Raw genomic sequence first — 72,089 nt, 5'->3', positions numbered from 1 at the left:
CACAAATGGGTGGAATAGAAAGAGAAGAGATACTGAGAAGGAGTAAGGAGATGTGTTGGAGAATCAGGAAAATGTGAATTAATGGAGTTAATGGCCAGAAATCTCATAGTTTGACACTTAGGCCAGTACTCTCTCGATCTCTATTTCATTGTGACTTTGTTTCTTGCCTCCTCTTTTCTGTATGCTTCTTTGTATTCCTACTGTTTTGTTTGGTCATCGTGGATATTCACTGTACCAGTTACCCCAATCTTACAGGTTCCTCAAGGATGCAAATAAAAACAAAATCCTGTTATTATTAAATATTTAAGTGATCTGACTTAACTTTTTAAGGCTTTTTAAAAGTTGAAATATAATTGATAATGTTTTAATTTCAAGTATACAGCAAAGCAATTCAGTTACATTTATATATATATATATATACACACACACATATATTCAGTTCAGTTCAGTCGCTCAGTCATGTCTGACTTTTTGTGACCTCATGGACTGAAGCATGCCAGGCTTCCCTGTCCAACTCCTGGAACTTACTCAAACTCATGTCCATCGAGTCGGTGATGCCATCCAATATATATGCTGCTGTGCACAGTAATGTCCAACTCTTTGCAACCTCCTGGACTGTAGCCTTCCCTGGAATACTGGGATAGATCCTCCTCCAGGGGATCTTGCCAACTGAGGGACTGAACCCATGTCTCTTGCATCTTCTACCTTGGTGGGGAGATTCAGGAAGTTATATATATATATATATAAAATATATATGTATCTATATGTATTAGAATATATTCTCTTATAGTTTCTTAAAATATGTTGACTATAGTTCCATGTATCATAAAGTAAATCTTCATGTGTCTATTTTATGTTTGATAGTGTGTAGGCTTTTAATCAGAGAAGGCAATGGCACCCCACTCCAGTACTCTTGCCTGGAAACTCCCATGGACGGAGGAGCCTGGTAGGCTGCAGTCCATGGGGTCGCTGAGATTTGGACATGACTCAGTGACTTCACTTTCACTTTTCACTTTCATGCATTGGAGAAGGAAATGGCAACCCACTCCAGTGTTCTTGCTTGGAGAATCCCAGGGATGATGGAGCCTGGTGGGCTGCTGTCTATGGGGTCGCACAGAGTCGGACACGACTGAAGCGACTTAGCAGGCTTTTAATATATGTAGAATTGATATTAAAAAAAAATCTTACACTTTCTTTTCTCATGATAGGTGGTCATTTGTATTGGCTTCTAGATAAGGGTTTCCAATTTGTCAGATAACTCATTAAAACTCTTACTTGTAAAAGGGAAGAGCTATTAAACTTTTAGTTCCTAGGATAGGTTCTCTGTTTCAGGTAACTCTGTTCGTAAACACTTTCTGAAAGGTCTATCACTTCCTGATACATTTTTACTTATGCAGGTTTGCTAGGAAATTCCCTTTTTTCTTTGTCAACTTTTTGTGTTTAGAAGGATGATGGTGCTTGAGCAATTGAGTATTGTCCAAAGCTGGTGGTAACCAGAGTCTGACTGGGCTTCTCAGGTGGTTTAGCGGTGAAGAATCTGCCTGCCAATGCTGGAGGTGCTAGTTCCATCTCTGGGTCAGAAAGATCCCCAGGAGAAGGAAATGGCAACCCACTCCCAGTATTCTTGCCTGAGAAATCCCATAGACAGAGGAGCCTGGTGGGCTATAGTCCGTAGGGTCACAAACGAGTCAGCAGGGCTTAGGGACTAAACAACAGAGTCTGACCAGGAGGGAACATAATTCCAGGCCAATGGAATTTAGAGTCTATCTTGAAAGAGTTTAAGTGTGGTGGGGATAAGAGTGTATTTGCTTTTTAGGTAGATTGATCTAGCGATAACACATACTCTGGTTTATTATTATTTTATGGAGTGGGCAATTTTGCCATGGCACATCTTTGATTGCTAGGGCTTCCCTAGGTGACTATATGCCTCAATGCAGGCTTTTTCTGTGATGTCATCATTCAAAGGATTAGAAGACCTGCCTACTCCAAAGTGTATTTCTAACCAGCCTGTCTTAATTTTTTCCCTTTCTGGCTCATAAATTTTGCCTTTCACTCTATGGGAGCGGCAGCTTGCTACAGTAATGCCTACTCATAATAACTGTTATGCTCAGAGGTGAGCATATGGGTTATTTTCTTGACAAATGTGTCGCAACCCAAACAAACTCCTACTGATGTGTGGTTACATTGGTATGTTTCCCCCTTTCTATTTTTGATAGTATTTGTACTTTCTAGGCCACTGTCTCCATCCTTAGCAAACTACTTTGGAAAATGATATTACTACCATTTGCTCTTATCAAATTGGTGGTAGAAATTTTTTTTTACATTTATTCATTTTATTTTGCCTCCTAACTTTTATTTATTTATTGAAGGATAATTGCTTTACAGAATTTTGCTGTTTTCTGTCAAACTTCAACATGAATCAGCCATAGGTATATACTTCCCCTCCCTTTTGAACCTCCCTCCCCTCTCCCTCCCCATCCCACCCCTCTAGGTTGATACAGAGCCCCTGTTTGAATTTCTGGAGACATACAGCAAATTCCCGTTGGCTATCTAACTTACATATGGCAATGTAAGTTTCCATGCTTCCATACATCTCACCTTCTCCTCCCCTCTCCTCATGTCCATAAGTTTATTCTCTATGTCTATTTCTCCACTGCTGCCCTGTAAACAAATTCTTCAGTACCATTTTTCTAGATTCCGTATATATGCATTAGAATATGATATTTATCTTTCTCTTTCTGACTTACTTCACTCTGTATAATAGGTTCTAGGTTCATCCACCTCACTGGAACTGACTCAAATGCATTCCATTTTATGGCTGAGTAATATTCCATTGTGTATATATACCACAACTTCTTTATCCATTCATCTGTTGATGGACATCTAGGTTGCTTCCATGTTCTAGCTATTTTAAATAGTGCTACAATGAACAATGGAATACATGTGTCTTTTTCAATTATGGTTTCCTCAGGATATATACCTAGGAGTAGTATTGCTGGGTCATATGGTGTCTTTATTCTAGTTTTTTAAGGAATCTCCATGTCATCTTCTGATGGGAGAGAATTTTGAATTAGTTATGCAAGAGGAATTGTGCCAAATGTTAATGCTTAAATCCAAAGGACTCTTTCAAGGAGGGGTGGTTTCCATATGGTAATCAGTCTAGTTCTAAAAAGACTGAAAAAAACAGTGGTTATGGGTATAATTGCCCAATTTTGTGATTATTTATAACTAATCATTATACTCATTTACCGTTTTGCTCTCCAGGTGATCTAGAATATCATTTACTGTGTCCCTCTGGTAAAAGAAATCAGCTCGCTAAGCAAGGACATCTTGCTATTGAGTGAGTTCTACTGCACAATTTCCAAGTTGTCTGTAATTCTCTTCCTCTGAGTGAAGATCATAGGCAACCTTCACTATTTGTATAAATGTTTAGCCCTGGTTTCTCAGCTCTTGAGAATGGTTCTCAAGACAACATCACAGAAAGTCAGGCATAATGTAATCTTAAGTTTTCTCCCTTTCTTCTAGTGATATAAAGACGGACAGAAAATGCAGTTAAACAAAGTGGGAATGGCTTGGTTTCTGGTTAATCTTCTTTCATATCACTCTAGCTCCATCATTTGAAGTCATTTTAAGCACACTAAGAGAAGACTCAGGAATTGAACAAAATTTTAAATAATTTCCATTACCCATTTTTTTTCTTTTGGCTAATATTTGCCTAGCATATCTTTTTAACTTTTTAAAAAAATATGTTTATTTATTTTAATTGGAGGCTAATTACTTTACAATATTGTATTGGCTTTGCCATACATCAACATGAATCCGCCACAGGTGTACACATGTTCCTCATCCTGAACCCCCCTCTCACCTCCCTCCTCATACCATCCCTCTGGGTCATTCCAGTGCACCAGCCCCAAGCATCCTGTATCATGCATTGAACCTGGACTGGTGATTTGTTTCGTATTTGAAATTATACATGTTTCAATGCCATTCTTCCAAATCATCCCACCTCTCCCTCTCCCAATTTTTAAGGCAAAGGAGAGAATGTTTTTGAATTTGCAGAAGCAAATGGCTCAAATATTAATATCATGAGTATAATAGTTAATTAAATCTGCTTCAATCATATAACTTTGGTTTAATTTCACAGTAAAGGAAATTATATTCCTATCTTTGACAGTCCAGGGTTTATTGAATGCAGCAGATCATTTGGAAAAGGCTGGCTGAAAGATTTCATAAGTACAGATGTCAGTATGGATGGGCGTGGGCACTGCGTCTACACGCATGACATTTGTCAGTAGTTTGTGAGTGTACTCCTGAAATCCTGCTTTGAAAGAAAGTGAAAGTGATAGTCCCTTAGTTGTGTCCGACTCTATGCAACCCCATGGACTGCAGCACGCCAGGTCTCCCTGTCCATCACCAGTTCCCAAAGCCTACCCAAACTCATGTCCATTGAGTTGGTAATGCCATCCAACCATCTCATCCTCTGTCGTCCCCTTCTCCTCCCACCTTCAATCTTTCCCAGCATCAGGGTCTTTTTCAATAAAAGAGTCAGTTCTTTGCATCAGGTGGCCAAAGTATTGGAGTTTCAGCCTCAGCATCAGTCCTTCCAATGAACACCCACAACTGATCTCCTTTAGGATGGACTGGTTAGATCTCCTTGCAGTCCAAGGGACTCTCAAGAGTCTTCTCCAACACCACAGTTCAAAAGCATCAATTCTTCGGTGCTCAGCTTTATTTATAGTCCAACTCTCACATCCATACGTGACCACTGGAAAAACCACAGCCTTGACTAGATGGACCTTTGTTGACAAAGTAGTGCTTATAATATTCATATATTCATTAATGGGGATGATACGTAACGGTTAAAACTCTTATGGCATTTATATAGTGACACAAATACCAGACACACACTAAGCATAAACAACCTTAAGTTACTTAATCTTCACCTCGACTCTCATATATGCCTTTTTCATGTGATGATACTGAAGTACAGAGAGGTTTACAACTTGCCTTAAGTGTGGAAGCTGGAATTCAAATTCAGATTGATTCTAAACTGTTTCCTCAGCTCTGCACTACACTGCTACTCTGCACTACACTGCTACTATCGATGTAGTAGCACTTTAAAATTGACTTGTATTTTATTAAAGTATTTGCACATATTTTTAATGTAGTGCATACATGTGAGAAATGGTTTATCTGTGCGTTTACTGATGATACTTACTGTGCCTATGCTTTCGTGTGCCCTTGTCTCTTGTTGTAACTCAGACTGGCTGAACCTGAATGGAATCTGTCACAAGATCAAATATGCTTCCAATCCTGTGTTTACTTAACATCCCTCAGCATAAAGTGCCATTTGGCTGGAAGTCTGCGTGAGTAGTCAGCATTAGCCCCTTGTCCCAGCACAACTGTGAAATGAGTGAATTTGCCTTCAGCATGCTCTCAGATTTGCAAGCTTTCCTCCTCTGCACTGCTTTTGTGGGCATCCATTAACTTTCTTTATTCACAATCTTAAAGTAGTGACTTGTCTGTCAATTCGAAGTTATTGTAGACATAATTACTTTTCACTATGGAGGTTTTTGTTTCAGCAGGGAAAGCTAAGAGAATGTAGCTTGTAGACAGGGTATCAATCCTGAGTGCAAACCAGCCCTCCCTCCCTGCTTTTCTCTCTGCCCTCTACCATCCTCTGCTGCCCTTCCCTCCTCTCTTACGTCTATCCCTTTGTTTCATTCTCTGCCAACACTTAGAATCTCTCCAGCTCCTTGACATCATACCACATACACCATGATCCACTCTAATATCACAGAAGTTCAAATCTAGCTAGGACTAACTCAGTCCTTAGTCTGCTGCTGGACCAATCCACAATGGAGTCTTCTTTACACTACTGTAAGAAAGGTGCTTTCTTACTTCAATTGCTGTTCAGGTGGGCAACCAAAATATGCACCCCAACTGTAATAGGCTGACATTATCCCATTTTTGATCATGTCAGATAGTAAGTGCTAAGGCTACAGGCAAATGAAATTCTGGCTTGGGAAGGATCTATCACCTATCTGCCTGCCTACCTACCTACCTACCTACCTATCTATCTATAAGATATCTTGACCGTTTTTGGTGTCAGAGATACTTTGGAGACTCTGGGGAAGATGTGAATGAGAGTGTTGTTGAGGAAAAGTGTCACACATATAGATATGATTAATGATGGTATTTAGGGAAGTCTGCTGCTAAGTGTAAAAAGAAAGGATGGGTACTGACTAGTAAGTGGGGCTATAATAACATTCTAAATGTCTTAAAATGTATCTTAAGTCAGGAAAAATGTTCAAGCAAATTCTAACCTTCAGTTGCATACTTTAGAAAAATGAAGGACCTTATTGATCTTGACAAAATGTCATCTTGCAGTGGCAGCAATTTGAACATTCTAAATATTTCATGTAGATCAGTAAATTATCCCTGCTGGCAAAGTTATGTTATCTTAGAAATAACTTCAAACAGAAAACAGTATCTCAAGTTAACATTTGATTGTAACAAATGATATTCCAATGTAAATGAAGAAGCAATTGAATACAAGTCTTAAAGCTAATTTTTAGCACACGGATGAGTTCTAGGAACCTTTCTCTATTTCACAACCATACCACACCTGATACATATAACTGGAACATTAAAATGACTCTAAAAATGAACTTTTAGACACTTATTTTTGTGTCATACTAGCTGAGCCATGGTGTCCAGGTAACTTGGTCAAACTTCACTCTGGATGTTTCTATAAGGGTGTGTTTTGTTTTCCTGGATGAGATTAATGTTCAGTCAATCAGTCATGTCTGACTCTTTGTGACTCCATGGACTGCAGCATGCCAGGCCTCCCTGTCCATCACCAGCTCCCAGAGTTTACTCAAACTCATGTCCATTGAGTCAGTGATGCCATCCAGTCGTGTCATCCTCTGTCGTCCCCTTCTCCTCCTGCCGTCTATCTTTCCCAACAACAGGGTCTTTTCCAGTGAGTCAGTGCTTCACATCAGATGGGCCAAAGTATGGGATCTTCAGCTTCAACATCAGTCCTGAGAAAAAGCTGATAGCTTAACAATTGACTGTGTATTATATACTAAAAGCTTTGAACAGAAAGCACGTAAAAGTACCATAGGTAAGGATATTGGAGGATTTTTTACAATCTTATTTGAAAATAAAAATACAGTGCCTTCCAAGATGTTTCTCTACCTTCCCGGTGAGAACCCCTTACCCTCAGCTATCCATTTATTGTAAAGCTCATCTTTTCATAGGGAGTTCTCTGAGCCCCAGCAGGACCTCAGAGTAGTGAGGCATACTGTTTTCCTTTCAGTATGTGCTCAAAACAGGGGTACAGCTGCCCCTGAAAGGGGCTATCAAAGTGAAGAATATGACGGCATATTCTTCAAAAAGATCTCTTTTGCCCACAGTATAGCATTTCCCTTTCATCTCTAAAAGGTTAACCTCGTCTTGAATTCTTTGAAGAATCTTCTATACAGATACCAGGTGATTTATTTGGGGAAGTGGTGATAAACAATATATGTACATCAGCAATAACTGCTTAATTTTCTTTTGGCGATAAAGTCTCTACTTGATTACAATATCTGTTGGCAAACCACACACGCTGAAAGAAAGTGATTTTTTTTTTTTTACCGTTATATTAGGTCTATGAAATAAGTTCTTAGAAATGCCTAAAAGTCTGGGACTCTAACTTATTTTGGCTTTAAAAATAACTACACGTACAAGTGCAGTTACTCTTTTCATTCTGTGAGGTGATAAAAATTCTCAGTCTTGGCATCTTTCTTTGGGATTGACATTAATGACGTCCGTTTGCCATTTCTAAGGTTAACTTTCAAGGACTCCTGGAAATCGGTGTTGCTTTGACTTTTTAATGACTGAACTCTGCTCCAAGATAGAGCCAGAGGTTTTTAGATTGGACTAGACCTGCACACTGGCCCTCATGTGCTGACTTTCACAGTACCAGTAGTGACAAGACTGCTTGCACTAGGATATGGGCTAGGTCATACTGGAATCCTAAGGAACCTTGAAAGCCTAGTTTATAGACTGAGTTACAGAAACAGACCTGAGGGATCAGGCCAGTTCCAGTTGCTGGTATTATTTTTTACCTTGTGTAACTTTACTCTGGGGAAGTTTTTGAACTTTAAAAACCTGCCTGTATGTGCAGGATTCAAGTATGCACTCGTCACCAGGTGTCTATAACCTGCCTTTTAGCCTTGAGTGGTTGCCTGTGAGGCACACAGGGAGCTTTTTGCACGCTTTCCTGACCTTTGTCTCACCAGTCATACTCTCTGCTGCTGCTAAGTCGCTTCAGTCATGTCCGACTCTATGCGACCCCATAGACGGCCCACTAGGCTCCTCTGTCCCTGGCATTCTCCAGGCAAGAATACTGGAGTGGGTTGCCATTTCCCTCTCCAATGCATGAAAGTGAAAAGTGAAAGTGAAGTCGCTCAGTCATGCCCGACTCTTAGCAACCCCATGGACTGCAGCCTACCAGGCTCCTCCGTCCAGGCGAGATTTTCCAGGCGAGAGTACTGGAGTGGGTTGCCATTGCCTTCTCCCATACTCTCTGCAGTTGGTTCTAAAGTATGCAGGTTACTTTCACGGAAATATAGGGTTTTGGCTAGAGTTTTATAGTTTACTCACGTTGAAAGCTAACAATTTTACCTAATTATAACTTAGAGATATATAGATATCTGTATATCTATCTTGCTATGTGTGTGTGTTTGTGTAAATTATATTTATGACTTACAAGTTTGTGTTCAGGGCTCATGAAGAGCAATTCATTACAGATTCTAATGCCTATGAATAACTGAATTCTGGGAATTCTAGGAGGAGAGTTTGTCACTATAAAGCTTCACTCTGCTGTGACTGTCCGAAATAGGAAGAAAATGGGCAAACTTCCTTTGAGTCCTCTAAGAAAGAGGTAACATCTCCTTTGGAAGCATTTTAAAAATGGTTGGGGGAGAAACCTGCCTCTGTTGCACATAACTCTGACCTTAGGCAAATGCTTTAGCTTTTCTATTTCTATCTGTAAGAAATGGCATGATACTGGTGTCCACCTCATGTAACTATTGACAGCTTATATTGTCAATATAACTATTGAAAGTTGAGTGAATTGGCAACTCACGTAGTTAAAGCAATGGGCTTTTCAGGAGGCTCAGTGGTAAAGAATCTGCCTGCCAATGTAGGTGACACAGGTTCAATCCCTGGGTCGGGAAGATCCTCTGGAGGAGGAAATGGCAACCCACTCAAGAGTTCTTGCTTGGAGAATCCCATGGACAGAGAAGCCTGGCAGGCTAAGGTCCATGGGGTTGCAAAGAGTTGGACATGGTTGAGCTACTGAGTTTGCATGCATACATAGTAAAGGAATACTGAGATGTTCTGTAACTTAAAAGAACTCTTGGCTAGAATACTTTTTTTTTTTTTTCCCACTTTACAATATTGTATTGGTTTTGCCATACATCAGCATGAATCCACCACGGGTGTATATATGTTCCCCATCCTGAACCCCCCTCCCATCTCCCTCCCTGTACCATCCCTCTGGGTCATCCCAGTGCACCAGCCCCAAGCATCCTGTATCCTGCATTGAATCTGGACTGGCGATTCGTGGCTAGAATTCTTATATCTGCATGAAAGGGCTTGGCGAGGACCTCATGAACCAGCCTCCAGTGGCACTACTGATACAGCAACCCTGAGCAGTACAACTGCTTATTCTTTGACTAAGTGAGATGCTTATGAATTTTTTTCACTCTGTAATTGAACACACCTTAGTTTGAGAAGCTTGAAATGTGCCTTTCAAGGTTAGTCATTCACTTGCCTTGGAAACACCATTTTTGTTTATTTCATTCACCACAGGATGTCTGCTCTCTTCCACGTTCCTGGGCCCTCTTGGGCTGTCTTCCTCTCACGTATTCTGGTCCTCTTCAAGGTGGCCTCCAGGTTCGGAAGTAACTGTTTGAGTACAGCAGGGTGGTGGGGAGAGCTGTCTTGCTGTCAGTGCCTGCCCTGGGGGTTATGGATGACTCGTGCCCTTTGTGCATCAACCCTGGTTCCCACAGCTCTTGTCTTTCTCTCTGGTTGCTTTTTCTGAGGAACATCTTTCCTACCCATCAGAACTCAGCCCTCACAGAAGCAGCTTATCTGATGCTTAGCCATCTTCTTGACCCTTTCCCAGCCTTAGCCTGTGCAGCTCAAGTTGTCTGCAACAGAGCCCTTTCATTTTGAGCACCGCAATTCCATGGCAGGTGCACAGAAGCTCTTTTTGTTGTTGCTGCTGCCGTTTGTATTACACTGTAGCTGCACAACTTTTGGCCTAGAATATTTATCAACCCTCCTGAGAATCCACCTCCAATGTGGGAGACTTGGGTTTGATCCCTGGGTGGGGAAGATCCCCTGGAGAAGGGAAAGGCTACCCCACTCCAGTATTCTGGCCTGGAGAATTCCATGGACTGCAATCCATGGGGTTGCAAAGAGTCGGACACGACTGAGTGACTTTCATTTTCGCTTTCACATTTCAGAGTTGAGCCAGAGAGACAGCGAAAGAGAGAGGAGTATCTTCTGTTCTTTGGATCCTTAGTTTTTTGAAGATGTTTTTTCTTTTGCAGTATTTTTTAAAACTTTTTATTTTATATTGGAGTATAGTTGATTAACAATGTTGTCATAGTTTCAGGTGGAGAGAGAAGGGACTCAGCCATACATATACATGTATCCATTCCTGCCCAGACTCCCCTCCCATGCAGGCTGCCACATAACACTGAACAGAGGTCCCTGGTTTTTTTGTAATATGTTTCTAAATATTTATTTTTAGAGTAAATATCATTTCTCCCTTTCTCTCTAGGCTTTTCCATAGTCTAGGAAGGGATTATTTTTATGTTGAAATGGAAAACTACCCTGATACTATATCATAAAGAAGTGAAGTGAAAGTCGCTCAGTCGTGTCTGATCTTTGCGACCCCATGGACGGTTGCCTGCCAGGCTCCTCTGTCCATGGGATTCTCCAGGCAAGAATACTGGAGTGGGTAGCCGTTCCCTTCTCCAGGGGATCTTCCCAACCCAGAGATCGAAACCGGATCTTCTGCATTGCAGGCAGAGAATCACCAAGCGTTGGATACGACTGAGCAACTAACACTTTCATACTGTATGGTCAGTATTTATAAAACTACTCTCTTGACCAGAAGTTGAGCTAATTGCAGTCTATGGGCCACGTTTGGCCCACTGTCTGTTTTTGTGACCCGTTATTAACTGATAAACCTATACTGATTTTATGCTACAGTGACAGAGTTGAACAGTTTTGATAGAAATCCTATGGCCCACAAAGCTTAAGATATCTGTTATCTGGCTTTCTATGGAAAACATTTGTTGACCTCTGCTCTAGACCTCCAGGGTCTGATCCCATTTGCAAAGCCAAGAGATTTTGAAATTCACAGCAAATCCATTTAAATATTAAGTGCCTTCTCCTTTAAAAAAATTTTTTTAGTGGAATATGGTTTCTTTGCAATATTATTTTCTGCTGCATAGCAAAATAAATGTCATACACACACATATATCCCCTCTTTTTAAAATTCTTTCAAATACTACACCTTCAGACGATTGTGCTTGCTGTGAGTTTAAGATCTTTCTTTTGTTGTTGTTGTTGCAGTTAGTTAGCCTTGTTCCAGACTGTTCAGGCTTCCTCTTGAAACCACAAGTGCCACAAATTCAATGGATGGAGAACCACAGGAAATCAATAATATTTTTCAGAGAAAAACAACTACTTGGCTTAGGTTCTCAAAAATGTCCTGCCATTGCTTGCTTATTTGTTTACTCACTGATTCAGTTATCTGTCATTAACATTTATTTAGCACGACATGCCAAACACTATGCTAAGTCCAGAGATAGGAACAACAGCAAAACAAATACTTTCCTGATTTCAGGAAGTGTGAATCATTTTTTTTCCCCCTTCTCTTCATGTTGCAGGTAAATCACTAGGTTCTTTGAGTTGCATGAGGCATACTTTCAGGGCAGAGCCATCTAGGGTGAAGTCAGTCATGGCCTTCTGGAGACATGCTAATCCTTGGCAAAGATAATATCAGATGCCCTGGAAGGGAGCAGGTAGAGGGAAGTGGTGGAGAATCTTTGAATGAAAGAAGGACACGTGGGGTTCAAAATGGGAGTGAACAGGTCTGCAGCCATGAGTTCTAAAGTCACAGGGAACCTGAGTTCCACGTGTGCTTGTGGTTGGGGAGGGTGAGAGACCTGTGGAATGGTAGCTCTGCGGATCTGCTCGAAAGGAAACGGCCTGGGAATACGGATGCTGGTATTCCCTGCGTGTGGAATACAAAGCTGAGAGACGCTTAAGTGGACGCCGTGATACAGTGATGGCTAAAGATCCCCTCTTCCTTTTTTCCTCTCATCACTGCGTAATTTTGGTGTGATCCTATAGGGAGTCTGGTGTGACCATCAGGTGTGCAGGGCACTGATATCTGAAATGGAATTTCCTGCTGTTCTAGTTGGACAGGAGTAGGGTTCAAGTTTAATTTAGTTGAATGAGATGCTAGAAGTAAATCTTTCTGAAATATTGAGTATATGGTTCAGGATTTACATGCAGTGAAAAAAAATTTTCACTTCTCCAGTGATACTGCTTTTATTAAACACATGATAGCCATTAGTTTGAGCAAACTCTGGGAGATAGTGAAGGACAGGGAAGCCTGGCGTGCTACAGTCCACGAGGCTGCAGAATTGGACATGACTGGGTAACTGAAAAACAACAACCCCGTTAGACATGTTTAATGAATTGTTGTTTGACATCAAGATGTTACTGAATAATGCCACACAGAAAATAAGAGAGTGGGTTGAGAATTTTAAATTAATTAATTAATTGTAATTGGAGGCTAATTACAGTATTGTGTGGTTTTTGCCATACATCAACACGAATCAGCCATGGGTGTACATGCGTCCTCCCATCCTGAACCCTCCCCGCCCACCTCCCTCCCCACTCCATCCCTCTGGGTTATCCCAGAGCACCAGCTTTGGGTGCCCTGCTTCATGCATTGAAGTTGCTCTGGTCATCTGTTTTACATATGGTAATAAACATGTTTCAATGCTATTCTCTCAAATCATGGGTTGAGATTTTTAATCTAGGTGTGAGTATTTGTATAACCAGAATGCTTTCTCACATGACCTGGTAGAACTGGGGCTGAGTAGGTGGCTCAGGAAGCTTCCACCAGGAAGTGCCATTGGATTGCTGCAACCACAGATTTCAAAAGATTAAGTATTAAATTAGGTAAGTGTTTCTTCTTGGAGGGTTTCATGTCTTCTGTTTCTATATAAACACATTGTTGAATTTTTAAATATCTTTTGTTAAGGAAGGCAAGTAGTGGAAGATACTGAGAAAAGAAAATTTCTCAGGTATTCTATCAGACACCTGATGAGTTTGGGTCAGAGCCCCAAGATCTTTGAGTAGAATGAATTACAGAAAATAATATGTGATTTCATTGCTGGCTGAATGATATTGCCTGGGGAGAGTGGGTTATAATTAGATGCACTAGATCATGATCAGGTTTATATGCAGCTCTGACCGATATTAACAAAGAATTTTCATGGATCTTGATATGGTATTGTAATGTACATAGTAAAAGAATGAGTGCTTTTTAAATAGCTTCAATTTAGCATGTGCCACCAGAACTAATGAAAGCAGGGTTTTTTGAGGGCAATATTGCCAGGAATCTTTTGGATGCCATCTTTGGCAATCTCTCACTTTTTAAAAAATGAATGTTTTTCTAGGGGTAAAAAAAATGGAGAGTCTGTATTTCATCATACAGTATAATTCTTCAGTTACTTTCATAAGTGTGACAGCTAGTTGTCAAGCCAAAAAAATGACTGTAGGTTCCTTGAGTGCTCATACACTCAATCCTATCTGAAGTGCCAGAGTTTTCTAGTATGTTTTGTCATAAATTTCTGGTAGTAAACATATATTCTTCCAACTGTCAGAGGCTAAGAATAGTTAAAAGATAGGGTAGGACTTCGAATCTTTCATTAAACTTAGTCTTTCCTTCTAGTTGACTATCTTAGAATGAAATTAGATACATTTATAAAGACACAGATTTCTATGTTTGTGTTCAAACTAGAATTTGAACTTTGATATACCAGGAATCGTTCTAGGTAACATCACATTTCTAGATGGCTCAGTTCAGTTCAGTTCATTCGCTCCGTCATGTCCGACTCTTTGCAACCCTGTGAACTGCAGCACGCCAGACCTCCCTGTCCATCACCAACTCCCGGAGTCTACCCAAATCTATGTTCATCGAGTCGGTGATGCCATCCAACCATCTCATCCTCTGTCATCCCCTTCTCCTCCTACCCTCAATCTTTCCCAGAATCAGGGTCTTTAGACATCTTTAAATTTAGAACATCATTGTCCCAAGGAAATGGAGAGATTTTGTTCAACATTCCTTACACTCAGATCCACAGAGTTTAACATTTCTCCAGTCCTGAACAACTGGTTGAATGACAATAAACCAAATTTTCTGATTCTTACCACAATCAAAGTTGTCATATCACACTTTCCATATAAATATTTTCATACTCATTCTTAAGCTATCAAAGGATATTTACATGTACAGGAAATATTTCATAATGGGAAAATATTTTTTATGTTTTATAATCAGGAACAAATAGTTTCATTTAAGAGAAAGAATGAAAATTTGATAAGCTAAAATGTTTGTATTTGAAACATGATTTAACTTTGTAAGTTCAATTGGTTTAATTTTAACTGTTTGAATCAGGCTTCAGTTCAGTTCAGTTCAGTTGCTCAGTTGTGTCCGACTCTTTGCGACCCCATGAATTGCAGCACTCCAGGCCTCCCTGTCCGTCACCAACTCCCGGAGTTCACTCAGATTCACGTCCATCGAGTCCGTGATGCCATCCAGTCATCTTATTGTCGATCATCCCCTTCTTCTCCTGCCCCTAATCCCTCCCAGCATCAAAGTCTTTTCCAATGAGTCAGCTCTTTGCATGAGGTGGCCAAAGTACTGGAGTTTCAGCTTTAGCATCATTCCTTCCAAAGAAACCCCAGGGTTGATCTCCTTCAGAATGGGTTGGTTGGATCTCCTTGCAGTCCCAGGGACTCTCAAGAGTCTTCTCCAACACCACAGTTCAAAAGCATCAATTCTTCGGTGTTCAGCCTTCTTCACAGTCCAACTCTCACATCCATACATGACTACTGGAAAAACCATAGCCTTGACTAGACGGACCTTATTTGGCAAAGTAATGTCTCTGCTTTTGAATATGCTATCTAGGTTGGTCATAACTTTTCTTCCAAGGAGTAAGCGTCTTTTAATTTCATGGCTGCAGTCACCATCTGCAGTGATTTTGGAGCCCCCCAAAATAAAGTCTGACACTGTTTCCACTGTTTCCCCATCTATTTGCCATGAAGTGATGGGACCGGATGCCACGATCTTCATTTTCTGAATGTTGAGCTTTAAGCCAACTTTTTCACTCTCCTCTTTTACTTTCATCAAGAGGCTCTTTAGTTCCTCTTCACTTTCTGCCATAAGGGTCATCTGCATATCTGAGGTTGTTGATATTTCTCCCGGCAATCTTGATTCCAGCTTGTGTTTCTTCCAGTCCAGTGTTTCTCATGATGTACTCTGCATGTAAGTTAAATAAGCAGGGTGACAATATACAGCCTTGATGTACTCCTTTTCCTATTTGGAACCAGTCTGTTGTTCTAAGTGAGGTTAATATTTACTAACTTGAAGGGTGAAGTTTTATGACATTATGTAATGGCTGGTTTCATCTGGCCACATATATCTGTACAAATGACAGAAACACGTGGATGAAGCTGCAAAATTGGAAGGCAGCTAAGGAATGAGCAGGACAAAACTCGAAGCAGATTTTAATATACCATCCACACTGGCAGCTAGCTGCTCTTTTATTTTCTCTGTTAAAAAAATAGATGTAGGTATATGAATAGTATGTTAAGCTAATTTAAAACTAGTTTTTGAGGAAAAACAATGTGATGGAGAGCAAATGACATGTGAGTAAGACCCTTATTGTAAAATGATTTTTCTGTAGTTCTAATAACTCATTCAGAACTCACCCAACATTCAGAAAACCAAGATCGTAGCATCCGGTCCCATCACTTCATGGCAAATAGATGGGGAAACAGTGGCTGACTTTATATTTTTGGGCTCCAAAATCACTGCAGATGGTGATTGCAGCCATGAAATTAAAAGACACTTACTCCTTGGAAGAAAAGTTATGACCAACCTAGACAGCATATTAAAAAGCAGAGACATTATTTTGCTAACAAAGTTCCGCCTAACCAAGGCTATGGGTTTTCCAGTAGTCATGTATGGATGTGAGAGTTGGAGTATAAAGAAAGCTGAGCACTGAAGAATTGATGCTTTTGAAATGTGTTGGAGAAGACTCTTGAGAGTCTGTTGGACTGCAAGGAGATCCAATCAGTCCATCCTAAAGGAGATCAGTCCTGGGTGTTCATTGGAAGGACTGATGTTGAAGCTGAGACTCCAAAACTTTGTCCACCTGATGCAAAGAGCTGACTCATTTGAAAAGACCCTGATGCTGGGTAAGATTGAGAGCGGCAGGAGAAGGGGACGACAGAGGATGAGGTGGTTGGATGGTATCACCGACTCAATGGACGTGAGTTGGGTAGGCTTTGTGAGTTGGTGATGGACAGGGAAGCCTGGCATGCTGTGGTTCACGGGGTTGCAAAGAGTTGGACACGACTGAGCGACTGAACTGAACTGAATAACTCATCAATGAAAGGGAAATATTTGATACTCCTTATAGTCAGGCTGATTTTCAGTCCAAAACAAATGCTAAGTGTTAGTAAATTAATTGTGTTGTTCTGATAGATTCTCAGTTAATGAAGTAAACATGACCAATGCCTGATGTAAACATGGTTCAGTTCAGTTCAGTTCAGTCACTCAGTCATGTCTGACTCTTTGCGACCCCATGAATCGCAGCACGCCAGGCCTCCCTGTCCATCACCAACTCCCGGAGTTCATGCTAACTGGGTCACTTCTGTGCTGATTTCAATGGATACTGCATTGCCCTTTAGTCAATATGGAAAACTTACATTGATATTTTAATATTCATGTTTGTCTAGCTTATCTAAATAAACTACTTGGGAAAAATTGTTGGTTTATTGAGAAAACTCTCCGAACCTTATACTATTTTGATTAATTAGCATATGCCCATTTAAACAATATCAAATACTTACAGTTTTTTAAAAATCTATAAGTTGGACCAAAGAAAGCAAGCCAAGTCATCCTAAATATCCATTAGAATCATGACTCTTAAACACTATAAAATTTTGCTCTATTCTTAATAATCTTCTATAATATATCAGCTGCTTGTGTAAGGTCTAAGTGAAAATTGTGATGAGACATGAACTTGAAAATACAATATAGTGGGGTTTGCATAGATTAACACTTTTGTAAGGGACTGGTTGCTTTGACATACCTAAAATTTTCATTTCCCCTGGATAAAAAGATATTTGTGTGAATATTTTATTGTTCAGGGTATGTGTTGGCATTCTCTATGTGGGATAACCGCCAACCAGATGGTCTGTGGTAATCTAACAGAAAGGCAGCTGGACTTGACCTGCTTTATATATATGGCTTAGGAACCATGTGAAAGGCATTTGTTTTTTTTTGCACTTGTGAAAGTGAAAACAAATATATCTAAGGTATAGCTCACACACTGCGGATGGACACCCTGAGCTTTAACTCATCATATAAATAGTGGCAAAAGAATTTTAGTCATGTTTATATGTTTGCTTATGTTGTATTTTAGGTAGATCACCTTCACAGCAAAACACCAACAAAATCATGGGGAAGAGCCCCAAGACCCCCAAATCTCAGTTATGTCAAATACTTTTCATTGAAAAATATATTGCAAATTGGATGATTGAATTCCAGAAGAAAATACTCTTCCAAGTTGTATCTGAGGCAAGTTTCTGCATAGTGATAAGTCTGTTTCACGTGTTAGTAGTTATTAGCCATTATGCATAGGTAATAAGAAAGTAAAAGTGATAACAGAAAGTGTGGTACTATGGGAAACAGACTCCTGAGTTCTGGATCACAAATCATTTTTTTCATAACTCATCATTTATGTTAGAACCTCCATTAACTTTCAAGTTTGTGGAACCAAAATTTAAAGGATAACTACATTTTTGTTGATGCATTGATTTGTGAGGTTCAATCAAATAGAGCTCTTTAAACAAGGGAATGAAATTTAGGATAATTAGTCTTGGTTCTCATACTGTGATATACATCAGAATTGCTTATGATGTAGGTTTTAAAAGTTAAGCAAAACACAAATTCTGAAGCAGTGGGTTTGGAATGAGGCTTGGGAATCTGTTTTTAACAAGCTGAAATCTCCAGTAATTGTGATATAGGTCATTCATAATTGAGAACTAAGTTCAAGAAGATGATTAGTACATTTAATGGCTCATGTTCCTTTACTGTCAATTGCTTTAAGCTGTTTCACCCATTTTGCTTGCTTGTTTTATATAGATGCCAGGGCATCAGAAAATGAGAGGAGAGATCCTGTCTTATCCTGATTAAGAGAAGCATGCACTTGGGATAAAATATATACAGGCGGCAGTTGAAAAACTTAAATTGATGAGCCATAGCTGAGAGAAAGGAAAATGGATTTTGGGATTAATGGGGCCTGTTTACTAATTCAAATTCTGATGTGACTAGCTTTGTGATCATGTAAGTTATTTCGTTGAGCTAGATGTCAGTTTTCTATTACCTGTATTTGTCAGAGTTATGCTAATTCTGTCATAGATAAGTCCTGAACTCTCACTGGACTTAACACACAAAAAATTATGATAAGAGAGGGTCTCCACATAGTTATTCAGGGGCCTCATTGACAGTGTTGGCCATGTAAAGTGCAGACATCAGCGTGTGGCTCCCAAGGTCACCGACATATGGCTGGTAGTTGAAGAAAGAGAATGGAAGATCTTATAAATCCTGGTGGTCAATGTATAAAAATAGAAAACATGAGTAGAGTTCTCTGAATGACCTAGAATAACTGGCCTGAGCGACTCCATCTAGTCTTCATCTGCCTGGCATGTTACCCTTGATACTATCTCCATGATGGACCTTTCTAATCAATTGAATGAAAATGAAGAGAGGAGAAAAGCACAAGAGAAAGCTGCAACTTGAAGCCTGCAAGTTTTCATGAAGTAGAAGGGTATTAAGTTGGAGATACCTTCTTGGCAGTAATGTGTATGATTTGATGCTGAGAGGCAATAGGAAGATTTTATGTATTCACTTCCATAAACATAATCAATACTTAAGTAATATTTGAAGTAACTGAAAATCATAGATATCAGATAGGGAATGAGTGTATAGAAGAAAAGGGTCAAAGATCCTAGGAAGGAGCAGCAGTTAAGGGGTAGGGAGAGGAAGAGGAGGCAAATGAGTTTATAGAGACAAACTCTGGAAAGAAGATAAAGCCAAGGGGGATGCAGTGTAGAGAAGGTCTATTAGAGAGCTGGGGAAAGGCTTTGGTTTTGACAAGGAAGAGATTAGTGGTGATCACAATCAATGTGTTTTATTATGATATTGAGGTAGAAACCTGACTGTAAAGGAGATAAGAATATGTTGGAGGAAATGAAAGAAATGGCACAGAAGACTAACAAGGAGAGGGTGTAAGAGTTTATTATGAAACATCAGATTTCAATAGGTAAGAAATTGCCATAGATGTATGAGAAATTTTAATTCTTTAAATATATAATCCAAATTTAAGTACCCATCCCACCTGATTGAGGTGGGGAGGATTTGATCTCAGTTATTATGGGATTTCTTCCCCTATATCCCCAGGGTTGAGCAAAGATCCCCAAGTGGGGACAAGAGGTTTTGCTGGTGTTAGAAATTCTTGTTTCTGGTGTCCAGCATCTCTAAATGATCCAAACCTTATCCTGCGAGTTCCTGCCGTTCTGTCCTAAGACTTCTTTCAGAGAATGAGAAGTGAGTCATTGTATCCCTTTCTTCTTCCCTGGAGACCTGCTCACAGCAGTCCTGCTTGCAGCTTTGAGGAATTCTCCCCACATGTACCTCCTCAACATCCTCTTCCCTTTCTCTCCCTCTTTGGGGAACATAATATAAGCATTTCAAGACAAGAGGATCCTTTCCCATCAAAGAACTCGTTCTGCTCTGCAAGGACAGGGAAAATATAAGGCACAAAAAATACAAATGAAATGCGGACTACTAAGAGGGTAAACACAAATCAGTGACTTCTCATCACATATATGGCAAATTTTGCTCTAAAAATTCAAAAGAATTTCAAAGGGGAAGTGGAGACTGGACGTGCGTGATAAATTGTTAACGCCAAAAGCGCGTCATGGCTTGTGCCATCACTGTTGTTGCCCTTCTCAGCTTCTTTAGTGAGGACTAGCCCTTTGTTGAGCGGTAGGATACCACTTACTGTGCTTTGAGCTCTCTTTCTTAGTTGGCTGAGAGGTAGGAGACTGCTTTATGAAAATAATAACTAGAAAAATAAAGCGTTCTATGGATCCATTAGATATAAAAAGCTTAATTCTCTGTTAGAAGGTGATTCTTTGGCTTTGTTAATTCAAGTGTTTTTCTAACAAAAGACATATGTGCCTTTGAGAAATATTTGTAGTGTTTAATCTGTGATAGGACTTTCTACTGTAAATTATATTTATGTATACACATATGTATATATAATTATACATGTGTATATGTATACATATATATATATACACACACATTCTTATTCAAAACTATTTAGAAACATGATTTTTAGTTATTTCCAATTTGTAATATTCTTGTTGCCTACCAACTTCATGTATCTCAGTGTTAAAATTTAAGAACATCTGATTAGTTTAGAAAACTATAGAGAAAAAAGGCAGTTCACAAAGAAATTTTAGTCTCACTTTATCTTTAAGAGACCACCTTTAGAAAAAGGTGGTTGCAAAACACAGCATACTGTCATGCCTTATTAGCATCATGCTGCATAATTGTTTTTATATATCATAAAAATGTGAAAAAATTTGCAATTGTTTCCTGCCAACCCCACCACTGCTGCTTGTTTTTTCCATGGTATTGATAAAGATTTACTTCTGTAGAGTTAACCTAGACATGAAGTGATTTTTCAGTCCCGTGTGTGGCAAATGAACAAGTTGAATGACACTGAATGACGGTTGGTGACTTGCCCAAGGACACATAGCTGGGAAGTAGCAGAGTAAGAATGGTGACACATTTTCCCACATATACTTCTAGTATTCCTACTTAAAGTGAGAGCAGGGAGTAAAAGTGGATAGAATATCCACACCTTTTTTTTTTTTTTTGGCAGCATATGCAGTTTTATTTTTTATTTTTTTAAATTTATTTTTTATTTATTTATTTTTTTTACTTTACAATTCTGTATTGGTTTTGGCATACATTGACATGAATCCACCACGGGTGTACATGCGTTCCCAAACATGAACCCCCCTCCCACCCCCCTCCCCACAACATCTCTCTGGGTCATCCCCGCGTACCAGCCCCAAGCGTGCCATATCCTGCATCGGACATAGACTGGCAATTCGATTCTTACATGATATTATACATGTTTCAATGCCATTCTCCCAAATCATCTCACCCTCTCCCTCTCCCTCTGAGTCCAAAAGTCTGCTATACACATCTGTGTCTTTTTTGCTGTCATGCATACAGGGTCATCATTGCCATCTTTCTAAATTCCATATATATGTGTTAGTACACTGTATTGGTGTTTTTCTTTCTGTCTTACTTCACTCTGTATAATCGGCTCCAGTTTCATCCATCTCATCAGAACTGATTCAAATGTATTCTTTTTAACGGCGGAGTAATACTCCATTGTGTATATGTACCACAGCTTTCCTATCCATTCATCTGCTGATGGACATCTAGGTTGTTTCCATGTCCTGGCTATTATAAACAGTGCTGCGATGAACATTAGGGTACATGTGTCTCTTTCAATTCTGGTTTCCTCTGTGTGTATGCCCAGCAGTGGGATTCTGGGTCATAAGGCAGTTCTATTTGCAATTTTTTAAGGAATCTCCACACTGTTCTCCATAGTGGCTGTACTAGTTTGCATTCCCACCAACAGTGTAGGAGTGTTCCCTTCTCTCCACACCCTCTCCAGCATTTATTGCTTGCAGATTTTTGGATCGCAGACATTCTGACTGGTGTGAAGTGGTACCTCATTGTGGATTTGATTTGCATTTCTCTAATAATGAGTGATGTTGAGCATCTTTTCATGTGTTTGTTAGCCATCCGTATGTCTTCTTTGGAGAAATGTCTATTTAGTTCTTTGGCCCATTTTTTGATTGGGTCATTTATTTTTCTGGAATTAAGCTGCAGGAGTTGCTTGTATATTTTTGAGATTAGTTGTTTGTCAGTTGCTTCATTTGCTATTATTTTCTCCCATTCGGAAGGCTGTCTTTTCACTTTGCTTATATTTTCCTTTGTTGTGCAGAAGCTTTTAATTTTAATTAGGTCCCATTTGTTTATTTTTGCTTTTATTTCCAGAATTCTGGGAGGTGGATCATAGAGGATCCTTCTGTGGTTTATGTCGGAGAGTGTTTTGCCTATATTCTCCTCTAGGAGTTTTATAGTTTCTGGTCTTACATTTAGATCTTTAATCCATTTTGAGTTTATCTTTGTGTGCGGTGTTAGAAAGTGATCTAGTTTCATTCTTTTACAAGTGGTTGACCAGTTTTCCCAGCACCACTTGTTAAAGAGATTGTCTTTACTCCATTGTATATTCTTGCCTCCTTTGTCAAAGATAAGGTGTCCATATGTGTGTGGATTTATCTCTGGGCTTTCTATTTTGTTCCATTGATCTATATGTCTGTCTTTGTGCCAATACCATACTGTCTTGATGACTGTGGCTTTGTAGTAGAGCCTGAAGTCAGGCAAGTTGATTCCTCCAGTTCCATCCTTCTTTCTCAAGATTGCTTTGGCTATTCGTGGTTTTTTTGTATTTACATACAAATCTTGAAATTATTTGTTCTAGTCTGTGAAAAATATCACCGGTATCTTGATAGGGATTGCATTGAATTTGTAAATTGCTTTGGGTAATATACTCATTTTCACTATATTGATTCTTCCGATCCATGAGCATAGCCTATTCAGTTTATATATCTCTATATATTCAGTTCACTGTTATAGGTGATGCCTCTGTCAAGGAGAGATTGCCATAGAACGACAAGCAAATGTATTTGATAAATGAAAAACAACAAAACAGGTTTTGTAATGAATTAGAAATAAGGTAGTGAAAGAGCAAGACTCACAACCTTATTATACGGTAATAATGACTCAGCTGAATGGCTGAGGTAAAGTATGTTTATGGTTTTGATTCTTTAATAGTCTCTACACATCCTAAATAGTAAGTTATTTGAAAGGAAGAAAGATTTAGGGATCCAGCCTTGTAATGTCATTATTAGCGACAAATAAAAAATAGATAATAAAAACTTAATGGATTTAAATGATTTTAGTCATTTGAGCATGTCGACGAGCATTTTATGAAAGAGAAATAACATATAACTTGTTAGGAACTTCTCTTTCAATTTTCTTTTTTCTTGTAATTGAAAGCTAAAAGCCTAGAGGAGAGAGAACTTCTGATTTTTTCTTTTTTTTTTTTTTAATCAAAGAAATAACCCTGAGATAGTATCCCCACATCTTTCCCCCCTTTTTTCCCTGCATCTGAGCTTTTGCAGACTTTGTAAAAAGCTATCCAAACCCACTTTCAGATCTACCGCTAATTGGTACCCCTGTTGGTTGCCTTAGTAGTGAGGCCAAAGATTAAGTGGTTGTGGAGTCTAGACTTCTATCCTATTTTGAGTGTTGCTCTGCAGGTCAAGGCTGAATTATATGGACAGCATAAAGTTGTCAAGACAATCACAGTTTTCTCAACGCTCTCAGCAAAGTCCCAATTGCTTCAGGAAGCATTATAGTATATGAGCTACTATGAACCAAATCCAAAGAATGGAATTTGGAAAAATATGCCCTAAGAAAAATTGCCAAGAGTTGTTTTGATCCCAGCAAGCAAAAGGAAAAAGAGTTCTGATCGTGGATAAATAAGAATGAGACTGTCAGGCAGGCAGCAAATGAGTGCTCTCCTTTTGTTAGGAGAGGTCCTGAATTAACAAAGGATACAAACTACTCATAAACATATGCAAGGTTTCCCACAACAGGCAAAAGATCTTAATAACAAGAGTTATTCATGAATAGTAGTAGTGTAAAACAAATATAAAATGTCACTAAAAACACATGTGTGCTTATAACTCATCCTCTCCATTATTAATTGGCAATATCTTAAGGTCAAATAAGTGTGACCATTCAGTTCTGTTTTTTCAAATTGGAGTCTAATTGCTTTACAATGTTGTGTTAGTTTCTGCTGTACAACAAAATGAATCAGCTGTATGTGTGTGTGTGTGTGTGTGTATACATGTATATATTTCACCTTGCTCCTAACCCTCTCCAATTCAGTCCTGTTTTTATGTCTAGGTGGTCGGATCAAGGTTCCTTTGTTAAACTAACATGTCTCCAACACTGGGGTCAATGTTGAGTGCCTTGGAGACAAAGGTAAAAAATGGCAAGGTATGAATGTATGTTTTCTATATCTGACATAAAAAAGTAACCAGATTAGGACTTTCATTTTTGGCTTGAGGCAGTAAGGACTCTATTTTGCTAAAAGGTAAGATCTTTGGACAAAATAGCAGAGACAGTTCCTTTTAAAGTGGGAGAACTATCAGATGGGACCAAGGAAGGCTTGCTTAATCTTTTTGAAAACTCTTCTTTAGAGTCACAGTTGTAACACACAGTTTCCTAACAGTTTGCTGGCCAATGTTCTTTGAAAGCAGCCAGAGCAGCAGCTGTGAGAACGGATCTGATAAGCTTTAAGAGTAAGTCAGTAGCTTGTATAAATGAACAAATAAAAAATGTTACAGTATAAAAAAATAAAACCCACATATGTACCATTGGATTGCCTAGCTTTCAAGAAGACATATCTACAGATATACTTCTCTCTTTCCTGGCTGGAACCATGGAGGGTGCAGAAGAGAAGAAAAAGAAGGTTTCTGTTTTGCCAGAAACCCTTAAGAAAGAGCAAAATAATTTCATAGAGCTTATGATCAAGTGCCTGGGAAAGAAGTTTCCCCAAATGCTGCTTTGAAAGGCCAGAAGGAAGCTTATCTATGAGAAAGCTAAGCCCTATCACAAGGAATACAAGCAGCTTTAAGAACTGAAAGTCAAATGACCAGGATGGTACATAAAGCTGGCAACTTTGGTGTGCCCATAGAACCCAAGTTGGCATTTGTCATCAGGATAAGAGGTACCAATGGTGTCAGCCCACAGTTTCTAAAGGTGTTACAGTGTCTTCACCTTTGTCAGATCTTCAGTGGGCATCTGTGTGAAGCTCAACAAGGCTTCACTTAACATGCTGAGAATTATGGAACCATACGTCACATTGTTGTTCAGTTGCTAAGTCGTGTCCGACTCTTTGCGACCCCATGAACTGCAGCACGCCAGGCTCCACTGTCCTTCACTATCTCCCAGAGTTTGCTCAAATTCATGTCCATTCAGTCAGTTATGCCATCCAACCATTTATATTCTGTTGCCCCCTTCTCCTTTTGACCTCAGTCTTTCCCAGAATCAGGGTCTTTTCCAATGTATAGGCTCTTCACATCAGGTGGCCAAAGTATTTGAGCTTCAGCTTCAGTACCAGTCCTTCCAATGAATATTCAGGGTTAATTTCTTTAAGATTGACTGGTTTGATCTTCTTGCTGTCCAAGGGACTCTCAAGAGTCTTCTCCAGCACCTCAATTTGAATTTGGCACTCAACCTTCTTTATGGTCCAACTCTCATATTCATACATGACTACTGGAAAAACCATAACTTTAACTATACAAATCTTTGTTCACAAAATGATCTATGCTTTTTAATACACTGTCTAGGTTTGTCATAGCTATTCTTTCAAGGAGCAAGTGTCTTAATTTCATGGTTGCAGTCACCGTCCACATTGATTTTGGAGGCCCAGAAAATGAAATCTGACACCATTTCCACTTTTCCCCCATCTATTTGCCATGAGTTAATAGGACTAGAGGAGAAGGCAATGGCAACCCACTCCAGTACTCTTTCCTGGAAAATCCCATGGACGAAGGAGCCTAGCAGGCTGCAGTCCATGGGGTCGTGAAGAGTTGGACACAACTGAACGACTTCACTTTCTCTTTTCACTTTCATACATTGGAGAAGGAAATGGCAACCCACTCCAGTGTTCTTGCCTGGAGAATCCCAGGGACAGGGGAGCCTGGTGGACTGCCGTCTGTGGGGTCACACAGAGTCGGACAGGACTGAAGCGACTTAGCAGCAGCAGTAGGACTAGATGCCAGGATCTTCATTTTTGAATGCTGAGTTTTAAGCCAGCTTTTTCACTCTTTTGCCTGCATCAAAAGGCTTTTTAGTTCCTCTTTGCTTTCTGCCATTAAAATGGTATCACTTGATATCTGAGGTTTTTTATACTCCTCCTGGCGATCTTGATTCCAGCTTATGACTCATCCAGCCCAGCATTTCATATGATGTACTCTGCATATAAGTTAAGTAGGCAGGGTAACAATATATATACAGCCTTGATGTATTCCTTTCCTCATTTTGAACCAGTCTGATGTTCCATGTCCAGTTCTAACTGTCATTTCTTAACCTGCATACAGGTTTCTCAGGAGGCAGGTAATGTAGTCTGGTATTCCCATCTCTTTAAGAATATTCCACAATTTGTTGTGATTCACACAGTCAAAGGCTTTAGTGTAGTCAATGAAGCAGAAGTAGATTTTTTTTTTTTTTTTGGAATTCCCTTGCTTTTTGTATGATCTAGCATATGTTGTGTGTGTGTGTGTGGTGTGTGTGTGTGTGGGGGGGGGGTACCCAAATCTGAAGTCTGTAAATGAATTGATCTGAAAGCATGGTTATGGCAAAATCAATAAGAAATGAATTGCCCTGACAGATAACTCATTGATTGCTCTTTCTCTTGGCAAATATGGCATCATCTGCATGGAGGATCTGATTTAGGAGACCTAAACTTTTGCAAATTATTTCAAAGGAGCAAACAACTTCTGGTGGCCCTTCAAACTGTCTTCTCCACAAGGTGGAATGAAGAAAAAGACCACCAATTTTGTAGAAGGTGGAGATGCTGGCCATAGGGAAGACCAGATCAACAAGCTTATTAATTAGAAGGATGAACTGAAGCATCTAACATGATTATTTTTGTAATCTGGTCAGTTATTAAACAGTGAATACTTTCAAATTTAAATATATTATTGTCTGACTTTTATCTTTCCTCTGCCTTCCCCTACTATTGTGGCAAATCTTGATGTGGTAGAATGAAGTCAAATCAACAGCCTGTAGAACAAAAAACTTGAGGGTCCAGTCTGTGTCTTGTGAAAAACATTCCTTGGGTTTATTGAAGATTTTCCTGTGCAAAAAGTGCTGATTTTTCACTCTTGAGTTGGCCAAAATGGTCCTATCCTAAGAAAATCTATTTCAGAGGGCTTCGTGCATGATTAAAAGTTCAGCTTACAAATAAAGTCTGCTGCTGGAAATTAAAAAAAAGGAAGATGTACTTAAACAAAGCATAGTGAGTGTTCTTAGGGTGAAGGGAAAAATAAAAAAGAACAGAATCTTGCAAAGTCTAATGATGGTGATAATGTGCTATGAACTGGGACATTTGACAGCCAAATTCTTACTGCCATGCAAGAAGAGAGAAAAGAAGAGAAGAGAAGAGAGGAGAGTGTGACCTTATGTTGGGGATGTTGTGTCATGAAATAGTTAGCTGCACAGGCTCAGACTTGGAAAAAGGTATCATCAGTTCTCAGAAGCTGTGTGAATTCAGGTAAACCATTTAACTCTTAAATGAATACCATTTAACTCTTTGGTAGCTACTTCCCTCATCTGCTAATAGGAATTCATTAATCCATTTATTTCTTAAACAAACAGTGATTGATTGGCTGTTACGCACTCAGTCAGTCAGTTCAGTTGCTCAGTCGTGTCCAACTCTTTGCGACCCATGGACTGCAGCACACCAGGCTTCCCTGTCCATCTCCAACTCCCAGAGTTCACTCAAACTCATGTCCACTGAGTCAGTGTTGCCATCCAACCATCTTATCCTCTGTCGTCCCCTTCTCCTCCCACCTTCAATCTTTCTCAGCATCAGGGTCATTTCCAACGAGTCAGTTCTTCGTCTCAGGTGGCCAAAGTATTGGAGTTTCAGCTTCAATATCAGTCCTTACGATGAATAGTCAGGACTGACTGATTTCCTTTAGGATGGACTGTTTGGATCTCCTTGCAGTCCAAAGGACTCTCAAGAGTCTTCTCCAACACCACAGTTTAAAAGCATCAGTTCTTTGGCACTCAACTTTCTGTATAGTCCAACTCTCACAACCATACATGACCACTGCAAAAATCATAGCTTTATCTAGATGGACCCTTGTTGGCAAGGTAATGTCTCTGCTTTTTAATATGCTGTCTAGGTTGGTCATAACTTTTTTCCAAGGAGCAAGCATCTTTTAATTTTATGGCTGCAATCACCATCTGCAGTGATTTTAGAGCCCCCCCAAATAAAGTCTGTCACTATTTCCATTTTTTTCCCCATCTATTTCCCATGAAATGATGGGACCAGATGCTATGATCTTAGTTTTGTACTAGGCCTTGTTTTTAAAACTGGGGCTACAGACCATGACCCTGCTTTCATGAGCTTATGTTCTTCGGGGAGAAGACATATAATGAACAAATAAATGCACCTGTAATATGCCAGGTGAAAGAAAAACAATAAAATAAAGGATATTAGTGCATAGAAAGGTATAACATAGGGTTAGTTTTATATGGGTGTTATATTTTATATGGGTGGTAACAGAAGGTTATTTCAGGTGCTTAGACCTGAAGGCGGAGAAGGCAATGGCACCCCACTCCAGTACTCTTGCCTGGAAAATCCCATGGACAGAGAAGCCTGGTAGGCTGCAGCCCATGGGGTCCGAAGAGTCGGGCATGACTGAGTGACTTCACTTTCACTTTTCACTTTCATGCATTGGAGAAGGAAATGGCAACCCACTCCAGTGTTCTTGCCTGGAGAATCCCAGGGACGGGGGAGCCTGGTGGGCTGCCGTCTATGGGGTCGCACAGAGTCGGACACGACTGAAGCGACTTAGCAGCAGCAGCAGCAGCAGCAGCAGACCTGAAGGCAGAGAGGAAACAAGCTATATAGCTATGTGAGGAAGAATACTTCAAGGCAATCATAGGCTGATAATGTTACGCAGCTCACTGTTTTGCTTATTAATATACCATGGATGTCAATACATATATGTCAATCTTATTCTTTTAAATAAGTGAGAGTTTGTTTGCTGTTGTATAGAAAGTACAGCAGTACAGGAATTTTTTTTCATCCTTTGGCTGGAGCAACTCTTATGATGGCCATATCATTCTACATATAGATTTGTATGATTTGTATGTTTCTTCATTTCCAGAAGTTGAATTGCTGGTTCAGTGGGTTTATGGATTTAAAATTTTGATGGACATTACTAAATTGCCCATTAAGCCATTGTATTCTTGATAATAGACACAATTTTCTTACATTTCTCCAGATACTGAATTGCTTTCCTGATGTTTCAGGGATACCTAACTTTTTCACTTGAGTCATAACTTTTTCAATTTAATTTCTTAATAATTTTCTTACTCAGATTTTCCTGTATTAAATAATTCATTTTCTGTCTTACTCCCTGCTGTCAGAGATTACATAATTAGAACTAAGTTTTAAAGGAGGAAAATAATATCTACTAAGCATCACTAACAGGAAACTAACTTTTGGTGTAGATTAGATTGTTTTGGATACTGATTATTAGGAATAAAGTAGAGAATTTCACTAGATCTTTAGTTTTAAACTTAATATGAATTTTAGCCTATATGAAGTGAATTAGTCTTATCAGTACTTAGAACAGAACAGAGTTTTAGTCACTGAAAAATAGAAAGTTAAAAAAATTGTGTTAGATTTCAACTACCTCTTTTATACATCTCTATGATCAAGCTTAATGTTAAATGACTAGACTAATCTAATAATCCATTTTGGGGAAAATTTGCAAAGAACTTTTAGTATAACTGAAATCTCTTTTCCCCTAAGTCATGGATGTGTAAACAGAACTTACAACACAGTTATAAGCCTGTCATTGTCAGCATCTGTATGATGGACAGATACAGTAAACATTGAATTCATGTTAGCTTGGTTTTACTCCATTCATACCTCTTAGAGTTCTGATTTTGTTAGGGAAATAATTCTGGACCAGGCTTCTGTTTTCAGTATCTATTATTATCCTCTGTACCTGAAAAGTATGTTTGTGTGGTCAAAAAGAACTTATAGTTTAACTTGTGGTATAACTTTCCTTATTATTCTGGTAACTGAGAGCCAACCAGTCCATTCTGAAGGAGATCAACCCTGGGTTTCTTTGGAAGGAATGATGCTAAAGCTGAAATGCCAATACTTTGGCCACCTCATGTGAAGAGTTGACTCATTGGAAAAGACTCTGATGCTGGGAGGGATTGGGGGCAGGAGGAGAAGGGGATGACCGAGAATGAGATGGCTGGATGGCATCACTGAGTCAATGGACATGAGTCTGAGTGAACTCCGGGAGTTGGTGATGGACAGGGAGGCCTGGCATGCTGCGATTCATGGGGTCACAAACAGTTGGACACGACTGAGTGACTGAACTGAACTGAACTGATTTTTATCATAACTCAGAAATTGATTGGTCATCTCCATTGGATGGAGAAGACAGTTAAATTTTGTTAGCTATAAATATTTTCCTAGTGCATCTCTTGGTCAGGAATCCAGGTACAGTTAGTTGGATACCTCTGAGTCTGTCTCAAGTTTGAAATCAACGTGTCAATTAGATCTATAGTCATTGCAAGGCTACGTTGGATGAGAATCACTTCTGCATTTATTTATGTAACTCTTGGCAGGCTTTAGGTCCTTGCTTGATGTTGACTGGAGACAACACTTCCTTGAAATATGGGCCTTTCCACAGAGTTATTCACAGCATGGCAACATGCTTCCCCAGAGAAAGGGCTCTAGGGATAGGGGTGAGCAGGATGGAAGTCATTTTTTATAATCTAATTTTAGAAGTGGCATTCTACTAATTCTTTTGTTTTTATACAACCTTTTTATTTTATAGTAACTTTATACTGTAAAAGTTATAAAGAAAAATTGGAATTCTCCAATGCTCCTCTCCTAGTTTCCCCAAATGTTAGAGTTTCACATTGCCCTGGTATGTTTTTCAAAACTAAGGAGCCAACGTTGGTATAGTATTATTAGCTAAACTCAAGCCTTTATTCAGATTTCACCAGTTTTTCTACTAGCAACCTTTTCCATTTCCAGAACCATATCCAGGACACTCTCTTGCATTTAGCTGTCAAGTCTTCTCACTCTCTTCTGGGACAGATTATGCAGTAAGTCAGATGGGCAGAGGCCTGGAGTTTGGATAGTCAAACACTTTTCTCAGTTAGTGCGTATCGTGGATGGTGAGTGAAGCCCTATCAGATGTATTATGGTGGCAGAAGGTCTGCTGTGTTTGCAGCAAAGGACTGGGCATGCTGTCGGGCCACGGGGCTGAATGGGGAATGCTGAGGACTTCTGGACTGGCCTCCAACCAGGCTGGTGTAAGGTTGGGATGGGTTAGCCAGAGAACACTCTCAGGCTCTAAAGCTGGGGAGTCATCCTCTCACCTGCCATACGAAACCAAGTTTGCTAGCAAAGCTGGTCACCATGGACTTAAGGGTGTGCCAGTCATATACCTCAAGACCAGCACAAGACTAGGAAAATTCTTAACCTAAGAAAATGCAACTCCTTTTTCCAGCACTTAGCTCATGATTTTAACTGTTGAACTCCCACTCTGCATCTCTTAGAGCCAGCCATCAGTCACTCAGCTGTGTACGACCCTTTGTGACCCCATGGACTGAAGCACGCCAGACCTCCCTGTCCATCGCCAACTCCCAGAGCCTACACAAACTCATGTCCGTTGAGTCAGTGATGCCATCCAACCATTTCATCCTCTGTCATCCCCTTCTCCTGCCTTCAATCTTTCCCAGCATCAGGGTCTTTTCTAATGAATTGGTTCTTTGCATCAGGTGGCCAAAGTATTGGAGTTTCAGCTTCAGCATCAGTCCTTAAAATGAACACCCAGGACCGATCTCCTGGGTGGATGATCTGGATGGACTGGTTGGATCTTGCAATTCAAGGAAGACCACAGTTCAAAAGCACCAATTCTTTGGTACTTTTATGACTTTGTCAATTATCTCCATTAAAGGTAAACAGGGCTAAGAATAAAGGTTGGAAAATAAATACTATGTTTCTACTAATAAAAATGATGTAATATTTATTAATAAATTTTTTTCAACTTAGGCAAAAAGATGAATTTAGAAAGAATGTTGTGTGAGCTGAGCAGGTCATGTCGTCTCTTTAATCTTTGCATGTGTGTGTGCTCAGCTGCTAAGTTGTGTCCAGCTCTTTGCGACCCCGTAGACTGTAGCCCACCAGGTTCCTCTGTTCATGGTATTTCCCAATCAAGAATACTAGAGTGGGTTTCCATGCCCTCCTCTAGGGGTCTGCCCAACAAAGGGACTGAACCTGTATCTCCTGAATTGCAGGCAGATTCTTTACTGACTGAGCCACCAGGAAAGCTCCTTAATCCTCTTTCATCTCATTTTATCTTCTACAAGGAGTAAAATAAAATGACTTAAGCTCTTCAGAGCTGTGAAAATTGTTGACTAAGCAATGACTATCAGCATAAATCTGTTAAAGGAAGATGTTATCAAGAAAGTAAGAAAAATTGGAATGCAAAAGCCTTTCTGCTCTACTAAAGTCAGGTGGCACTATTAAGACATTGATGGAAGCTTGGAAGAGACACTGTATGATGCAGAATATTGTCTCCACCCTTGCATAGTTCAGTTTCAATTATTTGCATATTCATGCAGTGACAGTTCCTCCTAACCGTGCACAAGGCTCAGTGCCAAGGTAGTCAACAGTCTGGTTGACTGTTTTTGTCTCTTAAAAATTGATCCAACAAATTTATTCAGAGTCATTTTCACCATCTGCTCTATAAATGTGGGCTGGGGGAAGGACAATGCACAGCTCAGTTTCAGCATAAAAATTCCACTTAGAGGTGTGACTATGGTCACATCAGTGAAAGCTATAAAAATAAATGCTGTAGGAGTCAAGGAGCTAAGGAACTCACAGTTAAAATGATAGAATTCTAGAGTACTGTTCGCTCATTCAACTTTTCTCTCATTTCTCCACACTTGATGGTAGGTCTTAAACCTAACTGAAATGTAACACATATGCATAGTGCCATTTGCTAAATACTCTAATATGTAATATCTAATTTAAATCAGTAAAAATGCTGTACAATAAACTAGAACAGCAACAAATATTATTCCAGAATCTACTATTAATATTTTCTTCCACACTGAGGAACCTCAGTGGTTTTAGTGAAAACCAAAGGAAGTGATATTGTAGCAATCAGTGGTCATAAAAATCAAGTGTTAATGGATACCTGGGGATTCACCTAATATAGCAAGGGAAAGTGGTCAGAAGACTGAAGACTAATGTCTGTTTAAAATATTTCACAGCTTCTGTAAAACTGACAGCCATACAGAAGGGATTTTTTGATCAGAGGTTTTTTTACTGAGAAGAGAAAAATAAAGACTCTTCGGCAGAGTGATTATTAAGCTGCAGAGAATAATTCACAGTAAGTGTAAAGCACTGGAGACTTACTTGAATCTATGTATATAAGAGGAAAACAACTCACGAACACTGTTTTTCAGGCTGAAGTTAAAGATGGGGCTTATAAAGGCAATAGTTACCAATTTTCACAAGTAAAAGTGATTGGCTTGTCAGGTCAGCATTGTTTGGTTGAAGTAGAGAGGCCTCAGTCCATTCATTGAGTCTGCCCCAAGTTTGTCATCAGGCTATTTTAGAAATGCTGATTCTAAACAATTTTATGAAAAGCCATCACTCTAGTTCCCTGACAACAGCTTTTCTTTTCACCCTCTAAGCCTGGGGTTGTGTGGTGGGCAGGGTTGCATGTATAGGCTCAGGCTTAGAAAAAGCTTCCCTCCTGGTTCCATCAATGACTGTGATAAGAATATGTACTTTTCCTATCCATTCACTACCTTCTTCACGTGTTCACTGACTGCATATTGGGTATTTCCTACTTAATCGTTTTCTAACACATGGGAGTGTGGGCAGGTAGTCATGAATCAGCAGTGTCCAGAGCTTTCCTTTTTCCGTAATGTGGTTTATGGTGTTTCTAAAGGAGTAGCCCTATAAAGACAGTGGATTTGTTTTCAATTTGAACTCTGAAAGAAAGGCCTTTTTCTCACAAGAGTTCTTGAAAATTTGGCGGATAATGATCAGAAATAAATCTAGATAACAGAACAGAAGACTTCTTCTTACCTGAGGCAGATTGGCTACCAGTCCAGTCTGCACAGTAAAAGCACGGATAAAGCATTCAGAGCTGTACTGTGAGTGACTACCAATCAAACTAAGACTTAATAATATCACTCTTAGAGCAGGAATGAACATTCCTGTATAGAACCAGGTTGGTCTGGGGCAAGAGTAGTGGAGGGCAGATGGAAGAACTTTCAGATGGAACAGCATATTGGATAAGAATTTCTACTAGTTCCTTGGAGGAAAAAAGTGATGGCCAAGTTTGTGGCATCTTATTCATTGTGAAGTATATAAGCAGCATATTTGTTTGAGTTTATTATTGTACAATATGTACACACACACACACACACACACACACACACATATATATATATATATATACACCTAATCAAGATTGCCGGGAGAAGTATCAATAACCTCAGATATGCAGATGATAGCACCCTAATGGCAGAAAGTGAAGAGGAACTAAAAAGCCTCTTGATGAAAGTGAAAGTGGAGAGTGAAAAAGTTGGCTTAAAGCTCAATATTCAGAAAATGAAGATCATGGCATCCGGTCCCATCGCTTCATGGGAAATAGATGGGGAAACAGTTTCAGACTTTATTTTTTTGGGCTCCAAAATCACTGCAGATGGTGATTGCGGCCATGAAATTAAAATACTCTTACTCCTTGGAAGAAAAGTTATGACCAACCTAGATAACATATTCAAAAGCAGAGACATTACTTTGCCGACTAAGGTCCGTCTAGTCAAGGCTATGGTTTTTCCAGTAGTCATGTATGGATGTGAGAGTTGGACTGTGAAGAAAGCTGAGTGCCAAAGAATTGATGCTTTTGAACTGTGGTGTTGGAGAAGACTCTTGAGAGTCCCTTGGACTGTAAGGAGATCCAACCAGTCCATTCTGAAGGAGATCAGCCCTGGGATTCTTTGGAAGGAATGATGCTAAAGCTGAAACTCCAGTACTTTGGCCACCTCATGCAAAGAGTTGGCTCATTGGAAAAGACTCTGATGTTTAGAGGGATTGGGGGCAGGAGGAGAAGGGGACAACAAAGGATGAGATGGCTGGATGGCATCACTGACTCTATGGACGTGAGTCTGAGTAAACTCCGGGCATTGGTGATGGACAGGGAGGGCTGGCATGCTGTGATTCATGGGGTCGCAAAGAGTTGCACATGACTGAGTGACTGAACTGAACTGAATCAACATATACTTATCATTTCAAACTATGAGTTTAGTTATGTCCCACAAATGTTTTGGAGAAGGCAATGGCACCCCACTCCAGTACTCTTGCCTGGAAAATCCCATGGACGGAGGGACCTGGAAGGCTTCAGTCCAAGGGGTTGCTGAGGGTCAGACATAACTGACCGACTTTCATGCATTGGAGAAGGAAATGGCAACCCACTCCAGTGTTCTTGCCTGGAGAATCCCAGGGACGGGGGAGCCCAGTGGGCTGCCATCTATGGGGTCACACAGAGTCAGACATGACTGAAGCGACTTAGCAGCAGCAGCACAAATGTTTTTGACATTAAAACAGTCCCATAGTTAGTGACTTTCTTCCACATAAGATTTGAAATTAGGAGATTTTTACCATACCTGGATTTGAAGTTTTCTCAGTTATTACCATAGTCAAAATTCTGGCTCCCAGTTTTGACACAATTGCTGAGAAGTTGTACTTATAAGCATTTATATCAATAAAGTGTATTTCTCGGTATGTTCAGTTTTCAGTTCATCACTTTAAATCTTAAATAAATCTTGAAATTGTTACCTTTACTCTAAAACTCTGATCACTTGTCCCCACCCCTTCCGGTCATTACCCTATTTAAGACACTGTACTGTTATTTTCTCAGTCAAGTCTGCCAGCCTTCTCTGTCCATGGAATTGTCCAGGCAAGAATACTGGAGTGCCATTTCCTTCTCCAGGGTATCTTCCCAACCCAGGAATCAAACCCGTGTCTCCTGTATTACAGGCAGATTCTGTACTGTCTGAGCCACCAGGGAAGACCCTTTCACTACCGTTTTCTCAGCCAGCCATTAAAGGCTTTTTAGTTTTTATTTAGAAGTTCCTTTGTGTCCTTCTTCTCTGTATGACGTCTATCTCTGGATATGTAGGATACTCAAATGTAGTGGGCTAATTTTCAGAAATTACAGATGGAGAATTGCTCAGCAGAGGCAGGTTTAATGCAAACTGGACTTAGGTCCACATTTGTTGGATCACAGCCCCTTTGGGAGTTTGCCCAGTGTAATCTGAAACTATCCCCCACACTCGGGGTTTGGTAAGGAGAGGCTGAAGAAAAAGGCAGATGACTCCAGATTGCTAGGCGGCAAAGAAATTGCTGAAGAGGTTTTTTTTGGGTGGCCCCAAGATGAGTCGATTTCTGCCAGATCTTAAAGTTTTTAATAGAGCCTTGAAGTGGCTTCATCCATGCTCCTAGTCCAGAAGATTTCAACACCACATTATTATCTCTAGGCTGTGTTCTTGGGTAGCTTCTAGTATGAGGAAGGCAGGTAGGGGACACATTCTGCAGACAAGGTTGGGGCAAGCACGTTCTAAATGCTAGGTCCTGCTCAAAGGTCAAATGTGCTATCATATCTTCTTGATGATCATCTCAGTTGCATCCCAGGTAAGAGCAGCCTGGGCTATGATGGTATTCAATTTCAAGTTTACTGAAGGGATTGTGTGTGATGAAGCCAGACATGAATGGGTCATTACACAAAATCTCTGAATTCATCTTGGCTGTTCTCTGTTGCTGACTCTTTGCTTTGGAGACTGCTTCCATGGACTTGAAATTTGAGGAAGAGAATTCTTCCATCTACACATTGTTCTAATTTTAATGAAATATATTACTTATAAAAGGTCTTCCCTGATAGCTCAGTTGGTAAAGAATTTGCCTGCAATGCAGGAGACCCCGGTTCAATTCCTGGGTTGGGAAGGTCTTCTGATGAAGGGATAGGCTACTCACTCCAGCATTCCTGGCTTCCCTTGTGGCTCAGCTGGTAGAGAATCTGCCTGCAATGTAGGAGACCTGGGTTCAACCCCTGGGTTGGGAAGATCCCCTGGAGAAGGGAAAGGCTGCCCACTCTAGTATTCTGGCCTGGAGAATCCCATGGACTGTATAGTCCATGGGGTCACAAAAAGTCGGACACAATTGAGCGATTTTCACTTTCATTACTTGTAAAGGAATAAATTAAAAAAATGAAGACTTAGGAAATGTACTGTCATGGAGAAAGTCTAGAGAAATTTTTTAATCCTATAGTGAGATAACAGGGACCTAAATTTGAGATATGAAAGTGGAAAATTAAAGATAAGAACACAGAATTATGAGGTAGTGATTGGTGAAATGTGGGAACTGATGGGTAGAGAGCTGGCAAGGATAACACAAAAGGTTTTAACTTCAGCTGATTAGGGCCCCAAGAGGAGAGGCAAGTCTTAGGTGGAAAGAACTAAGTTTTGTTTTTTGAATGCACTGAATTTGCCATGTCTGGGGCCCTCCTGGTGGAGCGGCTTCATGGCACTGGAGTGACTTTGAGGAGATTCCCCACGTCCAAGGGCAAAGGAGAAGCCCCAGCAAGATGGTAGGAGGGGCAAAATAGCATATAGAATCAAACCCCATACCCACTGGAGAGGCTCTGCTGCTGCTGCTGCTAAGTCACTACAATCGTGTCCAACTCTGTGTGACCCCATAGACGGCAGCCCGCCAGGCTCCCCCATCCCTGGGATTCTCCAGGAAAGAACACTGGAGTGGCTTGCCATCTCCTTCTCCAATGCATGAAAGTGGAAAGTGAAAGTGAAGTCGCTCAGTCATGTCCGACTCTTAGCGACCCCATGGACTGTAGCCTACCAGGCTCCTCCATCCAAGGGATTATCATTGCCTTCTCCGGGAGATGCTCAGAAGACTCAAACAAACCTTGTGTGCACCAGGACGCAGGGACCCCACAGAGACTGAGCTAGAACTGTGTTTGGGTGTCTCCTGAGGAGGTACAGATCAGCAGTGGCCTGCCGCAGGGGCAGAGGCTCTGGGTGCAGCAGACCTAGGTGTGGCATAAGCCCTCTTGGAGGAGGTCGCCCTTAGCCCCACCACAGAGCCAACAGAACTTACCCAGGACTGGGAAACAGACTCTTGGAGGGAACAAACAGAACCTTGTGCACCAGGACCCAGGAGAAAGGAGCAAGGAGATCCAACCAGTCCATCCTAAAGGAAATCAGTCCTGAATATCCATTGGAAGGACTGATGCTAAAACTGAAATTCCCATACTTTGGCCACCTGATGTGAAGAGCTGACTCAGTGGAAAAGACCCTGATGCTGGGAAAGATTGAGGGTGGGAGGAGAAAGGGATGACAGAGGATGAGATGGTTGGACAACATCACCGACTCGATGGACATGAGTTTGAGTAAGCTTCAGGAGTTGGTGATGGACAGGGAGGCCTGGTGTGCTTCGGTCCCTGGGGTCGCCAAGAGACACGACTGAGCGACTGAACTGGGGCCCTCCAAGAAAAGATGTCTAGCAGGAAATTGCATATACAGGTATAGTACTTGTAAGAGTCCTGAGCAATGACATAATACACTAACAACAGCAGTAATCTGATATTTCACTAATTTGCTAAGCCCTATACTATGTGCTTTCTGTTCTGCCTCTCTAATCTTATATGCCTGAATATAATGTGTTAGACTGTGCTTTCTCAAACTCTTAACCTAAATTCTGTTAGTGAACCATCAATATTTCTAGTCTGTAGTGGCAAATTTTTGGCACTTCAGTATTGTTCTAATTTTCTCCCCCGTCAGTTATCAGTTATTTCAGTGGAATTTTAGAAGGAAGGAGAGATGGATGGGTCGTCCGTTTGCCTTCTTGCACTTGAAGCCAGAAACTGTGAGTTGAGGTACGACTCTGTGTTCGAGAAAGTTTAATCACATTTTGAAATCCATTAGACTTTTTCAGGCAGTCAAGGTATCATCATTTCATTCTACCAAATTATACTCTATAATATGATTTTTTATAAAATGTTGATTTCTTAGTCATAATGAAAAAAAAAGATGCTAAACAAAGTTTGACATCAGGCTTTTCTCCTTTTCTTTCACTTGCCATTAAGAGATCTTGTAATAAAGGATTTATTTTTGAAGCTTTTCAGATATATAAAATAAACATTTATGGAAATATGGAAAAGTACAAGGAAAAAAGGAACAAGTCATACATAATTCTACCAGTCAGATACAATCCTATACATACATGGGGTATTTAATTTTAGTCTTTTTCTGTATGTACATAGTAGGTGTGTGTATTTGTGTGTATACATATATACACATAAATATATATTTATAAAGATATGTATAATACAAGCTGTCTTTTACCTAGATGAACCCTCTTTTACTTAATTAACAGAAGCATTTCTCCCATGTGTTTAATTTTGTTTAAGAATGTTTTTTTGGTGGTATGTATTCCACATATGCTATTTTATAATTAAGATAGCATTGTAAGGGTAAAAGGGGTTGTTTTCAGTTTTTTACCTTCATAAGTAATTATGCAGCATATATGTTTATAAGCATCATTTCCAAGCACATTTGACTAAGTTAAACACATCACATATTCCCTGCATGATGAAGCTGGTTGGGGGTATATAACCCCCATGATGACCAGGGTATTTCAGTTGAGGAGATATAAGTCCCACCTGAAGCTACCTTCTTCATATGCCATTCAGTGATACAGACGGTTCCTAAGTTATGGCCTTATGTGTGGCTGCATGAGGTTGGTAACTAGTCTCCAAAGTTGACCTTCTAATGGGTTATATCTCCACATAGTCACAGGATAGTGTAGTTGCCTATCCACATTAAACTTTGTCTGTGCAGTGAACGGAAAGCAGAAGAGGCCCAGCATGACTGCCAAGGTTAGACCAAGCTGGGCCTTGGACCCTTGAAATGCACACTCGGAGAAAGTAAAAATTTTATATATTAAAACAAAACAAAACAAAACCAACTGTATTGAGACTGTTGTAAGGAAATCTGGTAGCCCTAGGGAGCATGAGGAAGATGCTACTGATATTGTTTCTTCTATATTTGAAGCCACATAGAAATTGGACTTCAAAAAGCTTTCATTTTGGCCTTTAGGAAGAAGACAAAAGATTCTGTAAATGGTGGATGGACTAGGGTTATATTTAGGCCCAGCAATAAACAAATGAAAAAAAATTCTAAAAACTAGAATATTTATCAGATTTATTATAGTAACTAGCATTAATTTATTTAAATGATAGAGCAAAACTTTACTTCAGGTATTAGGTGTCAGTAGTAATAGGTGAATTCTCTGTAAATAAGGTCTGAATCTGGCTGTCTTTTTATAGTGACACTGAATGGGTTCTCTGTATGGTCAATCGTCATTATCAGTTATGCCAAAGTTAGAGCTGGCTACTCTCTGCTTCTAGAACTGTGGGATCATTTTGCGAAGAGAAAAGGTGATCATTGTCTATGAACAGGGTGGAGAAGGAAAGACAAAACACCAAAGAAGACCTTCAACATTGCTTACATTCTTTCACGTCCTCAGCAATGGCCAGAGTTGGTCAGACCTTGAATAGAATAGTGAGCTAAAGAAGGGAGGGGGGTTCAGGATGGGGAACACGTGTATACCTGTGGCGGATACATGTTGATGTATGGCAAAACCAATACAATATTGTAAAGTAATTAACCTCCAATTAAAATAAATAAATTTATATTAAAAAAATTAAAAAAAGGGAAATTTAAAGTGACTCTAAAGGGCAAGACTCCGAAATGTAGTGGCAGGAAAATTAGGCATCTGATAAAGAAAACCTGTTTTCTAGGTGAAATGGATGATTGGGAGATCTAGGAAGATGAGCACGAAGGAACATTTAGAACTGACAAAAGGGAAGTCACCCGAGTTCTTAGATTCCTTTGGGATATTGACATCGCAAAAGGAATGAAGATTCTGTTGCTGAAAACGGATGTGAAAATCCATTTCATAATATAATTTACTGTTGTTTGTTTAGTGGCTAAGTCGTGTCTGACTCTTTTGTGACCCCGTGGACTGTAGCCCGCCAGGCTCCTCTGTCCACAGGATTTCCCAGCAAGGATCCAAGAGTGGGTTGCCATTTCCTTCTCCAAGTATAATTGAAGACACACATAATGACTTTCCCTTTCTCTGTTGCCCACAAGGGGAACATGCTGTGTTTTGCTTTAGCTTCTATGATCCCTGTGGCTCTGGCAGAGTCCCTTCACTTATTGATCCTTTTCTTCCTGTTCCTAGACCCTTTTCCTGAAGCTGCCCTACCCTACAGCTGAAAATAACAGTTTATTTGTGGAATTATGACAGAAACATACTTTGAACAACATATTTTTTTCTGTCTTCTAAAAAAAATGAGATTTGAGAAAGTAGACTAGTAGAATATGCAAACTGAAGTTAGTCTTGCTAAGTTAAAAGATAGATTTTGCGATTCTAATGATTCTGTTGGTGCCAGATGCTGAATTCGGCCTCTCAGAGGCAGTAAAGGGGGAAAGTGCAAAAACCCGGTGAAAAGCGGTATGGTGACTTAGAAGACCTGCTGGCAGAATTCCAGTTAGGTCATTTAAGGAATATTTCTTGTGTATCCCTATCTTGAGCTAGCTGTCTTGATTTCCCCCCTACCCCCACATGTTCTGCTGCTGCTGCTAAGTCGCTTCAGTCGTGTCCAACTCTGTGCGACCCCATAGACGGCAGCCCACCAGGCTCCCCCGTCCCTGGGATTCTCCAGGCAAGAACACTGCAGTGGGTTGCCATTTCCCACATGTTCTCATACATTAATATTATCCTCAGCTATGAATTGGCTCTCTATTCATCTTAGACTTCTGACATACCCTTAGAGATAGGCTTTACCCTATCTTTTCTCTAATTTAACCTTTTAGATTACTGAGTCAGTCCATTTATGCTCATTGATTCTCAGCACAGATTTCCAAGCATAGAAAACATAAGCCCTTAGTTTTGATTCTACAAAGCCCTGACTCAGGCTGGGCGTGGTTTTGAAGTGTCACGTAAGCTACTCTGCATAATGGAGATCAAGGCTGATGAACACATGGCACAAGGGCTTCTCCCTTCCTTTACCCCCATCTTCTTTGCACAGCAGACATTTCTAACAATCACACATGTTTTTCCTGTGATTTAAGACGCAGCTTCAGAATCTTCCTCAACACATTTCATGAAATAATTGCCAGCCACAAAATTGATAAATACACATTAAAACCCAATTTCCATTCATAACTCGAAAGGATGTGAGAACTGAAAAATGTATTTATAATCTTAAGTCACTTCATATAACTTCGATTTTCCCTTTCCTTCCCTAAATGGGCTTCCCTGGTGGCTCAGAGGTTAAAGCGTCTGCCTCCAATGAGGGAGACCCAGGTTCGATCCCTGGGTCGGGAAGATCCCCTGAAGAAGGAAATGGTAACCCACTCCAGTACTCTTGCCTGGAGAATCCCATGGACGGAGAAGCCTGGTAGGCTACAGTCCATGGGGTCGCAAAGAGTCGGACACGACTGAGTGACTTCACTTTCACTTTCACTTTCCCTAAATAGTAGTGTGCTGACCAAAACTGTACTGTATATGTGATGACATTGCTTTTCTTACACCCCTTTGTAGGAACTGGTCAGTCTTATGTAAATATCTAGCATAAGCTTCCAAGTTCAGAGAAAATACTAAATCAAGTACAACAACAACAACAACAAAAAACTCCATAAATTTAATTAACGCTATTATTGAGTGGCTAGTTAATGCCATTTTTCAAAATACTAAAAATAGGTTAAAATTCATTATTATGAAGACTTTAAACAAAATGGATTAATACCTAGGTGATTAACACCTGTCAGTGTTCATATGTTCTACAGATAGAACTTAATGCTTTAATACATCACAGCTTTAGACATCTATCAAAGATATTTTAAGATTCCCAGCACAACACTGAAAGTCAGAGATCATAAAGAATGATAAGAAAATTCAACAAAAGTGATTTTACCTTTAGTCTTTAAAAGTAAAGACTGAATGCATGTCATCTTCTAAATGAAGCCTCTTTTGACTTTGTTTATAAAATTTCAGTACCCCCTTAACACACTTTATTCTTCATGTGCTCCTCTGCCAACCTCAGTGGCAGAATCTCTTAACCTTCTCTATTTTTCTTCTAATCAACCCACTATTCCATTTATTTGCTATATATGGCTTATAGCAGATGGTCAGTAAATATTGGTTGAATAAATTGTGTGTCATTTGAAAAAATGCAATTAAATAATCTGAAGGAGAGAGAAACAGTAGATATTTATAAATTGTATATTTATAACTACAAAGGTGCCTTTGTATTTATACAAGGTAATATCTATTCATTCCACAAACATTTATTGCGTTCCCTTGGGTAAATGCCCTCAGTAAAACATGATTCTTAATCTCAAAGATTTTGAAGATTAGTAGGAGAAATTGTAGTATAGTTTGATAAATATTGTGATAGAAACACGCTCAAAGTGATAGAATAAATCTACTTATCTTCAGATCGAGCTTTCAGTGAAGGTTCTATGACACTTTGGTTAAGTTTTAATTCTTATTTGCCATGTGGCACTTTACATGAACTAAATGTGTGCATGTACTTTTACATATATTTATATAAGTGGAAACATATGAATTTAATATGTGTATTTGTATATAACATAAATACACACATATATGTGTGTGTATGTGGAGATATATGTATAATTTGTTTTCAAAAGAGATGGAAGAAGACTTATTACAGAAGTTATTAAAAGAGTACTTAGAATGAGTTTACCTACTTTGGTAAACTGTTTAGATTTATATTTTAACATGACATTCTTTTAAAATTATTCAGTTAATTTTATTTTTATTCTTTCTTATTCATATTAGTATATATGATTCTTGAAAGTACAAAAATCAGATGATAGTTATAGGAAGTAAATTATGATGTTTGTCGTAAAATAAGAGCTAAAGGTTGTTTTAGTAATAGTGTGTATGATTAAAAATAACTTCTAATTTTTTAAGTAGATAGCTTTTTCAGCTCAAAAACTATAATTTAAAAGTGAGAATCCGTCAAAAACCTTACAAAGTATCTGAGATTTTATTTTAGATGAGAAAACTGAGATCCAGAGTGTAATTAACATGATTAAAGTCTTACAATGTCAGCACTAAGAGTGGGGCAAAACCCCCAAACTTAATCAAAACCCAGCATTCTGACTTAGTCTGAGTCTTTCTAGTATACTTTCCTGTAATATTTAAGTTGAGAATATCATGAAGAAATGAAGAATCAATGACTCTTCATTTCAGTGACTCTTCAAATCAATGACTAAATGAAGAAAGTCAAACAGAGAAAGACAAATGTGATACCTCTTATAAGTGGAACCCAAAATATGATAACATAAACGTATTTACAAAGGACTCATAGACATAGAAAACAAACTTATGGTTATCAAAAGGGACGGAGGTAGAGGAGGAATAAATTAAGAATATGCATTTACTAGATATATACTCTGGTGGCTCAGATGGTAAAGAATCTACTTGCAATGCGAGAGACCTGAGTTCAACCCCTGGGTTGGGAAGATCTGGAGAAGGGGAAAGCTACCTACTCCAGTATTCTGGCCTGGAGAATTCCACGGGCTGTATAGTCTATGAGGTTGCAAAGAGTCAGACATGACTGAGCGACTTTCATTCACTCACTACCGTATAACAAAATAGATGAACAATAGAATGTATTCTTCAGCACAGGGAACTATATTCAAAATCTTGTAATAACCTATAGTGGGAAGAATCTGAAAAAATTCATGTGTATTACTGAATCATTTTGCTGTACACTTGAAGCTGACACAGTATTGTAAATCAACTATACTTCAGTAAAATAATTGCTACTCTACTTCAAACCTCTGTCAAGTATTTCCATATAAAGTATCTTATTTTCATGTGACACATACAGACAGAATAGCAGTAGCTGAACATACCATCGAGGGTCTTGCTGACAAAGAATCCGTCAGCCTATGAAAGAAACAGAAAATTTTATTCAGGCTAAATCAAAGGATTATAAGTCAGGAAGAGCATCATAGAAGGCTCTGAGACTCCTGTGAGAAGTTAAGGTGCATTTATATAAATTTTGAGACAGAGGACTGTACCTCCACTGACAGGTTATTGACAGTTTACATAATCCAGATCTAAGGTCATCCTTGTGGTGGCTCATGTAACCCCTTAGAAGATCAAGAAGAACTGTTATCTTTTAAGGAGTTGCCTTTGCTGTTTTTGACTGAACAGGTATTCCTGCTGGTGCGGAAGGTCTGATTGAATCATAACATAGATACACAACGTACAATGAGGCAAGAGGGGAGGCCAAAGGGCAGGGAAAAATGTGTCTAAATTTTTCTTGTAATAAAATTTGAATTTTATTTCACAATATTAATACATTTATCTCAGATATCTTTTTCTGCAAACACTTCTTTAATGAGTTTTGTTTTACATTATATTCTAAATTCCTTGGTGTATTTTATCATCAAACTACATATCATGTGAATTTTTTTTCTTGAAAGACCTGAAATGCACAAAAACACTGATTTCCTTTGAAATTCTTCTGTGATCCTTTTGTTAGCAAAAAATATTTGAATTACTAGTTCAATTTTTTCAGGAGCTTGAGATGTTCCTTTTATATGGATTATAAAAAGGAAGCAATGGAATGTCTATTGGAGTTACAATCAGTTAGGATGGAAAGAGGCTTATCAGGGGGGCACAGTGGTAAAGAATCTGCCTGCCAGTGCAGGAGACACAGACACGAGTGTGATTCCTGGGTTGGGAAAATCCCCTGAGTAGAAATGGCAACCCACTCCAGTGTTCTTGAATGGAAAATTCCATGGACAGAGGAGCCTGGCAGGCTAGAGTCTCTGGGATGGCAAAGAGTCCGACATGAAAGAGCACTGCTACCGCAGGGTGAAAAGGCTGAAGTGTTGGAGGCTGGGGGCCACTTTCAGTATGCTAAGTCACTTCAGTCGTGTCCGACTCTGTGCGACCCCAGAGGGCAGCCCACCAGGCTCCCCCATCCCTGGGATTCTCCAGGCAAGAACACTGGAGTGGGTTGCCATTTCCTTCTCCAATGCAGGAAAGTGAAAAGTGAAAGTGAAGTCACTCAGTCATGCCCGACCCTCAGCGACCCCATGGACTGCAGCCTTCCAGGCTCCTCCGTCCATGGGATTTTCCAGGCAAGAGTACTGGAGTGGGGTGCCATTGCTTTCTCCGATACTTTCAGTATAGCAGAATTAATATAGCACATCAGTTCAGGTCAGTTCAGTCACTCAGCCATGTCTGAATCTTTGCGTAGCATTCAAGTAAGTCAGATGTTTAACTCATTTTATTGGGTGATTATGATAGTGATGAATAAGATTCTTATCTTTTGGAATGTTATTTGACCATGCCCAAAACTGTGGTAAGGGAAGGGAAATGTTGCTATCACCTGGTATTTGGTTGTTGTTCAGTGGCTAAGTTGTGTCTGACTCTTTGTGGCCCCATGGACTGCAGTATGCCTGGCTGCCCTGTCCTGCTCTATCTCCTGGAGTTTGCCCAAACTCATGTCCATTGAGTCGGTGATGCCATCCAACCTCCCATCCTTTGTTGCCCTCTTCTCTTCTTGCCCTCAATCTTTCCCAGCATCAGGGTCTTTTCCAATAGTTTAGAAAGGCTAAAATGTAGTAGATACCCAAGCTGACCTTCAAGGTAGTTTGAAATGTGCCTGCCTGCTACTTCAACTTCCCATGTATCAAGTGTCATTGAGTATAAAGAAATATGGTGCAATTACTGTTTTGTTGGCACTGGCTTATTTTTAGCACTTTAAGCTTGGATCGGTTCCTGCCCTCAGACACTCCTCCTTGTTTGTTTCTCTTCCATATTGTCAAGAGTCTGTCAATTGCTTTCCTGAGCATTATTAGCTTTGTGATTTTTCTTCTGGAAGATAATAAAGGTCAGATACTCCTCTAGAGGAGTAAAGTAGTTTGAAACCAATAAAGTTGTATTCAAATAGCTTGAAAGGTAGAATCTGTTAAGAGAGAAGCTCTGTTTCCTCTGCTAAACAACTGTGAACATGGGAAGGTATGTTTGTTTTCATTAAACACCATTGGCTGACACAGATGAAGCAGTTTATTTGCCTTTTGAAGTTCTCTAGTAAATAAGAGAAGAAATAATACCATAAATCGATATTTTTGAGGCACAAAGCTTGGTTGACATTGAAAATGCAGGGAAACAAATTAGACAAGCTTGATTAGTTTATTCTCTTGTATTCTAGTTACAAAAAATGTGACCTTTATAGGTAAGCGCTAAGTGAGTTTATGGAACTAAAGTTTACTCACGGTAAATGGTCATCCGTAAATAATTAAAATATGTAAGATTTTGTATTTGTAATTAAAACCATAAAGTTTTACTTAATGGTATATTAAGTATAAGATTTTCAGTTAGAGGTTTTTTTGTTGGTAAATGATCAGCTGTAAAACAGATGGTGTTTCTTTTGTAAGTCCTTTAAAAATTGGCATTTATTATAAAAAGGAGAGGGACAACTATTGTGTTCTGTTTCATTTTTGTTTTTTAGTATCTGTCATTAGGTTTTACCAGAAGTTCTGCCACTGAGATTTTTCACTGAAGTTAGTATGAGTATTCATGTAAATCTTTACCTCATATAAGACTAATATTGTACATTTTATCCTGGAAAACAAAACATATCTGTGAATTTCATTTCAAGTGTAGAAGCTAAAACATGTGAAGAATCATTTGACTTAAGTGAAAATTTAATGATGAATAAAAATATTCATGGAATTAGAAGGCAAAAATTCTGTAAAATTATAAAATGGAAAAAAAAATCACTAAATCCTAGGTTCTTTGTGTGTTAAAAGAATAATACATGCCTTTCATACCTTAGAAATATGCTGTAAAAATAGGGACAAGATAGCTTGAGTCAAACATGAAAACTTGCAGTCGTTATTTTATTTTAAATACGCCTAAAAGTATATAATGAAGATAAATCAATTTATGTTGCTACTGATGCTGAAAGCTTGATTGCTCACTCTACAGCAGTGCCGAGTTGCATCTCAGAGACAAGAGTTTTGGTGAAGTAGGAAACCATAGCGTTTTTTATTGCTTTGCTGGGCAAAGGAGACTACAGCTAGGATTGGCTAGGTGGAGTGATTTCTAAGGGTTCTGGGATGTGGGGATGGTTCCTTGCTGACTGGTACCTCGCTTCAGGATGATTAAGGCAGAGAAGAATGTTTTGGAATATCTGGGCCACCTAGAGGAGGGGTGACTCTGGATTGGTTAGTTTGCATGTAAAAGACGTGCTCTGCTGAGCCCTAAGTTGTCTCTAAGAACTGGCCAGCCCTGGGAGGTTTCTTCACAAATACCAGAGCACCATGCATGTGTGCTTAGTCGTGTCCCACTCTTGCAACATCGTGGACTGTAGCCTGCTAGTCTCCTGCGTTCATGGATGTTTCCAGGCAAGAGTACTAAGTGAGTTGCCATTTCCTACTCCAGTAGATCTTCCTGACTCAGGGATTGAACTGTATCACTTGTGTCTCCTGCATTAGCAGGTGGATTCTTTTGTGCAACCATTTTGATGCCACCTGGAAATCCCACAATAGAGACAATAAGGAAACATAGTTAATATTATTAGCCCCGAGAATCTAAGAAAATGCATTATACTGGATCAAGTATATTCACAATGCTGTGCAAACCACTATTCATTTTCAGAACTCTTTTGTCTTTCTGAACTGAAACTCCATTAAACAATAACTCATTCTCCATTCCCTAAAGGCCCTGGCATCATCAATTTACTCTGTTTATACTAATTTGACTACCCTAGATATCACATATAAGAAGAGTCACACACTGGTCCTTTTGTGACTGACTTTTTTCACATAGCATTAAATCTTCAAGGTTCATCCATGTTATGAAAGTGTTAGCTGCTCAGTCATGTCCGACTGTTTGTGACCCCGTGGACTGTAGCCCGCCAGGTTCCTCTGTCCCTGGAATTCTTAACAATCATATTGCAGTGGGTTGCCATTCCCTTCTCCAGGGGATCTTCCTGACCCAGGAATCAAACCCAGGTCTCTTGCACTCCTGGAAGATTCTTTACCGTCTGACCTACCAGGGAAGCATCAAGTTTCATCCATGTTGTGGCATGTGTCAAAATCTTCTTCTTTTTAAAGAACTTCTGTTGTTCTTATATGGGCTTCCCTTGTAGCTCAGACAGTAAAGAATCTGCCTGCAATGCGGGAGACCTGGGTTTGATCCCTGGGTTTGGAAGATCCCCTGGAGGAGGGCATGGCAACCGACTGCAATATTCTTGCCTGGAGAATCCCATGAACAGAGGAGCCTGGTGGGCTACAGTCCATGGGGTCACAAAGAGTCGGAAACAACTGAGCAACTAAGCATTCATTGTCCTTATAGACCACATTTGGTTTATCCATTCATCTGTAGATGGACACTTGGAATGCTTCCGCCTTTTGGTCATTGTGTATAATGCTGCTATGAACATGGGTATGCAAATAACCGTTTGCGACCCTGCTTTCAATTCTTTTGGTTGTATGCCCAAATTTGCAATTGTTGGATACTGTGGTAACTCTGTGTTTAGATTTTGAGGAACACATACTGTTTTTCCCGTGGCTGTACTATTTTATTTTCCCATCAGCAGTGCACAAGGCACCAGGCTTCCAATTTCTGCACAATTTTGTCCATTGCTTTTCAGCTTCCTCTTCAGCTTTGTGTTCTTTTTTTTTTTTCCTTCTGAGAATGAGGTTGTATGTCACTGGTTTTGAGGTTTTGATTTGCCTTTCTTTAATAATGAGCGATGTTGAGCATGTTGTTATGTGCTTCCAAGCCAAACATATATCTTTTGTTAAGAAACATCTGTTGGACCCTTTACCCATCTTTTAATTGTGTTATTTGGTTGTTGTTGAGTTGTGAGTTGCTCTTTACATATTCTTGATGTTATTCTCATCATATGTATGACTTGCAAGTATTTTCTCCCATTATGTGGATTGCCTTCTCACTTTTATTGTATCCTTTGCACACATGCTGTCAGTTTTAATCAAGTCCAATTTTATATTTTTGTTTTATATCCAAAAAATCATTGTCAAGTCCAACATCATGAATCTTTCCCCCTATGTTTACTTCTAAGAATTGTATGGCTTTAGCACTCACATATAGGTCATTGATTCATTTGAGTTAATTTTTCTGTATGGTGTAAGCCATGCTATCGACATTTTACTCACCAAAAACAAAAACACAAAAATCCCACCAAGTCTAGGAGATTTGAAATGATATACCCCAAGCTGGTAAAATTCCTTAACAGATAACTGATGGAACCCTGACATCTGAGTAGGATTTCACTCTCTCTATCTTCCCCCTCCCTCCTCATCCTCCATCCCCACTTCCTCCTCCATCTTGTCTCCCTCCCTTTTCTTCTCATCCCTTTCCCCAAATACCAAAATTTGAATTAAAATTTAGAAACTTGAATTATATAAAATCTTCTTTCTCCCTATAGAATTCTAAGATTTCTTTTTCTGTGTATAATAACTCTCCATGAGCCTCATTATAATAATTCTCTTTTGGAGTTTTACCATAAGAAAAATTTTTTGCTATAAAAATGTAAATTTATTTCCCATCCACTATTACGTTTTCTTCCTGTGTTCTGACAATTATCATTGCAGCAATCCCTTTTTACCTACAAATTTTTGGGGAAAGCTTCCCGGATCTTAGTATATGACCTTCATACATACTTAGTATGTGAGGGAAACTTTCACCACGAGGTTGAGTAGGAGATGAAGAAAACTAAGAAGAAAGGCAGAGAGGTAGTTCCTGCAAGGAAGAAAAACTTAGGAAAGTAATAAGTGGGGAAAAAGACCCTGTATATGAAGGGATCCTTTCACTAAATCAAGGGCTGTCAAAAGATGTATTTCTGAATAGTAACACACATGGTAGCTTTGAGGCAGTTAATGAATTGGTCACAGTATTTCAGTCTTTACCCCAAGGGAATTAGGAAACCAATACAGGGTTTTGAGCTATGGTGTAACATGTCCACTTCATTTTAAAAAGGACCCCTCCTGCTGCTGTATTGACAACAACAGGGGAAAAAGTATGAAGGTAGTGAAATCTGGTAGAAAGCCCAGAACAGGAATCTATTAATAGATAAGAGATGATGGTGGCCTGACCAGGGACATTGAGAGATGGTGGTTAAACTCCATCAGATTCTACATGTATTTTGGAGGTAAGGCTAGTAAGAATTTCTGCTGGTTTGGAAAACAAAAGAGAGAGGTCAAAATTTATTTTAAGGTTTTTAGCTTGAGCAACTGGAAAGAGAATTTATCAGTTTGAGATGGTGAAGACTGGATAGAGCAGTTTGGAAAAGAAAGAATTGGTGTTCGGTTTGGTAGTTTGAGAGACCGATAATTAACTAGAGATGTCAAGCAAGCATCTGAAAATATGAATTGGGATTTCAGAAGAGAGGCAGCATTAGATATATAAGTTTGGGAATCATTGACACACACATTAAAAAAAAAATAACTAGAAGAGAGAGTGAGGTGAGAGTACTGCTATTACTCATTAAAGGTCTGGAAAAACAGAAGAAATCAGCTAAGGGTACTGAGAAGAATGATTTGTTGAGGTAGGAGAAAAACTAAGAGAATATTTTATTCTAAAAGCTATGTGCAGAAAAGTATATCTATGAGGCAGAAGTGACTGACAATTTCAAATGTTGTCAAAGGCAAATATGATGTGGACTAAGAATTGATCATTATATTTAACAATAAAGTTGGTAACCTTGGTAGGAGAAGGTTCTCTTTAGTGGTGGGGAACCAGACTCCAGGGAGAAGAGGAGTACGAAACAAATGCAGATAACCCTTTTTAAAGTATTCTGCTACAACAAAGAGTAAAAAAAAAAAAAAAAAAGTAGAGAGGAAACTAGTTGGGGGAAGGGACCCAAGATAATACTTTAAAGAAATAACAGCTTATGTACATGTTGTTGACAAAGATTCAATAGAGAGGGGTTATTTAATGCAGGAAATAGAAGAACAATTAGTTAAGCAATGTGCCTGAGTAGGTTAGAAGATGCGAAGTCAAAGGGTTGGTTTTATTTTTTATTTTTAATATTTAAAAATATTTCAACTGAAGTATAGTTGACTTGTAATGTTGTGTTCAGTTTAGTTCAGTCAGTTCAGTTGCTCAGTCATGTCCAACTCTTTGAGACCCCATGAATCGCAGCACACCAGGCCTTCCTGTCCATCACCAACTCCTGGAGTTCACTCAGACTCACGTCCATCGAGTCAGTGATGCCATCCAGCCATCTCATCCTCTGTCGTCCCCTTCTCCTCCTGCTCCCAATCCCTCCCAGCATCAGAGTATTTTCCAATGAGTCAGCTCTTCGCATGAGGTGGCCAAAGAACTGGAGTTTCAGCTTTAGCATCATTCCTGTTGTGTTAGTTTCTGGCATATAGAGCACTGATTCAGTGATACATAAATTCATGTTTTCATGTTTTTCCATTATGGTTTATTGCAGGATATTGGGTGTATCCTATTCAAGGGATTGGTTTAAACATGAATACGGAATTTATCTATAGTAACAGGAATGAAGGAGGAACAGACAAGGGGTGGAGATACAGGCTCTGGTATGTGAAAATAGAGCTCGATTCTAATTCTGTTGACTGATAGCTGAATTTTATCAAAGAATTAGGAAGCAGAGTCACAAGCTTACAGTGAGAGTGGGGAGGAGATGTTGGATGCTTAAGGAAAGAGTAGAAGGTATCCAAGACCACTGTTAGATCCACGATTCTCTAGGAAGCCTGACGGGGCTCGGTATATAATTGGGTTCACCAGTATGATTTTTTACAGTGACAGGATATGAACCAAAATCAGCAAAAGGCAAAGACATACAAGGCAAAGTCCTTAGGAAACCAGGTGCCTACTTCCAAGAGTACTTTCCCAGTGGAGTCACAGGACATGCTGCATTTCTTTAGCAACCACTTTCAACAACACATGTGAAACACTGTCTATTAAACAAGCTTATTAGAGACTCGTTGCCCAGAATTTTATTGGGGGCTGGTCTTCGGAGCATCGTCTGCCTGGCACATATTAAAATTGCAGAGTTCCAGAAGGAAAGCAGGTGTTCAGAATAAACCATATTGTTTGCACAGGCACTAGAGGCTCAGTAAACCATTCTTATCAGGGAATGGCAGGAACTCTCCTAAAATTCACATTCTCAGATGCCAGCCAGGAGCCAAATTTGGAAGCAGGTATTTGTAAGGCTCTCAGTCTGATGATGTGAGATTTGTCTCATGATGGGATGTCTGTGATAAGCTCGAGATTCAAGGAGGTTGGCGGAAGAATGAAGTGGTGAGGATAGAAGCGAGTAGAACAATCCACCACCCCTAAGCCCAGCTCATGGGTGGGAAGCAGAGTACTTAGGGAAAGCCAGGCTTCTGCTAGATGCAGCGAGAAAATGAAGGGAATGCTAAGAGAATTTAGAGTGTGGAGACTTTTGCTGATGGTGGACTTTAATTCTAGAAGGAACAGGGTCAGGTTTTAAAGATACGTCTGTGGAGTAGGGAGGTGGAGCAGGAAATGAAGAACATGGATCATGTTAGAGCCTCTTCCCAGAGCATGGAAAATGAGAAAGGACCCGAGAATCTGAGGATGCTGGTGTCGACTAATGTCAATACGGATAAATGGCATCATAAGATTGATCCTGGTGGATTCAAGAAAGTTAGTGGCCATGAGACTGAGTGTTAGAGGTTAGGGAAGGGTTGTTATCTGGGCTTTTCTTTGATGCCTTTCAACAGGGCTGAGGAAATCTGGAAGAGCTGGGTTGGATTCTTGAACTGATGCCCTGACTGATAGTGGAGACAGCAGACCTGGAGTGGAGAGCATCACTGTCTCAGGAGGGGAGGTCAGCCCATTCATTGTTGACCTCTGGGTGGAAGGTGACCTTGCATCAGTGAGCTGAACTTTGAGCCTCTTAGCTGTGGGTAGGCTAAGGTGTAACTTTGATCTTTAGCCTTTGTTCCTTAGACCATTTTTGATTTCTCTTTTAAATAAATGATGATACCTGATTTATATAGCAGTGACAATGAATGTCTGTGTCATAAATCATTTTTGAGCTAACTTTGAAAGCCTGAAATATAGAAGAGCAATTGAAAAAGAGGACAGTGTCCATTTTCCTATTTTCAGCTCCCTGATTTTACTGGAAAGATAGGGCCATCAAAGAGCTGCTGAAGCTTGAAAGACAAAGACAAATAAAATTACTTCCTTAGGTAACTTGGTAGTGAGAGTGTATGTTCAAGTATAACTTGTACATATATAATTGAAAAAGACAATATAATGAATGCTATAACTAGACCAGGTAAAGCAATTAAGGGCTAAAACAATTAAGGGATTTCCCTGGTAGCTCAAATGGTAAAGAATCTGCAATTCCAGAGACCTGGATTTGATCCTTGAGTTGGGAAGATCCCCTGGAGGAGGCCATGGCAACCCACTCCAGTATTCTTGTTTGGAGAATTCCATGGATAGAAGAGCCTGGTTGGCTACAGTCCATGGGATCGCAGAGTCAGATATGACTGAGCTATGTAATAAAAAAGACTATTAAAGTAATACTTTTGATTTTGTCTTTTTGTAGTCAGTTCTCTGCAGTCTCTTCACAGATTAAGGCTGTATTCTTTAGAGAAAATTTTCTTAAATTTTAAATTAATCTGGGCCATAAATACAATCCTTTGAATAAAGAGAATGTTTACACTTTGTGTCTACATCTACTATCTGTCATAAAGGTTGGTGTAACTCAGCAGTCCCTAGCCCATTTTCTGTTGCATGAGGCAACAAAATTTGAATAAAAGCAACATCCAGATTGAACAGAAGAAAGCTTTTATTTCACATAATTCAGGGTGTATTACTCTTATCTTACAATAGTGTTACATTATATCCAATCATTGTACCCTGTAACAGTACTTTCTAGGAACCAAAAAATAATATTTATTGACTCTGCTCATTTGGCCTGTCTCCAAAAGTGCCATTTTCTTCCTGCTGAAAAACTTATTTCTGTGGAACTTTGAGTATTTTCTAATGGAGAGCTGTGTTGCTTTGCAGTTTGTCAACACTGAATGAAGCTGTAGATTAGTTTACTTTAAATTAAAATGGAAGACACAGTGGATTTGGGGTATGGTTTACTCTCATTATCAATTTTCTTAGGGTTACTTTTGAGAATTTCCCAGCCTGGGACTTCAAGTGGAGATGTTGCATTTGGGTCCGAGGTTCACAGGTATGAGTGAGACCTAAACTTTTACCAACAAAATATAGGTTGTTTGTGGAAGGGGAGTGCTGGGCTGAGAGACTGAACAGTCAGGTTGGCCATGGAGTTAGGTGGACTTGAATGGGAATCCTGGCTCTGCCTGTTACCTGCTTGTGACCTTAGACAAGTTACTTACATATTCCGAGTCTCAGTTTATCTGAAAAGTATACGTGCTACAGCACTGTTTTAAGAGTTAAAGACACTTCTTGTGAAGTTCCAGCTTTATAGCAATCACTCGCTATTTCACTAGAAAGACTGACAGCATATGAAAGCTGTCAAGTTCAACATATGACATTGTATTGAATTTCTTCTCAAGTTGAAATTTCCCTACCTTCTTTTCCTTTTGTTTGAGGAAAAAAACATTTCTGTTTCTCTTTTCTCTGTTGAAACCTTGAGTATAGATAGTTATACACTTTAGAGTGCACCTCGCTTTTGGCTTGTCTGATGCTGTATTAAGACAGCTGTTTTTAATGCCTCTGGTTCCTTCCTCCGTATGGTATCAGCTGGGGAGTTAGTCAGTGTGGCTGCTCTAATGTAGTATAACTACCTGTTTAGTTTAGGAGCCAGGCTGTCATCTGACGGCAGTGCCACATTTATGAACACTCTCATTTGCTTCTTTGAAGTCGCATGACAGCTAATTCCATGTTTAGTCATCTTAACGAAATAATCACTTTTAGCTTACAACAAGCTGACCTTTATGGTCTATTTAAAGTGAAAACTGGACACTGTTAGTTTTGAGATTTGTTCTGCTTGAAGTTTCATACATAAAAAGATGAGCAATATAGTGATTTTTTTTTAAAAACCATAAATGTACAGTAATTTCAATGTCCTTTTGTGAGAAATGAAAAGAAGGGTTGCCAGGAGAATAAAATGCATCTTAGGGGATTAGAAGGGGGAAAAAATAACCTCCCACTGGCTACAAAAACAAACCTGCAAATAGAAAGTATTCACAGCAGCGTTCCCCGATGGCTAGAGATTTTCACTTGGTTGGATACACCAATAAAACCTGTCAAGAAAATAAAGCCAGATATTTTATGCCTACAGATAGTTTGGGGATAAAAGATAGTGTAACTCCCTCTTTCAAACTCATTTTAAGCCCACAAAAGGTAAACTTTCAAATTATTTCAGCCCCCAAATTGACTATCTTCGTTGTTCAACGTGGGGTTTTTCTTTTCCCCCTGCTGTTATTATGTGTTATTGTTTGCATTTCCTTTGTGACCACTAATGCTTTTTGGTGACAGGTTTCAGAGCTGACTCACATGCTCCTGTCCACATCCTGCAGCCTTCATTCTGCAACAGTAGACTCTTTCTTGTTGTTCTCGATTTCTCTTGTCTGCAGATGGACTATGTTGAGGTAGCTGCTACTTCTTCAGTCCTGTCTTTTCCTTTCTTTTCCTTTTTCATAGAACTTATTAAGTCCTGATGAATGCTTCAAAGCTTTCTCTATATATGAAAACAAATTGATCCTTTGCAAAACTTACCTTGGTTTCCAAGGAACCTTCACCTCTTTGTTCACCATAGGAAACTAACCTGTATTGAACATTTCTCAGGGATCAAGCTCAAATGCCTCCATGGATCAGACAGGTAACACATTTGTGAAGTGGAAAGGCAGGAACATAGACAAAAATAAGGATGTGTGGAAGTTGGGCTAACAGAATGGTATATGACTTCTGTAAATTTATACAAGTACAGGGCTTCCCTGGTGGTTCAGTTGGTAAAGAATCAACCTGCAGTGTGGGAGACCCAGTTTTGACCTCTGATTCAGGAATATCCCCTGGAGAAGGGAGTGGCTACCCTCTCTAGCACTGTTGCCTGGAGAATTCCATGGACAGAAAAGCCTGGCAGGCTACAGTTCATTGGGTCTCAAAGAATCAGACACTACTGAGCAACTAACACTTTCACTTCAGGTACATGTGGTCAGGTTATTGATGACACAGTATCTCAATTTAATTCTTACAGTATCTGGTTGAGAAAAGATGTTTTTAAATTTCTATTTTACAGGTTAGAAAGTTGAAGCTCAGAATAGAGATAATTTGTCCAAGGCTATAATCGTGTTTAAAGATTTAAAATCATATCCTCTGGATCCAGATATCACGCTAATTTCCACTATATGGTGCTGCTTGCACAGCCTTGAGTACACTCAAAGGTGGATAAAACAACTCATTCATCCAAAAATTAGTTATTAGCCGATAGACGATTTTCTAATCACTGAATAGAAAGTAGACAATCAACCAAAAAAAAATTCTGCCTTCATGGAGCTTATATTCTACTATGGGAAAATCAAGAAAAAAGTCAGCATGCAATGTAATCTTTTATTAGTCAATAAATTTAGAGGGGAAAAAGAAAATCAGGCAAGGGCTTAGAGATGGCTGGGAGAATCCATTTAAGAAGACTGGATGGGGAAGCGTTCACTGAGTATGTGGCATGTGAGTGAAGGCCTGAAGCCGGACAGGGACTGTGTTTATGAGTGTCTGCGGCTGGTATACTCCAGATAGAAAAAACAAGTGCAAATACCTTGAGGTGAAAAAGGTGCCAATGGCATGCTTGAACACTGGAAATGGGAGGATAAGAAATACGCTGTTACCAAGGGGGAAGGATGTCAAAGAGGCCAGAGGGGATGGAATGGAGTTGTGAGGGGAGAGCAGTGGGAGTTTGGGCAGGGAGGTAATGGGCCAGACAGATCACTGTGAAGGCTGGTCGGCATGCTGAGTGGCGTGGGAAGCCGCTTTGAGCACAGGAGTGATAGAATCTGACTTACATTTTATCAGAATCTGCCTGGTTGCCAAGTTAAAAGTGGACTATAGGGAACAATTGGAAAATAAGAATTTAGAGATGACACTGGCCTGGACCCTGGTGATAATAAGGGAGTTACTGAGAAGCAACTTACAATGGGGCTTCGCTTGTGGCACAGTTGGTAAAGAATCTGCCTGCAGCGCAGGAGACCCAGGTTCAATCCCTGGGTTGGGAAGACCCCCTGGAGAAGGGAATGGCAACTCACTCCTGTATCCTTGTCTGGAAAATCTCATGGACAGAGAAGCCTGGTGGGCTGCAGTCCATGGGGTTGCAGAGAGTTGGCCATGACTGAGTGACTAACACACACACAATGAGAACTGATAGGGATCTGTGCATGTTTTGAAGGTGCAGCTGGAAGATTTGCTGATAGATTGAATATGGGGTGTGAGAGAAAGAGGAGAGGAGATGACAACTCTAAGATTTGGGTTAGAACAACTGGAAGAACGTCCCTGCCTTTGACAATGGTATGGAAAGCTGATGGGAGCTGATTTGGAAGGCCCATCAGATACTCAGTTTTAGGCAGGTTAAGTAGGAGAGACTAGATATGAAAAGTGAAAGCATTAGTCGCTCAGTCGCCGGGGGTCCAGCCTCGGAGGATCCAGGGTAATTCAAAGCGGGGACAGAGTCGGCGATTAAAGAGAGATTAATTAAAAATTTAAAGAAAGATTAGAGAAAAATAATGTAGTGAAAAAATAGAGGAAAAAAGAGGCTAATATTCCTTGGTTTACACGAAAAACTAATAAAGTTTCAAGACAAAAACCTTACAACGTCTACATTAGGCCACAGGCGTCCGCTTGAATAGCGGAGGGTGCCCCGCCTTGGGCTCCCTCTCGCATGGGTCTTAGAAGCCCAGACAAATAAGTAGACACAGAGAGTCTCCGCATTCCAAGGGATCAGCCTGAAAAGGAGAGAATGGAAAAAGACCACACGGGGGAAACCAGTCTTTCCAGGAACTGGTCCGTCCTTTATTTTCCAGAAAAGCTTTTTATACTTTTGGTTGTACATAGAGATCAATGGATAATACAAAGTTATGCAGGGTCAGCAGCCCTGACCCTTTTCAAGACCAGGGTTTCTTTCTGTAAATCTTTCCGTATACAAAGGGTCTCAGGTGATTTACATTATCTTCTGGCCCAAAGGCCTGTTAACATTTTATGGCTCTCTTCCTTAATGAATGTTAATCTCATTTTCCCTGTAGTGTTTTTCTTTGATCTGCATCACCTTCAAAGTACTAAATAAAGTTACATCCCTGTAGAATAAAGGTGCAGTGGGTTATAACAAAGAAGGTACTTAACTCAAAGATCTATGTTGCTACTTGTTTTTTCTATATATCAACTATGTCAACAAATAAAAGACATGAAAATTTGGCAACAAGTATTGGTTCAACAATAAAACCCTTTAATCTGTTTTATTCTAATGATTTTTCCTAGAATTTCGTAAGCTTTCAGTGCCTCTCGCAGTTAGGAGGCTGTAAACAATTCACGTGCACAGTTGTAAAAATCCGGACAGACCGGTCACGTAAGTTAAAAAGCTATCAGAGGAGTTTAAGCCGAGACATTCTTTTTACACCCACAGACTTATTGACTGGAGCTCTAAGTTAATTCCTTTTAGAGGAAGGTGGTGGGGGACAGCCCTTGTTAATGTCAGAAGTGTAAGCGAAAAACATAATGCAGTATGGCAGGCAGACTCTGGTTTTGGGGGTAGATGCTCAAGAAAATCCAGTGAGGCTCCCTTAAGGCCAGACTCACCTTTGCCTGTTGGACCCCTTAACCTCATGACCTTTGCCATGGGCAGGACTCCTCGTGCTGGCTCCCAACACTCAGTCATGTCTGACTCTTTGCCACCCTGACTTTTCTGTCCATGGAATTCTCCAGGCAAGAATACTGGAGTGGGTAGCCATTTCCTTCTCTAGGAGATATTCCTGATCCAGGGATTGAACCCAGGTCTCTTGCATTGCAGGCAGATTCTTTATCATCTGAGCCATCAAGGAAGCCTGTTATATGTGTGTGTGTATGTTTGTGTGTGTGTGTGTGTACTATATATATGTTTATATGTGTATGCACTTATATGTGTTTTAACTTTTTATCAGATGATTTCAATGAAGATATATATAATTATTTTGAGTTGGACAATTACTCTTAAAATATAAATTAACTGATCATATACCATATGAATGAAGTTATTAGTATTTCTGGGCCAATATTAATCTTGTTGAAAAAATGAAAGTAAAAAATATTCCCCTTGATACAGAAATACTTGTTACAGTGAAAAACTGCTGATTTAAGAATGTATCTGAAGGAAGAAATACTCCTCCCTGTAAAGCATACTGCATTTTCGTTGTCATGCTTCTCATTGCAACTCTTGGAAGCCATCCAACTCTTCTGGTTGGGTATTAAAATTCAAAGTTAATGAATAGATCCAAATATATCTGCATTCAGAGCTACTCAGATCTTCTAATATTCTGAGCACAGTCTGTGTGCTGATTTTTTTTACCTCCTGAGAGCAAAGGTAATATTTATCACTATGTGAATATCTTTAAACTGCCTCAAAATAAATAAAACCCTTGTGATATGGAATTTACTTTCTGTGATCCTTGAAATGCTACTGGATACATGGCATTTGCTAATGTTTTAAATGTAGGATTTTATCTTTCCTGCCCCTTTTAAAACTTTGCTGTGATTATCAGAAGTGTCCTGAGCTTTCTATCTGGCTCCTGTCTCTACTTCTACCTGAAGCAGCCTGGGTGATGTCTTCTTTAGTGGAGGTTCCCCTGGTGAGTTCTCAAAAATTAACAAATAACCACAGAGTGGGCTGATAGCCTATGCCTCACCACCCAGTTTACTTCTTAGACTTGATTCCTCTGCTTTTAGTTACATAATTAATTTTGTTTACCTACTTCTTCTTTTTTGTATTCAACATAACTTTGAGTCAGTCTTTTTATTTATTCAGCTCATGGTTAAATCATGCCTCAATAGGAGGAAAAATTGGCCTGTTACAAAAGTACTTAGTTAACATATGGGAATCTCCTCGTAATGTATTTTCCCCTTTGCTTTCACTCTCAGGGAGCTCAAACATAGTTTATGGTTCATTTGTCATAGTTTCAGATTAGACCTGCTGATTTCATTACCCTCAATCTTTGATTACTGACACATGTTTTTCATTTAGCATATGGGATTTTTTTTAAGTGTTTTAAAGATGGTAAGGACCTCAATTACTTTTAGGATACAGATTGTAATCGTAATTACTGTTTATTTGTCACTGTGTCTGGAATAGATCACAGAAGACACAGTCCTGGAACTCAGACTATGGAAATGATCCCCATGTGAGGATGCACCTGCGGCTTGGACATGAATGAATCTGGAGTGCCAAGAGTCCAGACCTAGAACATTCCCCCTCTCTGTATCTTTGGGACTCAAAGGGAAACTTCTCTGAAAGTAGCAGGGGCCCAGATGGAAGGGAAGATGGAACAGACCCAACCTCAGTCAGTTCAGTTCAGTGGCTCAGTCATGTCCGCCTCTTTGCAACCCCATGGATTGCAGCATGCCAGGCTTCCCTGTCCGTCACCAACTCCAGAGTCCATTGTGTCAGTGATGCCATCCAACCATCTCATTCTCTATCATCCCCTTCTTTTCCCGCCTTCAATCTTTCCCAGCATCAGGGTCTTTTCTAATGAGTCAGTTCTTTGCATCAGGTGGCCAAACTATTGGAGTTTCAGTTTCAGCATCAGTCCTTCCAATGGATATTCAGGACTGGTTTCCTTTATAATTGACTGGTTGGATCTCCTTGCTGTCTAAGGGACTCTCAAGAGTCTTCTCCAACACCATAGTTCAAAAGCATCAGTTCTTTGGTGTTGAGCTTTCTTTATAGTCCAACTCTTAATACCATTAGCTTCTCTAGTGGCTCAGAGGGTAAAGCATCTGCCCACAATGCAGGAGACCTGGGTTCAATCCCTGGGTGGGGAAGATCCCCTGGAGAAGGAAATGGCAATCCATTCCAGTATTCTTGCCTGGAAAATCCCATGGATGGAGAAGCCTGGTAGGCTACAGTCCATGGGATTGCAAAGAGTCAGATATGACTGAGCAACTTCACTTTTCACTCGAAACCATACATGACTACTGCAAAAACCATAACTTTGACCAGACAGACCTTTGTTGCCAAAGTGATGTCTCTGATTTTTAATATGCTGTCTAGGTTGGTCATAACTTTTCTTCCAAGGAGCAAGTGTCTTTTAATTTCATGGCTACAGTCACCATCTGCAGTGATTTTGGAGCCCCAAAAATAAAGTCTGTCACTGCTTCCATTGTTTCCCCATCTATTTGCTGTGAAGTGATAGGACTGGATCTTAGTTTCACCCAACCTGCTCCTGCTTAAAAGGCAGTGAAGATTCATTGGTGTTTTTTTTTTGTTTGTTTGTTTTTTTTAAGATTCTGAGGGTGTGGCCCTCCTGTTTTTTGTCATTTTCCCCAAGGCCGGATTCAGGCAGACCTTGCTGAGCTAATACTTATCTTCAGGTTTCGGGACTGCGGAAGCTTCCCCGATCCCTTTCCCTGTTTCTTGCTCTGTTTCTTAACCACAGATGCACTTTATCCCATGTACTGAGGATCTGAGACTGCAGCCCTTGACTGACATCACAGGTTATCAGGGCCTGAGATAAGACACTTCCTGTGAACTTTTAGCCATGGATGGAGCCGCATCCTATCCTTCTCTTGTCCTATTCCTTTTGGTCTTACAGCGCTCAGAATTCCTGGCACGTTTACTTAATTGCTGAATTCCGTGCCTCGGTTCACTTTGCTACGACTCTGAGTTCTGGCTTACACCCTGACCACTACTAATTTTTGTCCATTTTCTGCCAGAAGTGAGATGAGGTGAAACTTTAGAAAGTTGAGCTAATTACCAAGTCCTCCAGTGGAAGTTTAGATTATGAGAAGATTGAATGCTTTGGATACAAAGAGGTTTGGGATTTACACATGGATTTCCAGGTCCATGCATTCTATAGCCCCTATGATTGCAGATAATTGCAAGCTGCTGTGTGAACACTGCTGAGGTATAGGAAAATATGAAATTAAGCCATGTCTCCTTCCCAAATGATATCCTTTTGGTGTTTAAATTAATCCTAATGCATTCCAAATAATGTTTTTTGTTTGTTTTTCCTCAAAGAAGTGTAGAAACTTTACTACAGTAAAAGATACTGGGAGGAAAAAGCAACGTGTGCTAAGTCGCTTCAGTCATGTCAGACTCTTTGCCACACCCTCTGGACTGTAGCTCACCAGGCTTCTCTGTCCTTGGGATTCTCCAGGCAAGAATACTGGAATAGGTTACCATGTCCTCCTCCAGGGGATCTTCCTGACCCAGGAGTTGAACCCATGTCTCTTATGTCTCCTGCTTTGCAGGAGGATTCTTTACTGCTGAGCCACTACGGAAGCCAAATTAAACAGAGACTAGAAATTTTTAGGGGAAAGAATGATGAACGAAAAGCTTTTTTTCAAGTTAGTATTTAAAGTGTTGGAATGAAATTTTAAAATCTTGGACAATTTGTTGCTTATCATAATATGTTAGAGGGCTCATCAAATTATTTATCACTGAGAAATAAAAGCAGTCTATAACTCTATTCTGAGCAGATCTGACTGGACTTATTTAGCAGGAGCAAAGATTTTAGACAGTCTTAAGACTGTACAAAGGTACTCTTCAGGAAGAGAGTTGGAAGAGAGAATGTTTTCATTGTGTGTATTACTTCTCATGGGCCAGGAAGTAAAACTGTGACTTCTGAAAGCCACATTCTTCCTCACATCTTTGTGAAATTAAGAAAATGTTCCCAACCAATACAGTATTGTAAAGTAAAAAAAAAAAAAAAAATTAAAAAAAAAGGGTAGTTTTAGAGGCATGGTGCATTAGTGGTCAACTGTCGAGTCTAACTGCTGGCTTAACGTTCATTACAAGTTTCTTAAGTAGCATCTAAGTGGCTGTAACATTTCTGTAAATGAGTCTTTGAAACAAATGAAGCAAACTTTTCATGACTCACGAGGTGTATGACCTGTGCTTTGCTTTGATGTGCAGGCGTCTTCTTTTGCTGCTAGTAGCTACGTTGTGAAGAAAATATGTCTGTTTGAGAAGTTCAGAAGAATTCAAAATTAAGCATGTAGGAGCACACTTAGGCTGTTCATATGTCAAAAGATAAGCTAATGTACTGAAATAAAAAATTTTTGCTAGATCAGCAGAAAACTAGCTTAAATTTCTTCCTCCCCATCATGGGGATGTGTATATATGATCCAATAATGATCCGATCATAGGTGCTCTTCATCCATTGTTTTTTTTTTTGAAAAAAGACAATAATTTTCTTCAATTCACTTTTTATTCTGAAAAGAAATCTCATTCTCCCTCTGAACGACTGTGTTGCTTATCTCTTTGACAAATGCGGTCCTGTAGCTTTAGAATAGATATGCAGGCTGATAGAGAAGGAAATAGGAGAAGTGAAAAATGATTTAATCGTGGTATTCCCCAGAAGCACAGACATCATCGAAGCAGGACTCTGATCAACAGTCTCTGGAGACGTGAAAATGTGTGCAATGAGCTGGACCTGCTGGCTTGATCTTGTGCTCTGCAGTGTGCATGGCCTTGATTTGATCCGTCTTCCTCGGCTGGATTTCCCCAGGCTTTCATGTGTTTCCTTTCAAGTGAGAGCTGCAGATGTGGCACATTTTGAAGCTGTGTTAATAAACAGACTTATGTGAAGAGGATGAGAGAAGACACAGAACTGATCTTGGAGGTGATTTTCTGCCAAACTACTCTAGTTAGTCACACCAGCAGTCCAAACAGCCATCTTTAAAATCCTTTTATATGTACTAGGATGGGAAAGTTCCTTTCCAGTAGAGAGGTCATCGATTATGGTGCTACTGATAAGAATATCAGTAGAACAAAAGGCTCATGAAGGCAGGGGGTTATTTGTCCTCTTGCACACAAGGCCTGGCATAAAGTAGGGAATTCTATATATTCTACTGAGTTGAATGCATGAATGAAATCCGTGCTATATCAATTGTGCTTTTATAATAAATTTGATGATATGGGGTGGGAGGTGGGAGGGGGATTCAGGATTGAGAGCTCGTATACACCCGTGGCGGATTCATGTCAATGTATGGCAAAACCAATACAGTATTGTAAAGTAAAATAAAGTAAAAATAAAATTAAATAAATAAATAAATAAAAATAAAAAGTATTTATAATGTAAAAAATAAAATAAAAATCTTGCTGCTTTCTTTTCTGTTAAGTCTCCTTAACTCATATTTATTGGTCTTTCATGTGACTTAGAATTAAATGAGGTCTTTTAGAAAACAAAGTAGTTATAAATTTTGGATAAGAACTCTTTTTCTATGTCAGACGTATAGATAATATCTTTAGAACAGTTAGAACTCAGGCTTCTCATACACTCATGCATATAAGGGATATAATAGTGACTGTCTTTAGGGTAATAGTATAGCACAGAGGTTATGCAGCCACTTAACGATGTGCAGTGAGGCAAAGGGGAAGACAGCCCACAATTCCTCACATAATTGAGGTGCCTGAAAGCAGCTCTACATAAAACTGCCATATAATTCAATCAAAAGCAGCACACTTAGTCAATCTATGTAACTGTTCCATTTCCTTTTTTTTCATATTGCACTTAGTCATAATCAGAAGGGTTTTTGTTTATCATAAAGACTATTATAAAACATAAATAGGATAGTGAGGTCACAGTTTTGCATCCTACTCAGCAAGTTTCCTCCAAGGTTGGTATACCTGTTGAGAGAAATCTGAGGCACTGAGAAACGTCACTGATAGCCCCATCTCCTTTAAATGTTCTGTCTGGTGTTTGGGGTAGCTGTTCAATCCATGTCCCTTGCAGAGCTCTGTAGATGACCACTTGTCCCTGTAGATGTGAGGCACTGGTGAAGAGTGTTGACTTTGGTTTTTGACCCACAGATGTGATTCTTCCATTTGCTATTTGTACAACCTGGGATAGGTTATTTTTAAGCTTCAATTTTATCATGGAGAAGATATATCTGTCACAAACTTGAGGGTACATATTTTATAAAGTAAATTTGATAATAAAGAGAATACATACAACTTTCTTAATAGTCTTCTTTGTCTTTTCTTATTTTTAGAAGTATTTATATATATTTCAATTATAAACTATTATTTAAACTAATGAGCTTGAATATCTATTTAAAGATGTAGTTGTAATTCCTTTAATTAAAATGTCTTTGTGCAATTTTTCTAGCATCCTTGAATAATAAGATTTATTTTCTACTGTCTGTGCTCAAATATTGTGTGAACAACTTTCCTGTGAAACACAGTGATGTTAGGAAGAGTGCTGAATTTGGAGGCAGATAGTTTTCTTCATAACCTACATGCTGAGGTGCAGAGGAAAAATCATGACACATCACACAGGCCCAATTTTTCTGCATGGAAACAAGGGTAAAACAAGGATAAAAGCCCTTTACGTCATGCAGGGCTTCCCTTGTGGCTCAGCTGGTGAAGAATCCGCCTGCAGGGCAGGAGACCTGGTTCAATCCCTGGGTTGGGAAGATCCCCTGGAGAAGGGAAAGGCTACCCACTCCAGTATTCTAGCCTGGAGAATTCCAAGGACTGTATAGTCCATGGGGTCGCAAAGAGTTGGACATGACTGAATGACTTTCACTTTTACCTCACTACGTGATGCAGGGATAGTTTTGAGGATTAAGAAATGTGTGTGAAACTTTTTGTTAATCTCAAGGCCATAGAACAAATACAATGTAATGAAAATGAAATGAATATTAGACAATCTCTTCCTCATAACCAAAAAATATGATACTTTATTCTTGAAAAACATTTTATTGACTGAAATGCTATTCAAATGATATTTGATAACAGGATCTTTTACCAGTTAGCTAATGTCATTGCTAAGAAAAAAATTAGAAAGTTGTTAAGCAATAAGCAGGAAATAAAAATCAATGACCGTATTATCACTTGGATGACAAATTCTATAGAAACATATATATATACACACACACACATATACATGGTGACAGTTGTTTTATTCAGAGAGATGTTTTATTTTTTTCACAAAACCATGAATTAGGAAACTTTTTGTGGTAATATACCCTTCAATAAACCTCAGTTAATAGTTATATAATATTTCATTGGTCTATCTATACTATTATTTACATTACTAAGTTTTCATTATAATTATCTTTCATGATAAAAGTTTAGGAATTGAATTGCTGGAGAAAGCATATGCATATAAATAATGCTCTTGACAGACTAAGGCGAATATCCCTTTGCAAATAACTTATAAATAGTAGGATAGTATTTTTATGTTAACTAAAGATTTCCCTTAAATTTCTTTGCATTTTTTTTGTCCTTTATCCCATTATTCAGTGGGATATATCTTTCCCCATGAAAAAGGGTGCTAAGGAGACAGGAAAAGAGTTTATTGTGCCAGAGCCTGGCAATAGTAAAAGCCCAGGTTTGGGTGTAAGCAAAACTTGTGGAAGAAAGCATGACCTGTAAAATAGTTCTATAACTCCCATTAAGAGTATAGATCCTGGTCTGGTGAGACAATAATTGGTAGGAAAATCATTGTTAGATGTCTGAGTGTCCCTGAGGGGAGAATCTTCTTTCTAGGCATCCTTGCTTGTGTGCTGAAAGAACACTCCTTGGGTGAAGAGGTGACAGAAGCCTCAGGTAGGTTTAATGAATCAGGTGCAAGGTTCCGCATGCTTCATGTCCCACAGGGAATCTGAGGTCATGGTTAATCCTCACATCACCTTGCGATGTGCCTGGCAGCACAGTGTGCCAAGGGGCTACAAGACAAATGGCTGCAGGATGTGTGTAGGTGAGTAGGTCTGCTAGAGGTGCCTAGAGTTCCCTGTATGGAGTAAAGGCACATTTCTCATGGGTCCAGGTGGACTACTGCCAGCCAAGAGACAGATGCAAAGTCCTTGAGTTAGGGAACAGGTAAACAGAACAGGGTCCTTGATGGATTAATAATAGAGGATGAATCTATCTCAGCAGGCATCAACATGGATAGTTGCACGCTTTCCCCCAAGTTTTGGTGACAGGCACTTAAACACAACTCACAGAAAGAAAGCGGTGAGGTGCCCTGGAACTGGCTTGCACTGGATTGTCAGCATCTCTTTCTAACTCTTTGGTAGCTGAACGTCAAGAGTAGCACCTTGAAATTGGGCAAGGTGTGAATAATAACACTGAAAGCATTGGATTATAACATTAACATTGGAGTATAACATTAAATAACATATGGAAAACATTGAACACTACAAATCAAGATAAAATGATATTTCTGAAAACTCAGTTCACATTATGAGTATCAAATTGATGTGTAAAGATAAGGAAGGGGATCATACACATTTATGTACAATTGTTACATAAATACATAAAGCCAACTGCTATTTAAAAAATTCCTAACAAAACAGTTTCCTTTCTGAGGATGTTTTCTGCATAGGTTGGACTTGTTGAGGCTCTGAAAAAGTTTGGATTGAAGAAATAATTTTTTTTCCCTTAAATTACCCTGTAAGAAAAAATAGCCTTTTTTTGCCATACAACCATTGAACTTCATTGAGATTCATGATTGTCAGGAGTCTGGTTATGGGCTGGGTGTGAATGAATCTTCAAAATAATGAACACTGACAAAGGAGCATTTTCACAGGTAACTTTTTGTTCTTGAATCTTGGTTATTGCTTCGTCAAGATTATGCTCATTTCTTTTCTAAAATTTCTATTGTATTTTTCTGAAAATTCGTTGCTGTTTATTTAATTCCCCCCAATTTCAGTAATATGCCAAGCAGTTTTTCCTTTAAATTATTAGACTCTCCTTTTCTCTGATGGGCTTCCCTTGTAGTTCAGTTGGTAAAGAATCTGCTTGCAATGCAGGAGACCCAGGATTGATCCCTGGGTCGGGAAGATCCCCTGGAGAAGGAAATGGTAACCCACTCCAGTATCCTTGCCTGGAAAATCCCATGAACAGAGAAGCCTGGTGGGCTGCAGTCCATGAGGCCACAAAAAGTCGGGCATGACTGAGTGACTAACACTTTACTTTACTTACTTTCTCTTAGAGAAAACTTTTATTATGTGTTGTCAGGGAAAAAGGCAGTTTCTGAAGTCACTTTTTGATTCTAAAGTGTATCAAGCATGTATGCAATAGAATGATTTCCTGATTCATCAGCCAGCTTATCATGTTTTTCTTAAAAAAATTTTTTTCATTTTGTCCTAATTTCAGATTGGCACAAAATTTGGAAGTGTAATACAGAGAATCCCAGATATCCTTCATTCTCTTTCCTCAAATTTAATTTTTCCTACTTTTGCTTTCTCATTGTTTCCCTCTTTCTTCATTAAATGTTGGAAATAAAATAAGGAAATAAAGGAGTTGAATAATTTAAAATAAATACCAAAATATTTCATATAATGTTAGTTTATATAATGTCTATGGAGAAGGCAATGGCATCCCACTCCAGTACTCTTGCTGGCAAATCCCCTGGACAGAGGAGCCTGGTGGACTGCAGTCCATGGGGTCGCTAGGAGTCGGACATGACTGAGCAACTTCACTTTCACTTTTCACTTTCATGCATTGGAGAAGGAAATGGCAACGAACTCCCATGTTCTTGCCTGGAGAATCCCAGAGATGGGGGAGCCTGGTGGGCTGCCGTCTATGGGGTCGCACAGAGTCGGACACGACTGAAGTGACTTAGCAACAGCAGCAGCATGGAATATATATAAAAAGAGATCATTTTTTGACAACATGGAAAAACCTAAAAATAGCCCTAAATTGAAAATCTTTGAAATTATATAAAACCAGAACTGTAAAGCATATTAAAAAGCAGAGACATTACTTTGCCAACAAAGGTCTGTCTTGTTAAGGTTATGGTTTTTCCAGTGGTCATGTATGGATGTAAGAGTCGGACTATAAAGAAAGCTGAGCACCGAAGAATTGATGCTTTTGAACTGTGGTGTTGGAGAAGACTCTTGAGAGTCCCTTGGACTGCAAGGAGATCCATCCAGTCCATCCTAAAGGAAATTAGGCCTGGGTGTTCATTGGAAGGACTGATGCTGAACCTGAAACTCTAATACTTTGGCCACCTCATGCGAAGAACTGACTCATTAGAAAAGACCCTGATGCTGGGAAAGATTTAAGGCAGGAGGAGAAGGGGATGACAGAGGATGAGATGGTTGGATGGCATCACTGACTCAATGGATATGAGTTTGAGTACATTCTGGGAGCTGGTGATGGACAGAGAGGCCTGGTGTGCTGTGATTCATGGGGTTGTGGAGTCGGACACGACTGAGAGACTGAACTGAACTGAACTGAAGAACTGTAAAGGAATAAAAAAGCAATGTTTCTTTAACTTGTGAGAAAACCTGAAACTACAATTAAATGCTATTTACAATCATTGTTTAAAACTATTAACATTAATGAACATAATAAAGTAGGAAGAGGGGATTAAAACAGAAAACTAGAAATTAATGAAGTAAAAAGTAGAACCCAAGAATCTATAAATAAAAAGTAGTAGTTTTTGAGGGGAAAAACCTAAAACAGATACATCACTATCTAGCAAGGCCAATTAAAATAAAAGGTATATACCTGTCTAGCATTAACAATGTAAACTTGAAAAAAAATCACAATTGCAGAGGAGATAAAAATTCAAATCAATATGTCAATTAATTTCTCTGAAAATCTTAAAGATGAATTCAGTTTTCTGTATTAAGTGACTTAAATGAAAAAAAACAAATTAAATAATGACAGGCAATAAAAAGAATGAATAAATCTAAATTATTAGCACTTAACATTTGCTGTTTTCAAATCATTAGTGGGGATATTCATTTTTGGAAGCAGCTTAGGAATAAACAGCAAAAGTCATAGATAACTGCATACATTAAGCTAGTCATTTCTCTTTACAAAGTCTCAGGAAATAATCAAATGAGTGTGTAAAGTAGATTGCACAAGTATGGTTTTATGCAGTTATTTTTACAGTGTTTATGAATTCCCCCCCCCCCCCCCCCGCAAGAACAGATTGTCCACCAGTAGGTGATTGAAGAATCCGCCATATATCTATAATTGGATTCTGTGGAACCGTTCAAGATGATAAGTATGGACATAAATTAAGACATGAAAATGCGTGCATTGGCGCGCTCCAATAATATGCCCCCCGCCCCCACTGCGCCCTTTGTCTCCCGGTCTGTCTTGTGTATTTAACCCTTCTCTAAGTACCACTTAGAAAATCCTAGCTCTATCAGAAACCCGCCCCACGAGCCTCCTGACTTGGCTCTTCTCCTTTGCTCACAGGGGCTCTCACCATGTGGTAGTACTGTGATCAGTCGTTTGGTTTGTGTTCATTCACCTCAGTTTTTGTGGTTTAAGGGAATATCTTTCCACTAGTTTTATTGGTGTGTTTTTGTGTGTTTTGTTTTTGTTTTGCTATCCTAAGTTGCTCTGTCTATTCTTGAGTGGTGATTTAGGGGAGATTTGAAGACTTGACTTGT

The sequence above is a fragment of the Oryx dammah genome, unplaced genomic scaffold (genome assembly GCF_014754425.2).
Source record: "Oryx dammah isolate SB20612 unplaced genomic scaffold, SCBI_Odam_1.1 HiC_scaffold_5, whole genome shotgun sequence".
Classification (NCBI taxonomy): domain Eukaryota; kingdom Metazoa; phylum Chordata; class Mammalia; order Artiodactyla; family Bovidae; genus Oryx; species Oryx dammah.
Note: the sequence above shows the minus strand (reverse complement) of the source record.